Below are 65,481 nucleotides of genomic sequence, written 5' to 3' on the forward strand. Positions count from 1 at the left end.
TATCTCAACATCCAAGGGACCTTGGCATACATGCTCAAAATCCATTAAGATAGTGGAACGGACAGTTAAGATGGTTAAGAAGGCACATGGAATACTTGTCTCTATTGGTTGAACCTTAGAGGCTATGCTGAAACTATATAAAATGTTGATTAGACCACAACTAGAGTATTGTGTGCAGTTCTGGAATCCACATTATAGGAGAGATGTGTTTGCACTGGAGAAGGTGCAGTGAAATTTACCAGGGTGTTGCCTGGAGAGTTACAGTTATGAAGGGAGATTGGATTGACTGGGGTTATTTTCCTTGAAGCAGAGGAGACTGATGGGGTTTTTGATTGAGATGTATAAATTTATGAGGGACATAGACAGGGTAAACAGAAAAGAACTTTTCTCTGAGCGGATGGATCAATACCTGGAGGCATAGATTTAAGGTAAGGGGCAGGACATTTAAAGGGAATCTGAAGAAAATGTTTTTCACCCAGAGGATCATTGGAATCTGGAACTCACTGCCTAGAAGTGGGTAGAGGCATAAGTCCTCATAATAGTTAAAAATTATTTAGATGCACCTTGGTGATCCAAAGGCATGGGAGCCTATGGACCAGGTGCTGGAAAATGGCATGAGAATAGTTTATATTGATTAGAACAGACTTGATGGGCCAAAGGCCTTTTGTGAGTTATGGCTCTATGACTATTCCAACTGCTTTCTCCCTTCTCAGTTCAGTGTCAAACTGCTATTTTAAACCAACCCAAACCCTGTTGCTAGGTAGTAATTTTTTTCCCCCAAAAGATACCAAGCACAAAATTGTCAAGTCCAGTACCAAAAAACAACACCCAAAGTTCCACTTCCTTTGAGTTGGTAAAAAAGACTAATAATTCAAACTTACATTTTCTGATATCTGTTTCCAAAAGAGATATGAAAGGTCTGCATCCTTCCAGCTAGATTACACACTGAGGGAAAACTCTGTGTTCGCAGCTCAACATTTGGGGATGAGTTTACCTTAGCATAGCTGGATCACACCAAGTTTTTGGACAACAACTTTTTGCTTAGTACAGGCAGGACATGTAAAGCAATACTTCCATCTGCTGTCAGGAGGATGCCCTATCTCGTGGATCTGTCTGTCAGTTGGATGCTGGCAGCCGTGCACCACACCAGGATTGATGGCCATACCAGTCTTACAGAAGGCCTAGGAGAAAGAGGAACGAGAGATGTCTTCGAAGCCAGGTGAGTCCAGGATATTGCAGAGGTCAGCTTCTCAGGCCCCCACAACAGGGATGGGAGGGCACATTGAACAAGGCAAATTTCAATGCAGTGGAGAAAAATAGGGATGCAGGGTGGGAAAGCTTCTGATTGGCATAGGAGCCCAGGAAAGAAGAATCCTTCCATCTGTATCATGTCTTCACTGATTTGCAGCCCACAGCATTAAACCTGCAAAGGTACACATTAAGTGCAGGCCTTCCCTGCTCTCTGACAAATTGGAGCAATATTGGCTAAGATTATTAAAATTTAATTACCTACTTCAGGCCCTCAATTAGAAAGATGGTATATCCAATACCTGCCTTGATACCGTAAAATCATTCCAGTCTTACAAAACGCTGAGGAGAAAGAGGAACTGCGTTGGGTATGTTGCCAAAAGCATGACACCCTAAATTATGGTTCATCCAAACTTTCTCTCATTGGCCGGTTGCAACTGTTTCAGGGAAGGAAGTTCATAGAAGAGAAACTAGGTTGATTCTGGGAAATAGACTTTATGTTATAGAGAACTAATTTGGCTCCATTAGAAAAAAAAGGTTTGTAAAAGAATAATGCTGATATCAAATTAATAGTTTAATGTATCGAGTTTTTCTAGATTCACTTAACAGTGTCTGTTTCTAATATTCCATAAATTTCATGATAAATTGTAAAATTTTTACATGACTAATCTATAATTCTCCCAAAAATATACCAATGCAAAATTAAATACCTAACCACATAATAAGAATGTTTAAAATCTTTGACTGAGCCTTAAAAGTAAGTGCTGGAATTCCAAAATAAGAAGTGTAGAGCTAGATGAACACAACAGGCTAAGCAGCATCATAAGGAGCAGGACCTAGGCCCGAAACATCAGCCTTCCTGCTCCTATGATGCTGCTTGGCCTGCTGTGTTCATCCAGATCTACACCTTGTTACCTTGGATTGTCCAGCATCTGCAGTCCCTATTATCTCTGCTGGAATTCCAAAGTTGATTTTTGATTAAATGCACCAGTATATTTTACAAGAAATGCAACTAAATACAACTGTAGAATTTCAACACTTCCAGTTTATTATGTATATCCGTGACAAGAGAATGAGTGCATCGTTCTCTAGATCCCTGAAAGTTGCCATCCAGGTTGATAATGCTGTTGAGAAGGCTTACGATGTGTTAGGTTTATTGGTAGAGGGATTGAGTTCCGGAGGCGTGATGTCATGCTGCAACTGTACAAAACGCTAGAGCGACCTCATTTGGAATATTGCGTGCAGTTCTGGTCGCCCCATTACAGGAAGGATGTGGAAGCATTGGAAAAGGTGCAGAGGAAATTTACCAGGATGTTACCTGGTCCGGAGAGCAGGCCCTATGAAGAAAGGCTGAGAGACTTGGGTCTGTTTCATTGGCGAGAAGAAGACTAAGAGGGGATTTAATAGAGACATATGAGATGATCAGAGGATTAGAAAGGGTGGACAGTGAGAGTCTTCTTCCGAGGATGATGACTTCAGCTTGTACAAGGGGGCATAGCTACAAATTGAGGGGTGATAAATTTAAGACAGATGTCAGTGGCAGGTTCTTTACTCAGAGAGTGGTAAGGGCATGGAACACCCTGCCTGCCGATGTAGTTAACTCAGCCACATTAGGGGTATTTAAACAGTCCTTGGATAAGCATATGGATAATGATGGGATAGTGTAGGGGGAGGGGCTTAGATTAGTTCACAGGTCAGCGCAACATGGAGAGCCAAAAGACCTGTTCTGCGCTGTATTGTTCGATGTTCTATGTTCTACGTTCTAGATTCTGGAAAGTATAGGCTCCTTGTGGTGATGATGCAGGGCAGCATAGATTTTATTGCATACTGGACATGCTGAAGAAAATGGAAGAAAGGAATGAAGAATCTTAAGCTCACAACAATAGTTTGTATTTCCCTCACCCAAACAACTGAACTGAACAAACAGAACAATTACGTAGAAGGGTTAAAATTCTTAATATCTCAAAGCTACATTGCTGTTTGAAGCAGAAAGGCACAATTCTCTGAAAATAAACTATTATATTTTTCAAATACTATGGTTCTCCTCATCTGACTTGTATTTAACAGAATACTTATTTCTTTTATTTAAGAATTACATTCTTCTCCTTTATCTGCATGTGGTAAATTTTGCACCAGGTCCTATGACTGTAGCAACCAGATTCTAGGAGGCGCATGGATGGTTGTGTCCTTTTTCATCTGAAAAGTGTTTACTTCCTGTCCAGCAGGATATTATGATTTTGGTCTTCATCATTGGAGTGCATATTATGCTGCTCCTTGGCATGGTACAATTGAATGTATTACAGCCAATTGTGTAATACATTCTGAACAGCAGAGAAAGGGATATTGACCCTGTAAAGGTATTTTGAATAATCTCACATTTGTAGCTATCCAGTAAATTCATTTGTGCTTTGATATTCTTTATTTTCAAATTCTGTTAAGCTATTAATAGCTTGCATGTTTGTCTAATAGTGAATAAACAAAAATACTTCTATTATTGACATAATCACACAAAGTGCTGTTTGGAATCTAGATGGGTTCAGGAGAGCAATTTCAGTCCTAATAGACGAAAACAGACAGATACAATTCATCAGAAAACATTCCAATGATATCTGATTTGAATCCTGCATTTCAGTTTTAACTTACTCTTCTGAGCAGATGACAAGAGACCTGCCTGAAGACTCTGAGACTAACAGAAGATAGAGTACATTTAAAGAATGTTGTTCAAATTACATTTTGCTCTGTGGGTGTCAGAATATACTGCCAGTTGAATCAAATTATGACATTGTTCTTAAAATGTATTTGAAATAAAGATAACACGATTAAGCATTACTTAACGTCATGTGTAATATAATTGAAGCCAACTTTGATACAATGCAAAATAGAAATTATTAATACATAATCACACAAGAAGTTTGCAAAACTAATGATAATATTGTGTATGGATTAAGAAATAGTACAGATTCTTTTTGGCAGTATCAGCTATTTGATTCTTTCCCAGGGATTGAAATTTTTGGAATATAGTATTTCCTTTGGCTGGAGTGAATATCATTAAAATACTTCTCACATCTTGTACATAATACGGTATGGATTATAATTGTGGATTAGTGTCAAACTAACTATTTTAAAAAGTGCAATCCATGGCATTTAAAAATACATAAGCTGACATTTTCATTTTAACTGTTCTGAGAAAGCAATGCTCATATCATATTGGAATACCACAACCTGTACATTCAAATCTTAATTCTTGCCTATGGATAGATACATGAATAGGGAAGGTTTGGAGGGATATGGGCCAGGAGCAGACAGGTGCGACTAGTTTGGTTTGGGCTTACGTTCGACCTGGACTGGTTGGACCGAGGGATCTGTTTCTGTACTGTGTGATTCTATGACTCTACTTGCAACCATATATATAGCTATGAAGTTGCAGCTGTACACCACAATATATGCTACTATTACAGCCAAAGATTCAGCATCGTTAACGTTATCGGCTGGTCGGAAAATAAACTGCTGATTTCAAGGTTTTCCATCATTTCTATTATTCTCATTCATTCTAAAACAAACAGATCAAAACCTAACTTTAATAGATATCCAAATATATATTTATTGACTGTAAAAAATTAAACAGTCCAAGAAAGATGGCTACTATAGTCGGGACTTAGCAGAACCTTCCAGAAGCTTCTCAGAAGTCTATATCAGCCAGGCAATGAACTCCATGTACTTCCTGTTGGGATGGGAAGACTAGCTATTTCCTTATAACCTGCTGCAGTGATGGTTTTCTCCATGGAAAAAAAAAATCCTTACACAATAGAATTGAAAGGTGCACCTGCTCTGTAAAAGGACGTAAAAGGATTTAATACTTAATCTCTGAGATTGGCCATGGAGATTTGGTTTCTTTAATGCAAACTTTTGTCTGAATGGTAACTGTTTACTCCCATTTCCCAGGAAGATTGGTCAGATAACTCCCATAGACTGAACCCAACTGCCTTCTAATCTTACAATTTTGCAATAGCAATCAGTTAAGGGGTCAATGCTGCTTCATACATCTACTGACAATATTTTTAGTAATGTTTCTCAGAAAGCTACACTTCTTTAAAGAGAAGAAACTGGATAAAAGTCCACATGGACAGCAGGCCAATCAACCACAAAGGAATCCCAGACTGACATCTCCAGATTTGATTTTTTGGATTCTATCTCAAAAGCAAAGCCATTGCTAAATTAATATATCTCGATTGTTTTACATTTAATTTAATACTAATTGAATGTATATTCATCTGTTTCAATTCAATCTCTCCAATTGTATGATTCACCACCATCACTATACCTGCCCTACGTGTATGATATAAAACTTGATTCCAGTTTGACTTTACAGTAGAGTTGTTGTGGTCTTACAAAGTCAGAATCCACAAATAGCGGGAGTCAGGGAAATATACTACCACTGTTTAAGAAAGGGGAAAGAAGTTACAACCTGCTTACAGACAAATAGAGAGAAAAGGGAGAGAAATTTATTTGAAAACTCACCATCTGTCCATGAGAATACCAATGTATGTCTGCATGCATTATCATATGCACACACAATTGCATTTTTTATTTTACATTTATTTCATGTTTTTATATATGTATAGATTTGTATGGCATGTTTTCCAACTCTGTATACATTGCCATGGCGTGTGTGTGTATAATGGGAACGGGAAGAGGGATTGGATGATGAGCAGTGGGGGTAAATGGAATTGTATCTTCTGCGATATCCTATGGATAATTGAAAGCTACAAACATCGTGGGCGATCAGCTGAATATTCAAAGGGATCGCCTTCAAATGGTAATGGTGGAGGATGATTAAGGTTTCCCATCAAAAATATGACAAATGTTGCACAAATCATTATTGGAGTTATGATGAACATACAGAGCCTGTCCAATGTGTGAGCCACTCGATTCCAGTTGTCAACTTCCTGAAACACAAAAACAAAATATTTCAAGGCCAGAGCATTTTTTTTAAAGTTTCATGCAAAGATCTCTGTGCACTAACATAGTACTATCATACTAACTCTGCTACTGAATCAAATGGTCACATTATTCTCAAAATATATATTTAAGTTAGAATAAGTTAAAAGTTAAAATAACCAAGCAATTAATTACATTTTATCTGATGTGTTATTGTCATTTACATAAATGAAACATAATAATAATAATGTCAAGGAATTTCAAATTTAAATTTGATTCACTATTTGCATGTATTTATCCATTGTGTATGAACTTTGAATTGATTGAATTTCTTAAAAGTCTACTTAGTTAATCAACAGCAAATCCTGTTCATAAATACGTTCCGAATGCAGGAGATACAACACTGCCATTGAAGATAGCCACTGTGATCCATCTGTGTGTGCACAGTTCCACCTGTGATGTAATTCCATTGGTGGAAAAGCTCTTTATGCACTTTTAGAAAGTTGCAAATCACACGTAGTATTTAGTGTATCTGAAGCCCATTATATCTGGTAACAGGTGGGATATTCCAAAGGCAGCTTAAGACCAATGTAACATTATTACTAACAGTGACTGAAGGAAAACTTGCAATGATAATCAGAAATAGCTGCTCCAAGATTCTTAAATTGGCATTAAAAATGAAATAATTACTTTGCTGCAGATGGCTATTGCTTGGCCTATTCATAATTTAGCAAAGCACAAATCAAATCAGCTTTAATGTTAACATTTCTTCAAGAATCTTATCAGGAATACTCAATTATTCAGATTGACTTGGCCCCTTTTAACTGTGGAACAAATTATAGTTATTTCTACTTCAAATATAGAATTAGATGAATTGTTTGATAAACATCACTTTGCTGCTGGATGGATTTTAGAAGCAACGCTCTGATTTTGTGCATAAACTGTTGGTGACATTGGCCACAAATGTAGATATGGCTTTGGGAAACTTTCCAAAGGGCTCTATAGGAGGGTAATCAAATAAAAAATGATACCTATCCATAAAAAGAAAAGCACCTTGTGTCTTAAAGTCATTTACAGCCAATTAATTACTTTTGAAATTGTTAGTCTCATAAATGTTGAATCGTAATCACTGTTACGGCATGAAGATGGCCAAATAAAATCAGTTTCCCTATCTCTGTATTTGCAACACAGTAAGATTGAACATTTTAATGACCCTCAAACTTTTCCCCAATGATTACTAACCATTTTTTTTAATAACCAGTGCTAGACTTTGTGAATAACTGTTAACAGACATCAGGTTTATGGCTTGAACAAAATAATTAACAATTTATTAATAATACAGTAACTTTAGCAGAGTAAAGTTAAGCAACAAAATCACCTAATTAATGTCTGTGATTTAAATTTAATTCTATTCTATTCTCTGAACATTCAATAAGTTGACAATGGGACAACAACCAGGGAGCAATCAAACTTCCTTCCTGCAGCTTATACAGGCGCAATCTTTCTGACTTAAATGCAGCCTAAAAATGAGTTCAAACTTTGGTTTCTTTTTCTGTTTATTGGACTGTTTCGCAACATAACTCCCTATGGGGCCCCAAGTAATACTCAGGAATCCATTATCTGTTTGACTATAATGGCTCTCTGGAACCAAGCATCATTTGAGTACTTTGAACAAAAAAACAGCCTGCAATTAACTTCCAGGCCTGGCCTCACGAACACATAACCATTCATTCTCTTGGGTTGTGTTATAGAACAGAGAGACCTTGGGTTACAGGTACACAACTCTTTGAAGTTTGTGTCACATATAGACAGGGTGGTTAAAAAGGTATTTAATGCACTTGCCTTCATCGCTTTGTCCTTTGAGTATAACAATTGGGAAGTCATGTTAAGGTTGTACAGGACATTGGTGAGGCCTCTTCTGGAATACTGTGTCCCATTCTGATCGTCCAGTTTTGGAAGGATATTATCAAGCTGGAGAGGGTTCAGCAGAGATCGACCAGAATGTTGCTGGGTTTGGAAAGTTTGAGTTATAAAGAAGGGCTGGATAGGCTGGGACATTTTTTCACAGAAGTGTAGAGGTTCAGGGGCAGCCTGTTAGAAGTTTATACAATAATGAGAGGGATACATAAAGTTAATTGCAGTTGTCTTTCCCCTAGGATGGGGGATTTCAACACACTTATAAGGTGAGAGGAGAGAGATTTAAAAAAGACACAAGACGCAAATGTTTTACAGACGGTGGTTTGTGTGTGGAATGATCTTCCTGAGGAAGTGGTGGATGTGAGTACAATTACAATATTTGAAAGACATTTGTATAGATACAAGAATAGGAAAAGTTTGGAGAGATATGGGCCAGGAGCAGGCAGCTGGGGCTAGTTCTGTTTGTGATTATGTTCGGTATGGACTGGTTGGATTGAAGGGTCTGTTTCTGTGCTGTATGACTCTATGTCTATGACTCCAGGTGCTGTGCAAGTCCCCCTACCAGCCAGTCTGTTTGAGAGTGTGTTGAGACTGAAACAGGTTTCCCTGCTATAAGGTTTAGTTTAATACTTGCAATTTAGAGAATGTTGGTGGCACCGCCAAAATGCTCTCAGTACATATGCAAAATGTGCATGCAAGTATCCCTGCCAGTACTGACTCCACTCATATTTATTGTGATTGTTTGGGTGCCACCATGTTATTTTACTGACAGAGTGATTCACAAAGTGTGTATGTGCTGAACTTTCCACATATGCAAATATGAACCTTTCAGGGCTGTCAAGAGACACTGTCTGTATTTTATATCAACTTGCCATGGAATAAACCAATCTCTGATTCTTTAGTCAATATTATTAATATGACTAAACACCATCCCTGAAACATTACTCTGTGCAATTTAATCCATTCTGTTATAGCTTTATCTGTAGACCATTACAATAAACTTTTATTATTCATTGGGCAACACTGTTTCTTCAGTGAGTAGATATTGGTCCCACAACAAGCAATGATTCAAACAAATAACAAAGGACCATCAAACTCAAATGTTAATTCTGTTCCTCTTTCCACAGATGTTGGCTGAACTTCGGAGTGTTTACATTTCAGATTTCTGGGATCTGCTTTTTTTTGCTGTGATGACTGAATGTCTTGTGATAACTGTGATGCTGTACTATATTGTAGTTAATCTATTCCCTTTCAGGACCATCTCAAAAATTCAGAAACAAAAACAAATAGCTGGAGAAACACAGCATTTCTGACGGCATCTGTGGAGAGAAATCAGGGTTAACACTTTGGCTCGAGTGACCTTTTAAAATTCACCATTTTTTATGTTTCCCTATTCTCTCTCCATTTAATCACTGTTTTCCATCATCCCATAATGCCTTTGAAATCAAACCCATCTGTGAAGAACATTACTACAATTTCACTTTTTAAGTGCAAAAGATATCAACTGAAGAAAAGTTTGATTAATGCATGATTTTCTAGTTCATCAAACTGTACCTCATCATAGTCATTCTTTTCCTTAATGTGTTTCACAATGAGGTTAGCCCCATCGATGCCCGACTTGAGCTCGGAATACAGCTGATCTGGAATATTTTCATTATCATTACAGCTGCTTTTCAGACCTGCTTTAAAAATGAATTGTTTTTGTTGGAAATGATTTCAAAATAAAATGTTTCTCTCTTAATGAGGCTAATTCATACACAATTCACTTAAGAAAATCAAATTCAGTCTCTCCCATTTGCTCTGATAATTATGTTCAAGAAAAAGAAGTTTAAATTTAGGAGAACTTTGCTGACATCAGTAAAATTCATTTTTAAACTATTTTTATAAATTACAACTGCATATTTTAATTTGAAAACTGGATCTTATAATTAAGAACATTACGCATCATTCTTATCAGCTCATAAACTTTTCTACGATTCTCGGCAAAAGTAACTGCTAATTTTTAAAATAATATTGCAAAGCAGTTAAATCAGATTCAAGAGCCATGTTTTGAAATTGAAACTCAAAGGATTCAAATTGACAGTGCAAATTAGTTTTTGTTCCATGTTATACATTCTATGCTAATTGTGTTTTCACTGTTCAAAGCAGGAATTCAACTAAGGGAATCTTTGAGTCTCTCAAAGTACTGAAGAGCCAAACTTCACAGGATCAAAGACAGCTTTGTTTAATTAGATTGGCTGGAATCTGATTAATTTATCCATGTGATTTCAATGTTGTTGATTCTCACTGATAGCTGGAGTGGCCCGTGTCTTCAATCCATGTCGTTCAGATTGTTTCTCAAACATAAGTTCACTTCTGGATTTGATAGTGAAATATTCTTGTGCTTTAATAATGTATCCAAGGGAGCTGCTGCGTCGCTGCAACACACCGTTCTCCCACGGTGGTGAGTTACTGTTGTCAGGTTGAGACATGAGCAGGATCCGTGGGAGCTTTTCCAAAAACAGCTAGAAAATTAGAGTAGAACTATACAGATTCATACAGTGTTAACTGTAATCACTTGATTTTAATGATAGATGTTATCACGTGCAAGATAAAATGCAAATTTGTTTAACCTACATATTACATTTACTAAGCTCTAATATGAGCTCCACTTTAATGTTAACTGGAGCATACTGACAAAGTGTGCATTGAGGCTTTAATGTAAGATAACAAAGTGTGGAGCTGGATGAACACAGCAGGCCAAGCAGCATCTTAGGACCACAAAAGTTGACGTTTCGGGCAAGACCCTTCATCAGAAAAGCTTTTCTGATGAAGGGTCTAGGCCCAAAACATCAGTTTTAGTGCTCCTAAGATGCTGCTTGGCCTGCTGTGTTCATCCAGCTCCACACTTTGTTATCTCAGATTCTCCAGCATCTGCAGTTTCCATTATCTCTGAGGCTTTAATGTAGTTGGCTTTGCGTGGAAGGGTACCAATTTTACACATGAATTCTCCGAGTTCCATAGACTGTACTGCCTGGGTCAGAAGGAAGTCGAAGGTAAATATTTCTACGTAGAAAGGGCAGGAGAGGAAATCAATTGAACATTATGCCAATCTAGCATGCTTCTAATGGCTGGTTTAAGACAAATCCCACTAGAAGCCTGGAACCAGACATACTGACAATCTCTTTGTTGGGAAATGAAGCATAAGATCAAAATAAAAGCAATTTCAAATTAAACGTTCAACTACGGCTTTCCTTGATAGATAATTGAGTCCATACAGTGAGAGGTAACTTCTACACGCCAAGATATTCCAAGTTTATATCCCAAATTATGCTGAGTCATTTGATTTGAGCAGGAAGAGGCAGTTTACCTCATCCGTCTTCATTTAAGAGAGGAATATTTAGTCCTTAAATCCCACCCCAATTGTTAGCCAGGAGCTCTACTGGAAAGTGTACATATATAGTTGATAGGTGAGGACAGGACTGGAAATGTCCTGTAGGAGCCTGTCAACGTTTATGCCTGTGAAACTGAAAAATGGCCATTTGCTTGGTGTCACTAAGACCAATGGAAGCCCATGGAGCTAATACCAAGGAGAGATCTACTGCTTTGAGGAGAGGAAGACCAATGGAGTAATAAAAATTAAATTTTTGCTTTTAGTGTTATATGCCTCAGAAGGTTCAGAGCAGATTCAGTGAAGTCGGTTACCACTGCAGTTGCAATTCAAGGCCAGGTGGTACTGAAGACCTCAGTGATGCTTCTCGGCATTATATCTCCTACTTCCAGTGGGTAACCAAGATATTCCCATTCTGGTACTGTACCAACCAGAATTATTGAATTCACTTGAGCCCATCCTCGTCCTGAATATATTGCTTTCTCCTGTGCCACTTTAATATCGGATTGAGGAATTCTGAACTGTACATTTTAATTTGATAAAATAGCTTTGTATGGGCATTGTTTTAATAGTCTGTTGATGTCAGTGTTTTCAGTGTTTCATTCTAATTCACTTTTCGAAATCAAAGCAAGGAGTTTGGGTATTCTGTGGAATTCAGCCTTTCCCTCATTGAGGAATGTGATACTACTTTTGTTACTTAAAGGGAGAAAATTGAACACCACACACAGGCATTACTGTACCCATTTAGTCCAAGATGAGAGAACGTGAGTGTTGGGAGTTCGGAAATGGAAGTTTAACACAATGACGCAGCTCACTATCACAATGGTGACCAGAATCATTATGAACATCAAGTATCTGAAAAATAAAACATGTGAGGTTGATCAAAATTTTCTCATCAAAAAAATAATACCTTTTATTATTTCAAATTGTACAAATGGAGGCTGATTTGGTGGTAGAATCAGTAGATTATTTTCTTGATTAGAAAATGCCATTCTCAAGTCTAAAAGTTACCTGTTACTCCTAACAGTGAAGTATTTTTTCTACCATTAGGTGAACATCTGAAACTAATGCTCTGGTGCTGTTTGTGCAGTCATTATCTATGTCATTCTGAAGTTGAATGTGGTGGTCACCTTGACAACCCCATGAGAGCTGTTTCATAATTCAAGTATGTCAGTAGCTCCTCAGGCAGTACATAACAGAGTTACCCTGTTGCTTTTACACGATTGCTCACACAAATACCAGCCATATTCTGTGGAGGTCATATGATATCTAGCAGACTGCTTCCTCATTAAGTACTGAAGACTACTTTGCCCCAACATGTAATGCTTTCTCACTTTCTCCATGACAATGTCTCAGACAGAAATTCCCAATGAGATTGTGTACCTGTTTCCAAGAATTTCTTTCTATGGGGAGGGATGGTTGGGGAGAAAGGGCTAAAATAAAATTGGGAACAGGTTCAGATTATCCGAAATAAGAATTTGAAAATTTTTGTTAAAAAAGATATTTGTCGCTAACGAAATTGCTCTCCCAACTCAACAAGCTTCGAAACTCAACACTTCTGCTGACCTCGCTATCAATCTCAGTTGGCTGTGGAGCATAAAGCATGTGTAAGGTGGGGCAAAAATACCCATCAGTTTATTGACTTACCTGAGACTAAAACCCTCTCTCGACAGAAGTTATGGAAATTACATTGGATTACATTCACTGAATTTTTGGGATTCAAGAAAGCATGCAACTGAACCAGGAACAGGCTGGCTAGGATACTCTGAGTAATATGCAAGCCCATGAGCAGATGTCTGAAACAGGGGCTAGCTTGCAGAAACTAAAGGAAGGCCACCATTCATGCCCCAGCATAAAACAATGGAATCTAGTCTGCAGGAAACAAACAACTTCAGAACCATTGGAGCCTACAGAGGTACAAGGCCATTCAGTCTTTAAGCAGTGCTCAGGCACAAAACTTCTGAACATTCCACATCGTTGTGCTATATGTAAACACATTCCACCTATGGATGTAAAGACATTCACACCTGAAGATATTCAAACTTGAAATAATACCCATCCAAGAATAAAACTGGACATCCCAAAACCATCAAAACTATTCAACTCAATCAAAAAAACTATTCACACCTACTCCAGTGCTCAGGAAGCCCACTCAGCCTCAAGAGGACGAACAAAAGCTCAACAGATTTGATGGGAGATAACGGGGCCTAAAGTTGGGTGCAACTGGAGACCCTGAGCCCGGCAAGGAAGAGAAGTGAGTGAAAGAGAATGAAGAGAAGGAGAAATAGAATGATACCAGCCCTGTGATACCAGCACTGTGATACTAGCAATGCGCCCTGACTCCAGCATGGTGTGTGCTCTGAGGTGGGCTCTAAAGAGACTTTGAAAGTCCGAGCAAGGCATAGGTCCATTTGTGAAGGAAAGCAGCCCTCGTAACCACTGAACACCAGCAGCTAACCACAAGCTTCCACTCAACGTCCAGAGGCAACCAAAGGTATCTAGAAACCCTACACATCGATCAGGGCAATGCCAGCAATATTTACAACAATCCAAGATAACAGCCCACTTGCAATGATCATGAGTAAAGAAAGAAAATCCAAAGTATTCACCACTCTAGTCCCACTCATCTCTAACTGCATCAGTCGACACCAATAGACTGACTGTTACAGATACTTACGGCCCTTCGTGGAATCCCAGCTACAACAAGCGACTACAGACAAGAGCCAATCAAAATCGTGTTTTCACACTAGGAGTGAGCCTAAGGTCATCGCGACCTTCTAACACATCATGGCTAGTCTTAGATAGGGGAAGGTGGGGTTTGGGTGGGCTAACGGTATAGAGTAGCCCTCAGGAAGGGAAGTGGAATAGGTCAGCAGGTCCTCTTTTTCTCTCTCTCTCTCCTGTTAGCATAAGTAACAGCTACCCACTGTATATATTTTACCCAATGCATCAAGCCTTGGTTGCAAGGCTTAACTGGAGGTCAGTTAACTGGGAGACAGTTCTCAATCAGAGTTAGGTGGGTTTTATTATTCACTTTCTTGTTTTCTGTAAATATACTCAATTTATTTGTTTTTTTCAATAAAATCAGTATTTTCTTTGCCTTTGAACCATCTGCCTCCTGTGTTTTCCACCACACCACATTCCACTACATAGGACTAGTGTCGGAACCATGGAGCTAATTACAATAAACCAGCAGCACTCCCTACAAGTGCAAGAACAGGGAACATGAAGCTATTGCACCATTGGCACTTTGCTTTGATGTGTTGAAGTTCTGTGGTTGAAAAGGTGAGAATCCAAGGAAGAGGTGTCATGGAAATATCATACACACAATTTTGCTCTTTGATTTTAAAAAATACCCTGCACCATTTGTGAAGTGATTCAGTACATTAACAATCAGGGAAATCCTTCCCCTCTCACACATTTTGTGCATACAATCGTTATATATATTTTTTTGAAGGGTCAATAACAAGGGGGCCAGTTTTAAGATGAAAGGCAGGAACTTTATAGGGGATTTGAGGGAAATATTTTTCACTCGGAGGCTGGTGGTGGTCTGGATTATATTACCTCCCAACCTTTAAGAAGTACTCAGATGAGCACTTGAAATGTCATAACATTCAAGACTATGGGCCTGAGCAGAAAACATAGGACTTGTGTAGATTTAGTGCAGTTTTGGCAGTATGGACCTGATGGCCCAAAGGGTCTCTTCTGTGCTGTATGATTTTAATTAACTTTAATCATCCAAAATGTTGCTTTTTCTATATGCAGGGCACATGTAAATGAGGGGGTCCATTAACTCAGAGGGTTGGACTGCTGGTTTGTAATGCAGGTTGATATCAACAATATGCGTTCAACTGTCACACTGGTTGAGGTTACCACAAAGGGCTCTCCTTCTCTACCTCTCCCTCGCCTTATGTGGTCTAACTTCTAACAGTTGTCTCTCTGTAATGAGACAACAGCCAATGGTCTGGTGAGACTGTGGTGATTTTACCTTTTACCTGTCAGCATTTCGGTAAGGGTTGTCTTTCTGCCTCAACTGTAAGTGCATTGTCTATGTTTAGGTGAGTTGACTCATTGTGTGTGCACTTAGAATCCAAGAAGATGCAGGCTTGGAAGTCTCACCGTTCCTAGACATCATCATATTATCATTCAGTACCTCTGCAACTAATTTTGGACCCGGAACTGGTTTGGAATTTTTCATGGTCTATAGCAGCAGCTTACAATCACTCACTTGCCAATTAATGGAACAGCTAGAGCTGTCTCTGGCAATCTTTGAGAAATCAGTAGCAGGAAGACAGACTGAGCAAGTAAGACAGAAATAGACATGGTCATTTTCTCACCACCTGAAAAAGAAGGAGAAAAGCATGTCAATAAATCAGTAAATTTGAAGCTTTGCATTTCATTGAGTATTGCTACCTCTGTTTGATAATCTGCACATTTTGATGTCAAAAAAAGCATTTTTTTTTTGCTTGTTTCTCTAGCATAGATACTCTAGCATGGAATCTAAAGTTATGAGTTTGAACTTGAAACATGCCTATCTCTCCATTCCCTGTAAAAACTTCCATGTCTGGTCATATAATTTAAGTGAGACACTAAATGACACTTTCCACTTGCCAGGAGAAGGAAGTTATCTTTAATTCATCTTACATTAACTCTTTGCAGCCAGATGACTATGACCAATGGCAGAAATATGGAATGATTGGCCTACTTCAAGGGTGCATGATTTCTTGCAAAACCAACTGTACAGTAAAAACAAAATGCCTTGAAACAAGGATTTGATAAGATAAAGTGCCTGAATTTTGGGCATTCTCGAGCAATGAATTCTTATAGTTCTACTTGGCAATGAAGGTTCAATCTTAAACATGGTGTAGCATGACTAAAGATGTGATCAAAGACAGCACTGAGATCCAGACCCAATGGCCAAATGGCAGTTGTGACATGCCAATTTGTAACATCAATGACATCCTCCTCAGGTATGATGAAGTGAATTTTACCAAAGCCAAGAAGAAAAAAACTGTAAATTTTGTAAGTAATTCCTTATTTTGTATGTGTTCCTGAGCATGAAGCCTGAAATATTTTTAAAAGTTAAAAGTATTATATTTTTTGTTGCATGATGAAATGACATTACAATAAAGAAATTCTGGGGAAGTTTCTCTAATGATTTTGTAATGGGTGTTGCTTCCCAAGAAAGCAACGTTATATGTTATGGTTTTCAGTCATTTGTTAGCACCTTCACTTTTGAATAGGAAGATTGTGAATTCAATCCCCACTTGAAGAGTTTGGCAGCATTCTAGGCTAATATTTTGTTGCAGTATTAAAGCAATACTGAATTGTCACAAGGACTGTCTTTTAGAAGAAATGTTAAGGTGGAATTTTGTCTTCCTGAGCAGATAAATGTTACAGATCCCCAAGCATTATCGAACCTGGTCAACTCTTATCTTTCAGCCAAAACCAACAAAAAAAATTCAATAAGCTATTTATCTTGTTTGTTGTTTGGAATTTTATCTCATGCTAACTGACACATAACAATTCTAAAGTACGTCATCGGCAATAATGAATTTTGAGATTTTCTTTCATTCGCTGGATCTGGATTTCACTGGCTGAACCACAATTGTTATCCATCTCTAATAGCCCTTGAAAAAAAGGTGGTGAACTTCCCTTGTGACCCATTTCAATTCTTGGAATGTAGGAACACTCACAGTGCTATTGGGAAGGGAGTTCTAGGATTTTGACCCAGAGACAGGGAAGAAATGGCAATATAGTAAAGAAGATGTGTGCATTGGAGAGGAATTTATAGGTGATGGTGCTCCCATACAGCTGCTGCCCTTGTCTATCCAGGCAGTAGAAATTGCAGGTTTGGATGATGCTATCAAAAGAGCCTCGGATAGTTGCTGCAGTGAATCTTATAGATGGTGCACGTTGCTGCTATTCTGTTTCAATAGTGGAGGGAGTAGAGTTGAAGTAATGGATGTAGTGCTGATCATATGAGTTGTCTTGTCCTGGATGGAGGAGGTTTCCTGAGTGTTAATAGAGTCACACTCATCCAGGCTAATAGACAGTATTTTATCACATTCTTGACATAAAGAGTCATAGAATCATATAGCATGGAAACAGACCCTTCAATCTAACCAGTCACACTGACCATAATCCCAATCTAAACTAATCCCATCTGCCTGTACTTGGCCCACATCCTTCTAAACAATCCTTATTCAAGTGCTTTTATAAATGTCTTTTAAATATTTTAACTGCACTTGCATCCATGACTTGTCTGGAAGTTCATTCCACACACAAACCACTCACAAAAAATATTGCCCGTCATGTCTTTTCTAAACCTTTCTCCTCTCACCTTAAAAAAAAGACTCCTAGTTTTGAAATAGATTTGTGCCTTGTAGATGTTACACAGGATTTGAGAAAAGGAGGGGGCTTACTGATTGTCAAATTGTAGTCTCTGAACTGCTTCAGTATTTGTATGGCAAATGCATTTCGTCTCCTGGTCAATTGTAATGTCCAGAATGTTAATAGCGAGGGATTTGGTGATGAATTTAACGATGAGAGATGATAGTTAGATTCTGTTTTGTTGGAGACTGTCATTGCTTGGCAATTATATGACATGAATGCTTTTTGCCACTAATCAACCAAGACCTGAATGTTGCCCAGGTCTTGCTCCATATAGAAACAACTGCTTCAGTATCTGAGCGGCCATGAATTGTGCTAAAGATTTGCTGTTGTCGGCGAACATCACACTTCTGACCTTATGATAGAAGAAAGGGTATTCATGAAGAATCTACAAATGCTTGGGCCTAAAAAAACTCTGAGGAATTCCTGTAGTGATGTTCCATAACTGACGTGACTGACCTCCAAAGGCCACAAACATCTTCCGTTGTGCGCGGTATGACTCAAACTAGCAAATGCTTTTCCCCCAAATCCCAATGACTACAGTTTTGCTGATGCCGTCGATGCCACACTCTGTCAAATGCTGCCTTGATGTCAAAGGAAGTCACCGTCCCCATACCTCTGGAGTGCAGATCCTTCCTCTATGTTTGAACTAAGGCTTAATGAGGTCAGAAGCCGAATGGCCCTGCCAGAACACACATTGGCTGTCAGTGAGCAGATTTTATTGAGCAACCCCTGCTTGATAGCACTGTTGATGGTGCCTTCCATCACCTTAATGATCGAAAGAAAGCTGACTGGGGCCTAACTGGCCAAGCTGAGTTTGACGTTTCTGAATAATTTTCAGACCATCATTGTGGTACCATGATACTGAATATCATTGTCAAATAGTTGACATGCTTCACTAATTAAATTGTTAACCATCAACTTTCCTGGTGTCAAACAAGTTGAAACAATTATTCAAAAAGTGAGCTGCACTCTGGCATCTGAAACACCAGATCAATGTACTTTTCCTTTTGGTGCCTTATAGTGAGATTACAGGTGGAGTTGACTTTTCAGTGGAGAACTGAGTATTCCCTTGTTTGTGAATCAGATTCATTACAGCGAGAATGTCAAACCACTTGCCAAGTAAATGAAATGTATTTGTCTCAAATGAATGCATGCAACTGCTTTACATTTCATTTCCATGGCAGTGCTGTTTTTTTTAAAAATTCATTTGTGGGATATGGATGTCTCTGGATGGACCAGCATTTATTTCTCATCCATCATTGCCCTTGGCAACATGAATCAAGATGCTGATTACATGATGCACGATGTCACTGGAACATTATTATTATTTCCTGAAAAAGACATACAATAAACTATTTCAAAGAAACATCACTCCAAATGCAAAATGCTGTGGAAGGGAAATCTGAAATAAAAAACAATATGATGGCAATCCTCAGTTGATATAGGCAACAAGGTTCTGATGAAAGTTTACAGGCCTGAAACATTAACTGTTTTTCTCTCCACACTTCGTGGAGAGTATTGCTGGATATTTGCAGCATTTCCTACAAGATGAAAGATGATAAGATATGAGAGCAGAATTAGGCCTTTCAGGCCAACATGTCAACTCCATTTTTCGATCATGGCTGATATTCCATTTTTATTCCAAGGAAAATAGGGTTTGTTTCAAAAAGTGCTTCAGCTGTAATCTATTATCTTAAAGTGCTTTGGTATACATTAATGTTGTGAACTGCCCTATTAATCAAAGCTTTTCTTCCTCAACGCAGCTGGCAACAATGCATGTTCGGTGCTAGCTGTAAGTACAATTTTCTTGTATGGCCGTTATCTCAATTAGTTAGTCTGCAGCCAACCTGAATAGGAAGTGAGGAAACCCCTGATGGTGTAAAGCTTCGTCACAGGTCCAAAGTCAACAAACATTCTCTATCATGTATTTTTTATTTAATTTATTTTCCTAATCAACCTGTTCAGAGCTGTTATTGTACACCTCTGGAACTGGTGGGTCTTGACCCCGAGTCTTTTGGTCTGGGAATCGGATACTACCACTGCACAACAAGAGGCCCTTCTCCAATCATTATATGACTTTGTTCTTTACCATTTGGAGGTTCATCTAACATTCTACAAAAATTAAGTATTTATGTTTTCTTTAGTGTAAAGCTTTATTGCTGTGGTAATATATCTACTAAAGTAAACTACTTAGGCATTATTATAGGATAATGCAGCAGAACACTTACTGTTGGCAGGAAGATAAAAAGCTAATGATGCCAGAAAAGAAATGAGAACGCAAGGAGTAATGATGTTGATGACATAAAATAATGGCTTGCGCCTAATAATGAGGTAGAATGTTATATCCTGGTATTTGGTGCTATTCCGAGGAACATCTGTATGGATATTCTTTTTTGCAGGTTTGTGAATAATTTCCCATTCACCATTTTCTGTAAGAATAAAAATAAAGATGTCAGGAACAATTAAGAAATTTCATGACTAATTTTCCTTCATGTGGCATGCCCAAGCATATTATTACAGTCAAATCTACATAGTTATCTAGTGTTTTCTTTCTCTTTGCTCATCTGATTATCTAGTTGAGAAGAATACTGTTAAAATGCAATATTTTCAGACAACTAATTTCTTACCTTTTGATTGTGATGTTGCTGTTTTTGCTGGTATTTGTTTTAATTGAAATTTGAAATAACACTAATCAATTTTTTGAAGAACGTAATGACAGCTATACAGGTAAAAATTGTTCCTCCACTTCAAAATAACTTTGTACTGTACCAAAACAGAAGTTGCTGTGAAAGCTCAGCAGGCCTGGCAGCATCTGTGAGGAGAAATCAGAATTAACTTTTCAGGTCTGGTGATCCTTCCTCAGTTTTAGCTCTGAGGAAGTGCCACCCGACCACAAGACGTTAACTGATTTCTCTTCACAGATGCTATCAGACCTGCTGAACGTTTCCTGCAACTTATGTTTTCATATCTGATTTACAGCATCCACAGCTCTTTCATTTTTTTAACTTTGTACTGTAACTTTCTTTTATATATTGTAATTTTAGTTGGTGACTTTCATTTTGGGCCTTATAATGGTAAGGTTTCTTTGTGTGCACCTTCCAAACCTGTGATCTCTGCCAGCTAGAAGTAAAAGGGCAGTAAGTGCATGACAGCACAACCAGCTGTAAGTACCTCTCCATTCATGCACCACCCTGAATTTAAAGTATATCTTCATTCCTTCAATATTGTTAGTCAAAAACCTGAAACTACCCACCTAACCGCACCTTAAGTAAACCCACATCACATGGATTTGAAGTTTTTGAGAAGAAGTCGATCACTACCATCTTCTCAAAGACAATCATGAATGCCCAATATATGCTGGCTTTGCCCACATGCCATGGACAAAACAAAATTACTTTGAAGTTCAGTCTTCATGGTTTTATTCACTCATTCAATCTTATTTGTCTCCTGTGCTTTACTTTTAAAGTGCAAAACAATTTGCAGCAATACAGGATTATATTATTGAGAAAGTTCTATCTTAAGAACACCCTGTACCACTTATTAAGGAACTTAAAACAAATGAACACATCACTTGCGTGACATTGTGGCTGAAGAAATGCATTTTCATTAAATGTTACTTGAACATTAATCTTTACATGCCCACATCAGAAAAGAATGAAAGTACAGCATGAGGGGAACATGCCAAAACCAGAATATGCAAATAGAATTTCTGAAAGACAGCTTACCATCAACAAGGAGATAACAAGGTGTGGAGATGGATGAACACAGCAGGCCAAGCAGCATCAGGGGAGCAGGAAAGCTGACGTTTTGGGCCTAGACCCTTCTTCAGAAATGGGGGACGGGAAGGGGATTCTGAAATAAATAGGGAGAGAGGGAGAGGCAGATAGAAGATGGATAGAGGAGAAGATGGGTGGAGAGGAGACAGATAGCCAAACAGGTGGGGATGGAGCAGTAAAGGTGAGTGTAGGTGGGGAGTCAGGGAGGGGATAGGTCAGTCCAGGGAGGATGGACAGGTCAAGCGAAATACGAGGTGCTGTTCCTGCAACCTTTGGGTGGCATCATTGTGGCACTGCCGGAGGCCCAGGATGGAAAGTAGCATGTGATACTGCTTTTGGACATACTTCCTTGGTTACACTACACTGTGCTATTACATAAATGTTGAATAGAAACACGCGCGTCTGAAGAACCTTCAAATTTTCAGTTTGCTGCTGAAATTTGTTTATGCTGCCATAACCCGACCTGTGTTCAATCACCAAGTTCAGTTGCTAATACTGGTTTTTGGAAAACAAGCCACTTGTCTTAGATTAAAAGCCTAGGGCCACTCTGATTTTTTTTCGCTAATTCCTTCATGGAACGCGAGCATTACTGGCCAAGTCAACATATATTGCCAATTGCTGATTGCCCCGAAGGTAGTTGAAGGTCAGCTGCATTGCTGTGGGCCTAGAGTGACATGTTGGCCAGACCAAAAGCTCCCTTCTGTAAAAGGCATCAGAGAACCAGATAGGATTTTCCCCTGAAATTCAGCGCAGTTTCATGGTCATTATTAGACACTTTCTTCCAGACTTCTCAAAAAAAAATCATTGAACCCCCATTTCACCACTAGATTTGAACCTAAGTCCCCAAGATATTATCTGGCTGTCTGGAGTGATAGCCAAGTGATAATACCACCAGGCCATCACCTCCACTAACATGTGGAACAACCATCAGCTGATTTATTAAATTCTCTAACTCATACTAAATTTATTTTCTCTATAACAAATTCATGGGATTCCTTTTACTCCTGTGGAAGGATTTTAATTCTGCGCTTTGTCTTTTCTGTAAGTGATCTCATTGTCTTATTACAGTTAGTACTCTGTTAATGAATGAGATAATTAGCTATTCTGACTGAATTAAGGTTTTGTTGTCTGGCAAATGTAGCATACATCAATAGCATTTACCTGTAAAAGCTTCAGGGTCAATATTAATCCATTCAATAGGAAACTCCTTGCCATTTTGAAAATCTGTTTGCAGTTCCAAATTTATCTCCTCTGCATTGTAGTTAAATGACCTTTTAAAAAAAAGTCAAAAGCTGAACTTCTGTCAGTGGTTAGGATTAGTAACAGAAGTATTAACAGTGATAGTGAATTTGAGACAGTGAGTTGAGGAACCAGAGGCTTATCACATCAGGATGACTGATCAACACATTACTGTTGCTGGGAACTTACCCTGGGGATGTGCTTTGATTGGGATTTGGTGTTTGCTCTACAGAAGTGGGCAGCCAACTAACGTGAGGAATGCTCCAATTAGGAATGATTTTACGACTTTGCCAATGTTTTGCAGCCACATGTTGAGTCAGTTAGCTCAATAGAGGAGTATCCCTGCTGCAAACTGGGGGGCTATTGGACCTGAAATCTCCATGTCCCCAGTGATGGAGCAGTTTCCACTCCTCTCTAAGCGGCGTGACAGCTCCAGCTCTCATAACGCTTGAAGTTGGAGCTGTACCATGATGCTGTCGCATCTCCTTAATGGTCACCCATGCACCTCAAGAGTACACATCCTGGATAATGGAGCTTCTAGCCCTCTGATTGAGCCTGCAGCATTGGGAGCTTACTTCCGTCCTTCTGCATGGAGATGGCCAATTAGGAGGATTGTATGCTGACAAGTTATGGAACCCTATTTAGTCTTGATGTCAATGTCCCAAACTGAATTTTGGAAGATTCAGTACAGCAAGTCATTCAAAACAGTATCTGTAAGGAATGATTTGAAGAACTGTTTGTTCCAACAGTGCCAACAGCAAATCAATTTGTTCTGGATTACGCTAGTCCAAATAACAAGAGTTCTAACAGCAGGGAGAGTTTGTGATCCTGCAGTATACCTTATGTGCATGGTCTGATAAACTTTAGCTGTTGGAATTTATAATCACTATAATCTACACATATGGAATACAATACTTTAATTCCGGAAGATAGTACAGAGTTTGTATTTATTTATGTGCAAAGCACTTTAAAGGATATCTTCATTTCCTCTACCAACTTGCACCAATGTTTCATGAACATACAGCCTTCTTGCTAGTTATGTTTTTCATAGACCACTATTTATACAATTGAACTTAAAAGTTTGTATTGTTCCGACACCCTATTCTCTGTTTTGAAACTTTGATCAATTTAATGTGAAACATATCATAACACAGATAATACCTCAGTCTATACCAAGGAGAAACTCCACTATGGTGGGAAATATTCATTTATTTTTTCTCATGATATTTTCCTCATTATCACCTTTGTTTTGCAAACAGTGAACACTAACTGTTTTCAAGATAAAGTTAGGCAGCTGTGAGGATGAAAATTTCATCAAAACAGAGGCCATGTGCTTTGCACTGGGAATCCACCACATGTGGTTTTGAGATGGAGTTTCCTTTGGTTTCCCATCAAAAACTGACAAAGACCTCATTAACACATTCAGTTAGAACTAACTTTCCATCCTTCCCTCCCTGTCTCTCATGGTGCTCCTGTAATTCAAATGCCAGCAGCTGTTTTGTTAGATACTTTTCCCACCCAAAAAGCTGCCCTTCTATAGACATTTCTTTTTCTAACCAGTCTGCTGAGAGTTGTCGTTGCACACCTTAGATGCAGGTGGAGTTGAAATTCATGGCCCCACATGTAGGTACATTATTAGTGCACAATGAAGGGCCCATTAGTTGTACCGTAAACTGTACAGTTAGCACTGGCAGCTCACCTCCTACCTGCTATTTCAGCAAGTCCACCAAAATCGATTAAATGCCTTGTCAATGTTACTGGGTAGGTGACATAGGTTACACAAAGAAATTTCAGCCCCTTCCTCACATTTGCCATTTTCTTTTAGAATTTAGAAACAGCATTTCTTCTATATGCACAATTAATGCAATGTGTACTTACGTAAACTTCAGGGAGCAGTTCTGCCAATCAAAAGGAAAGTAAAGAGTGTTGATAGGACAGGTACTCCTGAATATTGCTGGGGGAAGCCACGTAACAAATCCATTTGCTCGGACCAGCAAATTGCAGAAAAAGGCCACTTCGTGCTGTCCATCATTGCTGGTGAATAAATTACAGAATAGGAGAGGTTTCTTACAAGTAATGTCTGTCAGCCTTCTCATTTTCAATTTCTTTTGCTCACCAAAGTGAGGCATGTTACTGATGGGGAATTGAACACATTATTTCAGGCACCCAGCTTAGGCGGATGTCAAGTACCCTACCAAGTCAGGTATAAGTCAACACTTTATCCCAACAATGCACCTTGACCTTAGACAAAGAAAAGCATCTACTCCCACTTCCACAAGATGCTGTTTCCATTTCCTACAGTCATTTTATGGTGTCAAAGTGAAAAAGGTTAGTAGCAACAAATTGAGGGCAGCTACAGCCTTTGGACACATTCTCTTGCAACTGAATTTGAACTTTTCAAAACATGATTTTCAGCCAAGCCCACAGAGATGCCCTCCTTATCAATCTGGATTAAATCCAGAAATGAAGAAAAAGTATCTAATCCACCTGATCATCAAACCTTGAAGCTTACATTTCATACAATTGACTTGTAGATCTGGGATTTTGTTTTCCTGAAAATGATGAAGAACCTTTCTGATCTGTGGGAATATTATACCATCTATTTTACAATAAGGGTCTTTCTGTTTGTAGGGTTTATATCCGAAAGTATTATGCATAGATAATATTGAATCTCATGATTAGGTGAAACTACAGTCATTTCACCAATGAAAAATTAGAACATAAATTAGTATAGCACTGGAGCAGACCCTTTGGCCCACCATTTCTGTGCTGACCATGATGCCAATCTCATCTAATTCCTTCTGCCTTCACATAGTCTGTATCCCTCTAGTCCTTGTCTCTTCATGTGTCTATCTAACTGCCTCTTAAATGTTGCTATTGTGTCTGCTCGTATTGCGTCCCTGGCAGCGCGTTCCAGGCACCTACCACCCTCATTGTAAAAAAAACTTGCTTTGCACATCTCCTTTAAACTTTCCCTCTCTCACCTTAAACCTACTTCCCCTGGTAGGTGACATTTCCACCTTGGGGGAAAAAAGACTACCCACCCTATCCCTGTCACTCATAATTTTATACATTCTACCAGGTCACCCCTCAGCCTCTGATACTCTAGCAAAAACAATTCAAATTTGTTTGACCTCTCCTTATTGCTAATACATTCAACCCAGGCAAGATCTTGGCAAAGAAGGCAACAAATGCTGGAGATCGCAGTTGGTCAGACTGACATCCATGGAGAGAGATCAGCTCTGATGAAAAGTTATCTAGATTTGAAATGTTAGCTTGCTGTCTCTCCATGGGTGCTGGCTAATCCATTCTGATCTCCACTATTTGTTGTTTTCAGTGCAGATTCCAGCAACTGCAGTAATTTGCTCCAACCTCTTGGTAAACATCCTTTGCATCCTCTCTAAAGTCTCCACATCCTTCCTATAATATGGCAACTAGTGTTACACACAATACACCAAATGTGGCCTAACTAAACTCTTATACAACTGCAAAATGACATGTCAACTTTTATACTCAATGCCCTGATTGATGAAGGCAAGTATGCTGTATGCCTTTTTTTTATCAACTTATCCACTTGTGTTGCTACTTTCAGGGAGGTATAGAACCCAAGATCCCTCTGTATATCAATGCCCCAAGGGTCCTGCCATTGACTATATACTTTTGACCTCTATACTATATTGTACATGCGACCTCCCAGAATGCATCTCCTCACGCTTGTTTGGATTAAACTCTAGCTGCTATTTCTCTGTCTGACTGATCCATATCTCGCTGTATCTTTTGACAAGCTTCATCAATATCCACAACTTCATTCATTTTCATTATCTAGAAACTTACTAAACAGAACACCTACATTTTCATCCGCATCATTTATATATTTTACAAGTAACAGAGGTCCTCCAATGCTAAACCTTGTGGAACACCACTCCAGTCAGAAAATCACCCCTCCACAGCTACCCTCTGTCTTTTATGACCAAGCCAATTCTGTACGCGATTCACCAACTCACAATGGTTTCTGTGTGACTTAATCTTCTCGACCAGCCTGATATGAGGGACCTTCTCGAATGCTTTAGTAACATCTATGTAAACATCCTCCACTGCCATACCCTCTCAATTATCTTCATCACATCCTCAAAAAATTCAATCAAATTTGTGACAAGACCTCCACTGCACAAAATGGTGCTGACTATCCCTAATAAGCCCATTCTTTACCAAATGTGAGTAAATCCTGTCCCTAAGAATCTTGTGGGGGACCTGCACATCTGCCAATGTGGCATACTGCATCCACTGTACCCATTGCATCTTCCTCTCCATTGGGGAAACCAAGTGAAGGTTTGAGGACCGCTTTACAGAACACGTACGCTCAGTTTGCAATAAGCAACTGCACCTCCCAGTCATGAACCATTTCAACTCCCCCTCCCATTTCTTAGATGACATGTCCATCCTGGGCCTCCTGCAGTGCCACAACGATGCCACCAAAGGTTACATGAACAGCAACTCATATTCTGCTTGGGAACCCTGCAGCCCAATGGTATCAATGTGGATTTCACAAGCTTCAAAATCCCTCCTACTGCATCCCAAAACCAGCCCATCTCGTCCCCACCTCCCTAACCTGTTCTTCCTCTCACCTATCCCCTCCTCCCACCTCAAGCCGCACCCCCATTTCCTTCCTACTAATCTCATCCTGCCCCCTTGATATGTCCGTCCTCCCTGGGCTGACCTATCCCCTCATTACCTCCCCACCTATACTCACCTCTGCAGGCTCCATCCCCACCCCTTTAACTTGTCTATCTCCTCGCCACCTATCTTCTCCTCTATCCATCTTTGATCCGCCTCCCTATCGCTCCCTATTTATTTCAGAGCCCTCTCCCCATCCCCTTTTTCTGATGAAGGGTCTAGGCCTGAAACGGCAGCTTTTGTGCTGCTAAGATGCTGCTTGGCCTGCTGTGTTCATCCAGCTCCACACTTTGTTACCGAAGAATCTTCTCCAATAATTTCCCTATCACTGATGTAAGGCTTACCAATCTATAATTTTGTAGATCCACGTTGCCCTTCTTAAGCAAAAGAACAATTTTGGCAATTCTCTAGTCTTCTGACACCTTATCTTTGGCTGAAGAACATAGAAAGACCTCTGTCAAAGCCCCAGCAATCTCCTTCCTTGCATCCCTCAGTATCCTGGGATAGAACCCCTCAGGCAGTGGGAATCTACCTTAATCTTTTTAATGGCAGTCAACGCCTCCTCTTTCTTAGTAATGATATACCCTAGAATATCAACATACCCACACCTAATCTTACCATCATCCGTGCCCTCTTCTCCCGTGAATATTGATGCAAAGTACTCATTAAGGACCTCATCTATCTTTTGTGGTTCCATACATGAATTCCCTCGTTTGTCCTTGAGTGGACCTACTCTTTGCCTAGCTTCCTGCTTGCTCCCAAAATACGTATAAAATACCTTTGGATTCCCCTTAATCCTACGTGGCAAGAATATTTCATGGTCCCTCTTAATCACTTGTTTACGTTCTTTCCCATTCTCTTTATATTCCTCAAGGCTTTGTCTGATTTTAATTTCTTAAACCTTGCATATGCTTCCTTTACCTTTTTGACTAAACTTTCAATATCTCCTGTCATCCAGGGTTCCTGAATCTTGCCATCCTTATCTTTTATCCTCACAGGAACATGCTGGTGCTGAACTCCGATCAACAGACCTTTAACCAACAACCAGATGTCAGATGTGGATTAACCCTCAAACAGCTACTCCAAATGTAATTTCTCCAGTTCCAGCTTAATACTTTTGTAATTAACACTGCCTTCATTTAGCATTTTCACCTGGGGACGAGTCTTATCGTCATCCATAACTATTTTTGTTTATTCTTTGTGGGACATAGCTATTGCTATCTGGCCAGCATTTATTGCCTGTCTCTGGTTGCTCTTGAGAAGGTGGTGGCGAGCTGCCTTCTTGAAGCACTGTCGCCTATGTGTTGTACGTTGACGCACAATGCCCTTGGGGAAGGAATTCTAAACTTTTGATACAGCGACAATGAAGGAATGTTGAGTCACGATGGTGAGTAGCTTGGAACGGACCTTACAGGTGGTGGTGTTCCCATTTATCTGCTCTCCTTGTCCTTCCAGATAGAAGTGGTCACAGGTTTTGGAGGTGCTGTCTGAGGATCTTTGGTGAATTTCTGCAGTGCATCTTGTAGGTAGTACACACTGGTACTACTGAGGATCAATGGTGGAGGAAGTGGATGTTTGTGGATGTGGTGCCAATCAAGTAGATTGCTTTGTCCTGGATAGAGTCAAGCTTCTTGAATGTTATTGGAGTTGCACCCATCCAGGCAAGTGGAGAGTATTCCAAGACACAAAACGTGTGCCCTGTTGTTGATTGACAGGCTATGGGGGCGTCAGGAGGTGAGCTAGTCGCTGCAGTACTCCTAGTTTTTCACCTGCTCTTGTAGCCACTACATGTGGTGAGCCCAGTTGAGGTCCAGGTCAATGATAGCCCCAAGGATGCTGATAGTGGGGGATTCAACACGATTGTTGGTAACACCATTGAACATCATGAGGCACTGGTTAGATTGTCTGTTATTGGCAATGATTATAGCCTGGCACTGTGGGATGCAGTTGTTTACAGAATTGCTACAATAATGAAAGAAGCCATTCGGGGAGGGGGGGGGGGGGTTCATCAAGTCTACACTGACCTTGTAAAGGACATCCCAACCAGACCCAGCACCCCACCCAAACCCTGTACTTACCAAGGATAATCCACTTAACCTACACATTTTTAGACTGTGGGAGGAAACTGGAGCATCCAATGGAAACTCATACAAACTCGGGCAGAATGTATAGACTCCACACAGACAGTAACCCAAAGCAGTCCCTGGTGCTGTGAAGCAACAGTGCTAACCAGTGGGCTACCATGTTGCCTTTGTTACCTGCCTTATCAGCCCAATCCTGGATATTGTCCAGATATTGTTGCATTTGAACATGGGCTGTTTTAGTATACAGGAAGTTGCAAAAATTGCCAAACTTTGTGCAATCATTGGAGAATATTCCCACTTCTAACCTGATGAGAGAGGGATGTCATTGATGAAGCAGCTGAAGATGGTTGGGCCTAGGACATTACCCTGATGAACTTGTGCAGAGATGACCTGGAGCTGGGATTACTGGCCTCCAACAGCAGAACCATCTGTCAGGAATGACACTAACCAATAGATAGTTTGGTCCTGATACCCATTGCTTTGGGTCCTTAAGACCAACTTACTCAAATGCAGCCTTGATGTCAAGGGCTGTCACCCTCACTTCATCTCTGGAATTCGGCTCTTTTGTCCATGTTTGAACCCAGGCTGTAATGAAGTCAGGAGCTGAGAGACCCTGGCAGAACCCAAATTGGGCAACAGTGAGTATATTATTGCTAGCAGGTGCTGCTTGATAGCACTGTTGATGACACCTTCCATCACTTTATTGACGATCAAGAGTCGACTGATAAGGCCATAATTGACTCAATTGGATTTGTCCTGCTTTTGGTGTACATGATACAGCTGGGATATTTTCCACATTGTCAGGTAGATGTCATCATTGTAACCATATGGGAACAGCTTGGCTAGGGGAATGGCAAGTTCTGGAGCACAAGTCTTCAGTACTACTACCAGAATTTTGTCAGGACCCATAGACTTTGCAGTATCTAGTGTCTCCAACTTCTTATCAATATCAAATTGGCTGAGGGCTGGTATCTGTAATAGTAGGGACTACTGGAGGAGGCTGAGAATGATCATCCACTTGGCATTTTTGTCTGAAGATTGCAGCAAATGCTTCAGCCTTATCTTCTGCACTGAGGCGTTGGGCTCTTCCACCATCATGGATGGGGATATTTGTGGAATCTCCTCCACCAGTGAGTTGTTTAATTGGCCACCACATTCACAACAGGATGTGGCAGGATGGCAGAGCTTAGATCTGATGCATTATTTGCAAGATTGCTGAACTCTGTCTTTCATTTACTGATAATACAGTTTGGTATGCAATTAGCCCTGTTTAATAGCTTCACCAGGTTGTCATCTCGTTTTCAGGTATGCCTGGTGCTGCTCCTGACATGTCCTCCCATGGCTTGATGGTAATGGCTGGGTGGGGGATATGCTGGACCATGAGGTTACAGATTGTGCTTGTGTACAAATCTGCTACTGTTGATGGCCCACTGCACCTCATGGATGCCCAGTCTTATTTGCTAGTTCTGTTCAAAGTCTGTCCCATTTAGCACGGTGATAGTGCCAGGCAACACAATATATGTTATTCTCAACGTGACAGTTGGGGTAAAAGTGAGTTTTTCAAATTGGCAGGCTGTAACTAATGATGTGCCTCAGTGATGGGCCTTCTGCTGTTTGCAATAGGCATGGTTATTGCATGCGTTTAGAAGGAATGCAAACAGTGTGGAGGACACAAATTGAGACCTGCAAATTGAATGAGTGGGCAATAAGGTTACAGATGGAGTATGACATAGGAAAATGTAAGGGAATTCATTTGAAAGAAGGTATAGAATATCATAATATGTTTTAAATGGTAAATATACTTTTAAACTTTGCTATCCAGGGAAGCTGGTATGTTCTTGCACAAAGTTACAAATAGGTGAAGCAAGGAAGACAGGTGCTATGTTCATTTTTATAGCGAGGGGCTGCAGTATATGAATAGGGAAGTCCTACTAAAACGTACAGTACTTTGGTAAGACTAGACCTGACTGGAAAACTGTGAATGGTTTTAATCTCTTTCCAAAAGGAAAGATATACTTGCCCTGGAAACTCAACATAAAACATTCATCAGAATAATCTCTGGAGTGAATGTGTTGTCCTACGATGAGAGGCGAGTCTAATAGATCTATACTCTCTAAAATTTGAATGAGAGGTAAATTCATCGAAACTCATAAAGTTTTTAGCAGACTTGTCAGGGTAAATGCTGTGAAACTGACCCCTATCTAGAGAGTCTAGAAGTAGGAGCCATCATCTGAGAATAAAGAGTCAATAATTTAACATGATGGGGAGAAATGTTTTTACTAAGAGGGCTGTGTATCTTTAGTTAGTCTACTCACAAAAGAACTGTGTATGCTTAGTCATTGTATATATTCAAAGCTGAGTTTAATAAGTTTTGGGACCTCAGGTAGGAAAGTGAAGTGTTGGTCAAAGATGAGTCTTGACCTCACTAAAGTAGGCTCCTGAAGGTGTATGGCCTAGTTTAGTTCCTATTTCTTATATTCTTTTAAGAGACATGTAACTTTCCATCAAAGCGTCAAAGGCTGGTGATAGTGATTCATTTGTGAGAACATGCTTGCAACATTCCTGGAGGTGACCATTCCCTTATAACTGCAGAATGCTTCAGCCTTGCAAGATGACACCACATGGTCTGAAAAGCAAACTACTTCACACTTTCACGCTTGGTGCAGAATGTACCAAGTTGGTCTTAGAACACCACAGCAGCTTGAGGGAGGCAGGCAGGAAGAAAAACATAGCTTGCAATTATATAGCAGTTTACATGAGCTCATAGCTTCCCTAAAGAACTTTATATCCAAAGACATATTTCTGAATTGTAGCCACTGTAGAACTGCAAGAAACTCAGGTGTTCATTTTCCCCTAGGAAGGTCACATAAACAGCAATGCAATATTGTTTGTATCATATGTTTTATAGGTGTTGCTTTTGACTGAGCTGTTGAAAAAGACATGAGGAAAATTCATCCAGTTTTTTTCCAAACAGTGCTCTGAGAAGACAGAGAGGCCACTGTTTAATTCTGCATCTGAACCTTTTAAAATGAAGCATGGTGAAATTTACTGAGCCCCACCAGCTAAACCACAGCCTGCAACTTTGCATGCAATTGAAATCAACCAATTGAGAATATCAGACAGCTGGCTTACACTGTTCTGATAAGCTATCTCTTACATGTAAGGCTGTGCTGGTGCTGCTGAGGTTTTAAGAGCATACAAACAAGGAATAGGAGTAGGACATCTATCCCCTTAAGCCTCCTTCACCATTCAATAAGATTATGGCTATTTAGATTTTAACTTCAATTCTACCCTCCTGCATTTCACCAATTATCTTTCATCCTGTTAGTAGACCAGAATCTATCTACGTGTTCCTTAAAAATATTTAAAGATGTTACAACACTGTCTTTTGAGGAAGGGAGTTCTGAAGACTCACTTTGAAGACTTTGACAGGAAATATAATCCCTTATCACTGTCTTAAGTGGGCGACATTTTATTTTTAAATTATGACTCCCAGCTCTAGATTCTCACACAAGGAGAAACACCCTTTCAACATCCACACAGTGAAATCTTTTCAGGATCCTATATTCATCAATTAAATCAACTCTGACTGTGCTAAACTCCAGAGGATACAGGACTAGCCTGTCTAGCCTCTCCTCGTAAGGCAATCTGCTTGTTCCAGATATTAGTTTAGGTAAACCTTCTTTGAATTGCTTCCAATGCACTAACATCCTTCTGTACATACAGTGACCGGTATCTCCAGATATGGTCTAAACAACTGAAAAAAATGTTGCTCTGTTAGTGTAGCTCTGCACTTCTCAGTTTAACATACATTATTTCTCATGAGCAGAAACCATCCACTTCTCCCAAAGAGATTGATGTAATGAATTTACATACTTGTTTTCTAGGACAATGTCCGGTATCCACACTAAATTGGGGGGTAGACGGATTATTTCAATTCCGCTATATTCAGATACATTCCAAGTAAGCCGTTTATCATGCCATCCCTGGAACAAAAGAAAAATGAAAGTCGGCCTTATCACTAACTGAATTGGGAGCTAAAATAAAAAATCAGGTAATTGAGTGGGATTTTACAGTCCTTGCCAGTTTGTAAGATGCAGTGTGTGGTTTGTCCACCCCCCTGACTGGTCTACCATTTTATTATGGGGGTGGAGCTATTGGACAGTCCACCAGTCCTTGGGCCCATTGAGGTCCTTAAATTGCCATTAATATCTACTGGACTACCCATCACATCCCACCAGTATTTTATCTCCAACAGGGGCAGCCACACTATGGACGGAGACCAATGCTGAACTTTAGCTGAGTGGACAAAGCGTGGTACCTTTTTTGGGGGTTCCCCTTTGGCCATTGCAGGAATAATCCCAGGCCATATACTCAAATAGTTGTCCCATTGACCTGTTGTACCTGACCTACCAACATGTCACTCCCCTTGATGGGGCCTGTTCAACATCTCTTAGCACTTTTGGTTAAGAAAAATCTATTGATGGATAGGGGTCTTTGGCCGCACTGGAAAACTTTAACAGGAGGTTCCCTGGAGAAGGGAGCACATGTGAGTATTCAGGCATAAGATTTAAAACTGTGAAATATGGGACAAACTGCATCTCGGCAGCAATTAACCAGGGACATGGAGCAATCAATTTGAATACAGCATTGTCTCCTCGGGATAGGGTCCTTCACCACTGGACGCACCACACTGACAAGACTTTTGAAACTTGAAATAACTTTGGAAAGCACTAAATGTTTGAACAACCATAACAACAGCCTAAAGAAATCAACCAACAATTAACGTGTAAGTAGATGATAATTCCTTCTTGAGAGCATTGAGGTATACTAGGGATGAATTGAATTGAATTGCCTCTATTGTAACATGTACTCAAATGAGTACAGAGGAAGGTTTATACATCATTACTTACAGTGCCATTTTAGATACAAAGGTACAGCTTCTTCAGTTATAAGATCTTAGAAAATAGAGAAATAAGAAGCCTGGCATTGCAGAAATAAAAGTTCAGAACGATGGTCTTCCAACCCAGACCACTCTGGCACCTAGACTCTAGGCTGCACCAGACCCTGGTTCCAGACCGCACTCGGCTTCACCTTGAGGTTCATGAGGCTGGGAGATTGCTCTGGAATTGCCCGAGACCAGGAAACCATGCTGACTACCGGAAGACTGCTACGCCATGCTGGGAGACTGCTACACTAGGCCTGGAGTACACTATACCAGGTCGGGAGGCCACTACACCAAACTGAGAGGCCACCATAGGAGGGCACTACACCAAGCCAAGAGGACCTCTTGCCGTGTCTCTGCTGAGGCCGGATAGTTGAGGGAGAAGGAGGTTTGTTGGTGGTGATGGTTCTTGCTGCTTAACTTAACATGTCCCGCCATGCAAGATTATAGCATTATGTTCTGTCTGCCCAGTATACTTCTGATGGATGTTGACTGCACATGCTGTGCATCTGGCATGCTTTGAGGTTGGAGTACAAATGCATGGACATCAGTCACCCCATTTCTCTCCAAATGGTACCTGTAGCACCCAAACAGCGGATGCCACCAAGTCCAATTTCACACTCAAACTCTTTCAACAATATTAAAAGAAGAATAAATATTTCCTTTGACACCTAAATGTTGACGTCTATATATAGGTGGGAAAATGTATTGTGTTGGGGAGTTTTGTAGTTAGATGTTAATTGGGAAATGTTCCCCAGGATAAAGGTTTGGAACACACTCCTTATATCATGGTGAGAGAGGTTTCATTCAAAGATCAATGCGATGAAATCACATTGTCCAGTTGTAAATATAAAAATGTTGCATGCATTGCATTTCTCTTTCTGGCATTTTAGTGATAATTATTAATTGTTTACTAAAAATAGCTTAATATTTTCACAAATATAGGTCATCAAATTTCATACGCTGACATTAATGAATACATTCTATAGTGAAAATTTGATTAGTGATTTTAGTCAGCCATTTTTGAACATGTTCAATGTTAGGGATTGACTGGAGGAGCAGAGAGGATGAAGTCGACGGAGAAGGAAAGATGAACTTTTGAAGCTGTTTCAGTTTTAGTAGTGTCAGTTTGTTATTAATTTATTCAAGCTTTTACCATTTATATGATTTATTTAGTCATTTATTCCATAATCCAAGATGGCTCCGGAATGTGACAACATTCTCCATTTTTCATTGTACCTGGGTACGAGTGACAATATTATATAAATCTAAATATAAACCTAATATCCAGGCAAACATGATGAAAAGAGAACTCAAATATGCTACATGCTTGATTCTTTTACTCACATGATCAATCCACACGTTTGTAGTCAGTGTCTCATCAGCTTCTTTCTATAAGGAATTGAGAACACAGAAGTACATTTGAGGTGTTATATATTAAAAACGCTTCATTCAGTAAGTTTAAAATGCTAAAGCAAGTTACATACGTTAGCACTTCACAATGCCAGTTCCAATTGCTGCTCAAAAACCCTGTTTGGTTTAAAGGAAAACTCTCCCAGCGCAAAAGGTATTTTCCTTGCCAGACTGCATCAATAGTTTCTTGTGCATTCATAACAGTATATTTATATTGGCTTTGATCCCTCAATCCTTGCAAACTACCTATTTATCTTCAATAAAGACCAAAGAACAGCGGATGCTATAAATCAGGAATAAAAACAAAGTTGCTGGAAAAGCTCAGCAGGTCTGGCAGCATCTGAGGAGGAGAAAACAGAGTTAACGTTTCGGGTCCGGTGACTCTTCCTCCGAACTCAGATTCCAGCAACTTTGTTTTCATTCTTCTTCAAGCTTATTTCCTTCTCCAAAGTCACTGAACTTGCTGATATCTCCCAGAACATTTTTTCCTTTCCAGAACTCCATACTCCAATCAATTTTCTGCTTTCGCTACAAAACTGAAGCAGCTCTCATTTAAGCAGTAAATGACAGCCTATATGATTGTGACAATGATAAAATAACCCTCCTTGTGCTTCTCAAACTGTACGCAGCTTTTGATATGGTTGTCAGTCCATCTTCCTTCAATATTTGGGACTGGGCTGAATTTTCTCAGTTCCTGGACTATGTGGGCAATAATGAATCACCTGTAAAAATTTGGCGAGATCTGAAAAGTGAGATTTTCGATGTCAAGAGAAAAGCCTGATTTTCCACCCATGATTTGAACAGCCAGATGAGAATCTTAGTGGTGAGTGGCAAGAGGCCCATTTGTCTGAATTTATATCTCATTAGAACCTAATCACAGCTGATTTTCAATTTTGTCATAGAGCAGAGAGAGGTTATATGGTGACAATTCCTGACATGAAAGTCAGAGCAAGCACCTGGCTGTTCCAACTCACTGTTTGCTCCTCCCCATCTCCAAAACTCCTTGAAATTAAGGCCATCTGATTTTCTACTGCCATAGCTTAATTTGTTCAAACATCTGTCAGCATAGTCCTCACTAGCCCGAGCAATGGCTCACTTTTAAAATCCACATTGTCATGCTTCAATTTCCCCCCTAGGCCTCACTACTCCCTGCTTCTGAAATGTTCTTCTGCCCTAGAACACTTCATGATATTGATATTCCTCCAAAATGGCTTCTCACATCCAATGGTGATCTGACATAATTGTTGGCTGTATCTTTGTTAGGCCATAAACTCAGGAATTTCCTCCTAAGTTTCTCTAGCCTGCTTCCTCCTTTTAAGATGCCCCTTAAAGCTTACCTTTTCAACTGAGCTTTTGGTGACTTGTCATAACATTTCCCCATGTGGCTAGAATGAAACTTTACCTTGTAATGGTCCTGTGAAGTACCTTGGATTGGTTTATTGGGTACAGGTGCTATAGAAATACAAGTTCTAGTATGGAGCTGTAGAATGATTGCATGAGAAATAGAATACACTAAACAAGTCGTAATGACAGGCATAGATAGAGTGGATAGTCAGAGGCTTTTTCCCAGGGCGGAAATGACTATTTCGAGGGGGCATAATTTTAAGGTGATTGGAGGAAAGTATAGGGGAGATGTCAGAGGTAGGTTCTTCACACAGAGAATTGTGGGTGTGTGAAATGCGCTGCCCGCAATGGTAGTGGAGTCAGATACTTTAGAGACTTTAAGCAACTCTTGGATAGGCACATGGAGGACAGTAAAATGTAGGGTATGCAGAGTAGATTTATCTCAGTTGGATAATAGATCAGCACAACATTGTGGACCAAAGGGCCTGTACCGTGCTGTACTGTTCTATGTTCTACATTCTATGCTCAGAGGAGGCACAGAAGTTAAAAAATGGTAAATGCCTGATAGTTTGAAAGAATTTTATTCTACAGTGGGATAATTTCTGTGTCTCTCAATTTTACAGTATTTTATCAGGGCCAACAAGGTTACATGATATCTAATGTTGTGTAGTTTTGTAAAGTCAACTCATTAGTATTGCTAGAATACCTGCACACATTGGCCCAAGTCAGAAGTCACACAACACCAAGTTATAGCCCAACAGGTTTATTTGAAATCACAAGCTTTTGGAGCACTGTCCCTTTGTCAAGCAATGACCTTATCCACCACAGACAAACTCTGGCACCTCCACATGCATTGACCCAAACAAAGTAGGCCCAAAACATGGGCAGCATGATAGCACACTGGTTAGCGCTACTACCTCACAGCACCAGGGACCTGGCTTCGATTCCAGCCTTGGATGACCGTATGGAGTTTGCACATTCCTCCTGTGATTATGTGGGTTTCTACAGGTACTCCGCTTTCTTTCCACAGTCTAAAGATGGGCAGATTTGGTGGATTGGCCATGCTAAATTGCTCTGTAGTATATAGGGATGTGTAAGCTAGATGGATTCACCATAGAAAATTTGGGGTTAAGGGCTCTTTGGAGGTCAGTGCAGACTCAATGAGCTTAATAGCTTCTATCTGCACTACAGAGAATCTATGCTGTAAAAAATGTCACAGATCAGAAACAAAGGAGAACAAACTCAATACAAATAAATAAAATAGTGTCTTATGAGAAGTCTAGTGTCATAGAATGTTATCCATTGTTTGATGGGTGCTGGCAATAGTAGTCAACCTCAGCACTCTACAGTTACAAATATAAGATATAGGACCCTTGCAATTATTCTATCATTTAAGAAAATTGTGGTTGATCCTTGATCTCTGCTTTGTCTCTTGAAATCCAAATCTCATGAATGTCTTTGAGTCTAAAATTCTACTAGTCTCAGCCTTAACCTCATCAAAATCATTCAAAACCGTCTGGAATCAAGAATTCTGAAGATTTACAGACTTTTGAGTGAAGGTATTTCTTCTCATCTCAGTCTGAATGGCCACCCTCTTACCCTGAGACTGACCTGTGGCTCTAACAGCCTCTCAGCATCTACCTCATCAAGGCATCCTTAAGTCTTATATCTTTCAGAAAGATTACCTGTCATTTTTCAAACATCAGAAAGTACAGACCCTATTTATGCAATCTTTCTTCATGGCCCAGTCCTCATCCCAGAAGCCAACTAAATGCATTGCACTTGCAGGACTTTTTATTGTTATCATTATTGTTGACTTAGAAATAGGTGTGAAGAAGAACAGCAAATAATACTGAGTGCGCTATATAAAGAATACTCAATAGAACAATGAAACAAATGGGTGGCACATGAATGCTTTGCACAAAGTTTTGATAAGCTGTCTACACTTGCTGCTTGCCCATCCCAAATAGAAATCATGCCTTATCTTGTATTTGACTGCCATTACCCTGCATAATCCTCAAATCCTTTGACGTTTTTAATATGTAAAAGAAGCCCATCGACCTCAATCTCGAAGCTACTCAATGAAAGAGCATCCACTGCCCTCTGGGCTGAAGATTTCTAAGAATTAACCACTGTCAGTGAAGAAATTCTTCTTATCTCAGCCCTAAATAACCTAACATTATTCTAAGGCTGTGTGTGCTGGTTCTAACCACCCCATCCACCAGAAGAAACATCCTTCCTTTATCTACACTGTCAATTCCTGTAAGAATTGTTTTAGGTTGGAAGGAGATCATTTCTTTTACTTGTAAATTTCAGGGTATAAAGGCCCAATCTGTTTAATATTTCCTCATAAGACAATCCCTCAACTCCAGGAGTTAGCTTTAGCAAATTTTCATTGCACTCACACTGTGGCAAATATATCCTTCAGTAGGTATGAAAACCAAAACAGCACACTATACTCAACGTGTGGTCTAACTAAGGCTCTATATGATTGCAATAAGACATCTTTACTCGGATATTCAAGTCCTCTTGTAATAAAGGCCAATGTACCTATATATATATAGTCTTTCAAGAGCTCCTATGCAAGTACAATATCCTTTGTACGTAATTTTTATGCTACCCTGGCACAGATTCTGGCTAAATCTACCAGATATTCATTTAATATTATTTGTTATCATGAAGTTTATTGAGAGAAATAAAATATGATTAATGTGTGGAAGAGTACGAGCAGACTGTTTGAGTGCTGACAGCTTGCTTTTTAAAAGTTAGCACTTTACTATGCAGAAATGTGACATTGTAATTTGCTTCACTGAATTAGTAATTTGTACATATTATGTTTGTGGATTCAGGAGCCAATGCCCCTCAATTACTGTTAACTTACTAATGAAATGAGATTGGAGAGAGTTAAACCCAACGAAATCTTCACCACTTCATTCTTATGCTCGACTGGCCGCACATCTTTATTATACTTTCTGACTTCAAAAAGATCATGAATCAACCTCTCTTCGTCATTCCTACCGGAACACCCTGCAGATTAAAACAAAGAGCACAAATAATGTTGAATGTACATATCTTCCAGGCCAGCCTGTTTGGAGATGTTACTGCACACATCTGAGAAAGAGGTAGGATTTGAACCCAGGCCACTTTTAGGGACACTACCATTGCACCACACAAACCCTTTGTGTTTGGGATGCATGTAACCATCTTCTCAACAGTTTAAATATCTTTATCAACACAATGCCTAGAACATCTGTACTTTGTGACTTAAAAGGAAACTATGAGGAATCTCACATAAAATAAAACAATATCAACACCAATATATTTCATATTGGATTCTAATTTACAGACTCAACAACAATTAAGCTTTAATTAACCTTCCGCTGCAAAATGGTTTCAGACGATTAAATACCGATTCAACTGAAACATGTTTACTGAACAACAATTATAACTTTATTATTTAATAGATGACAGTTCCAACTTAACAGCAGGATAAACTATAATGCATTACATGGAATGACGTACCTACCCTTATAATGGTAAGCAACAGGAAGCCCTTTTGCATGAATTTGCTTATCATGCATGCTCATTAAAAGGCTATCTCACCAGAATCAAGTTACCCTTCCATTTAACTTCTTTTAAACTGAGCAATCAGTGTCTTCAGATTCCCAATTATTTGTAAGAAGTGTTCAGCAGGCAAGATATTGTACTTGCTGGACTTTAGAGTCATAGAGTAATGCAACATGGAAACAGACATTTTGGGCCAAACTGGTTCATGCTAACCATGATGTCCACTCAGCTGGTTCCAATTGCCTGCATATTGTCTATATCCCATTAAACCCTTCTCATCCATGTACCTGGCCGAATGTCTTTTAAATGTTGCTCATGGGCCTGCCTCAACCACTTTCTCTGGCAACCGATTCCATAAATGAACCACTCTCTGCATGAAGATGCTGCTGCTCAGGTCCTTAGTAAATGTTTGCCCTCTCACTTTAAACCTATGCCCTCTAGTTTTCAATTCCCCATCCCTGGGAAGAAGATGATATGCATTCATCCTATCTGTGCCTTTTATGATTTTAAACACCTCAATAAGGTCACCCTTATTGATATTGATACTGATAAGGTCATTCCAAAAGACCATAAAACCATAAGATATAGGAGTGGAAGTAAGGCCATTTGGCCCATCAAGTCCACTTCACCATTTAAATCATGGCTGATGGGCATTTCAACTCCACCTCCCTGCACTCTCCCCGTAGCCCTTGATTCCTTGTGAGATCAAGAATTTGTTGATCTCTGCCTTGAAAGCATCTAAAGTCCCGGCCTCCAGTGCACTCTGTGACAATGAATTCCACAAGCCCACCACTCTCTGCCTGAAGAAATGTCGTCTAATTTCCATTTTAAATTTACCCCATCTAATTTTAAGGCTGTGCCCACGGTCTCCTCCTAGTCTCCCCGCCTAACGGAAACAACTTCCCAGCATCCACCCCTTCTAAGCCACACATTATCTTGTAAGTTGCTACTAGATCTCCGCTCAACCTTCTAAACTCTAATGAATACAATCCCAGGATCCTTAGCCGCTCATCATACATTAAACCTACCATTCCAGGGATCATCCGTGTGAATCTCCGCTGGACAAACTCCAGGGCTAGTATGTCCTACCTGAGATGTGGGGCCCAAAATTGGACACATTATTCGCCTATATTCCAAGGAATGAAGTCCTATCCTGGCCAACTTCTGCCTATAACTCAGGCCTACTAGTCCTGGCAACATCCTCATAAATCTTCTTTGCACACTTTCCAATTTAACTATGTCTTTCCTTTAACAGGATGGCCAAAACTGTACACAATACTCCAAGTGCAGTCTCACAAACGACTTATACATTGGGTCCCAACTCTTATACTCAGTGCTTTGACTGATGAAGGCCAACAAGCTAAATGCCTTATTCACCACACTGTCTACTTGTAACATCGCTTTCAATAAACCATGTATATGTACTCCTAGGTCCCTCTGTTCCACAACTCTCCTCAGGACCTTGCCATTTACTGTATAAGTCCTACCTTGGTTTGGTTTTTCAAAGTGCAACACCTTACAACTATCTGCATTAAATTGCATTTTCCAATCCTCAGCCCACTTCCCCATCTGATCAAGGTCCCTCTGTAATTTTTGATAACCTTCCTCACTATCAACTATACCTCCTAATTTTGTATCATGTCTTCAACATAAACATCCAGATCATGTATGTAATTAGCAATTAACAGAGATCCCTGTACCGACACCTGTGGTACACCACATTTTACAGGAGTCATTGCAGGGGTTCAGGAAATGTAGGGGGTGGGCGGAAGTGGTGCCACACAGGGAGGGATTCTCAGCTCCAGAACTTCCTGCTTTTATTTCACAACTTCCCCAAAACTGTCAAGAAATTTCTCTCCCTTTGGCTTGTTGTGAAATGAAAGTATTGTAATGATTAAGATCAGTTGGCAGTAGTCTGGGTTGCGTAGGGCATGGATGATGACAAATGGAAGTAGACTGAAGTATAGTGGAGAAAGGCTAAGGAGCATCTTCCTGGCCAAGTGAGGCAGCCAGACCAGGGAAAGGTGAAAGATCAGAAAGTTTAGCTGCAAGTGTCCACTTTAAGAACCTAATAAAATAAGATAAAGATAACATGTGTGCTGCTTCGGCCTTGTAAAGAATGAATGTTTATGCAGGTACCCTGTAAAAATGGTGGCCAAATCTTCAATGCTGTGTGATTATGGTTCATTGTCTGATCCAGTCATAAGGTTTGCTTTGCCACTCATGTGCACTTCCTTCTCAACAGCAATAAAGTCTGGACACCACATGCAATGTCTACATCTCTTGACAGAATAAAATAATTGTGATGAAAAGATAAATGAGAATGATTCCAGGTCGAGGAACTTCAAGTATGTAGATAGGTTGAAGAAGCTGGGGCTTTTCATAGAGTAATGGAGGCATACAGCATGGAAACAGACTCTCCCATGAAGCAAGGAAGATGAGAAGAGACTTGTTAGAGGTACTCAAAATCATTAGGAATCTGGACAAGGTAAATGAGTGAAACTGTCCCCTAATTTGAAAGAATTGAGATTCAGGTGGCACAAGTTTAAGGTAATTGACCAAAAAATAGCAATGAAAATATGAGGAGAAACCTTTACAGAGCAACATGTGGTTAAGATCTGGAATGCACTGCCTGAGATTGGGATAGTGACAGGTTCAATTGAGACATTCAAGAGGCAATTTGTTTAATATTTGAAAAGGAAGAATGTGCAGGGTAACAGAGAGAAGGTGAGGGAATGGCAATTGGTACGTTGTTCACTCAGAGACCTGATACAGATGGACTGAATGACCACTTTCTCTGCTGTAACAATTCTCAACCCCCAACTCTGACCACTGCCCACCATATCGTAGAAATATCCCAGGCTCTGATACAGCATGAGTCCCATGACACCACCAAAATTACATTGCCATGAATATTTACTACTGCTTGGCCATAAAATATGAAGTAAATAATGAAGTTAATAAACTTTATTAAGTCACTGCCAGTGGGTTAGCATTGCTGTTCAAAGTTGCTGAGGAAAAGCAAGAGGAGGTAGCAATACATCAGGGAACCAGCAAAATGTGAGTTCGTCTAATATTGAACAATATCTTTACTGTACTTCAGAGTCATCATGAGGTATCACACAAACACAATTACTCTGCTTGAAGATTTAGGACCTTCAGCAACACTATTATGTCCTCTCAGAGCAAGGCATTTGTTTTGTGATTTTCTTGTTGTTCATCATTTTCATAACTGAGAAACAACATGGGTAAACCTAAAGAATTTCAACAGTTTCTCATTGATATAACACCCAACTCTCTCCTCTGGCCAGTTGATGGTTTCCATCTTTTTGTCAGCCTCCAACCTATTGCCATTTCCAGCCTGTTGCCAGTTCTGTTCTGCATGACATCTGCCTGTTACTAGCTCCTAGTCTCTTTTCAGCTGCTGACAGATCTGATCTGCGACTACACTCCATCCTGTTGTAATCCCCAATCTATTGCCATGCTCCTGCTTCTTGCCAGCCCTGGCCTGCTGTTGACAGCCTGTCTCTGAGCTGTGATCCTGTCATGGTTTTGGCTTGTTGTCAGCTCTGGCCTAGCGCTGGAATGTTGTCAGGCTCCTGTCTTCACTTAGCTCCAGAATGTTGCATTCCAATGGTGGTCTAATTATCCATTGCCTGTTGTGAGAACATTTTGATGCTTTTTATACAGCAATGAGATCTGGATCTTTTAATATTCCAACTACAGTTAGCCAGATTTTGCTGTTTGTACTTCAACGCTTCCTACAGGGTAAAGATTTCTGGATAGTGTAATGATATACATGGACTGCTGGAATCTTTTCCTGCTCTCCTGTCCCAAGACTCTTTGGGATTTATATCTATTTGATTGTCCTATGTTTGTTTTAATTTCATTCCTTGGCTCATTTTCCCTGTTGTTATAATTGCACTTATAAGTTCATTTTCTCACTATTACTTAAAATAGTAAAGCTGTCCTAAACATATGATAAAGATTGGTGATCACTTTTAAAAAGTAGTATTCATTACTTAGTTAGTAATCACAGCTTAACAGAAAGCTGTTGATCATCCTCAAATTGAGCAAAATCCGCTTCAAAAGAAAGGAGCTGTGGCACACAATTTCCTTTGTGGCTTCTCTTCAGCTATGCCTTTTGACAGACATTAAGAAGTACACTTATGAACTCAATTGGTTAGCATCAACTCATGAACATTGATGAAATGTAAGTGTTATTCATGTTAAAATTGTTAGATGCTTAAGGACTACCGGAATAAATTGGAGCAAGACTTAGATTCACAAACAACTGCACCCAGGCTTTGTGCGGTTCTGCCAATATCACAAATTCAAATTTTTAAAATGCAGTTACAACTACTTATCTAAATTTTTGGGCAGGTCATTTAGTAGAAAAACATATAGTTGTACACCGCAAAGCTCTTACAATTAAAAGAACATTTCGACTGAAATAGTATTAAAACAACCTCTCCTTTAATATCCACATCAAAGAACAATGCTAAGTCAATTCAAACGTTTATCACTATCACTGAAAAATTGCATTGAAACTTTCTCCGGAAACAAGGCATGGCTTACCTGTATAAAACACGCAGATAATGAGAAGATAAATGGTGTGAATATTCCCCATTTGGATAAGCACAATTCTGAACATAAAAGCTACATGTGCATTTGGCAGCTTGTAACAACTTTGTCTGAAGGACACAAAGAGTCTGAAATCTAGTTCAGGGTGAAACTGACAGAAACAGCTGTCATGGATAGAATTAGTATAGACTCACTTCCAAGTGAAAGATCTCAAATCTCACAGCATGTGTCTGGTATCAGTTGTGATGCATATTTCATCCGAATGCCATCTCTGATTACACAAATCAGTGCTCACATTCTCTTCATGGTTGGTAGGACAGGCTACCAAAAAACTTGCTCATGGCACAGGGAAGTCCATATTGAAATTTTGTATTCTTCGTAAGTTCCTGATGTGTCAGCAACTTCAAAAATGATAAAAATATGCAATAATCCCCACAAAATATAAAGGTAACTTTTAAAAGAAGCTGTGAAACAAATTGATTTGCCTTAACAAAAATTTGTACTCATAACATTTTAAAATAGTAAAACATTGCAAAACAAGGCACGTCACATGATCAAAATTGGACACCGAGCCACATAAAGTAATATTGGGACAGATGGCCAAGAGTTTAGAAAAAGAGAGAGATTTTAGGACGACCTTAACAGATGGTCAGAGGGATAGAGACTAGAGGCCTGGAGTGGAAAGTCCAGAACATAGGGCTTATACAGCTGAAAACACAGCCATTGTGACAGCACTGTGGACATATTATTTCAATATTTAGATCTGAACTGTTTTGCAAACATCCCATAATCAACCACAACAAATAATAAGCAATAGAGTTTGAAGATTACCTGAACTCTCCCTTCAGTGTCTACCCTCCATTTGCACTGAGGATGTCAATATTTTCATGCATTATCTCTGATCAAACACATGTAGACTTGCTGGTCTGTTGGATAATAAAGTTGTATTTTCAAGCATTGTTATAATTTCTAGTTTGAATCCATGCATTAAAAACTGAAACTTAGAACTGAAAATCTTTCTTAAAATTTGGTTGGCAAGGAATAGCCTGAAATTTTAACCTTGTTTTTAGATTTCAGCTGCCAGGGCACAGAATACTCATATATCAAGTGAATTTGGAAGGTACGTCTATTCTACAACGTTCTTTCACATGACTTTATTGTTTTAATTTTACCTTAGCTCCATTATGAGGCATCTCTCGCCAGGAGGCAAAAATGCTCTATGTCCAGAACTATCCACAATACTTTTATTGAACAGAAAATCACAGGCTGTACCAGGTTTTCCCAATAGTAATCACTGGCTAGTAACAATATATGCTGAGGGTAAATATCTCACTTCCATTTATCTTCCCCAGTTGATGGACAAACCTGAAGAGTAGAATATTGCATTCCAGGTTCTTGCTTGGATCAGTTGAACCTGTTGTTTGCCTGATTATTGGTCAGCAAGGCTGAGATCAGAAGTCAGCATGTGATGAATTAAAATCAGAAACTCCCCATGTGATGAATTGAAGTGAGGAAGTCACAAGTCGGGAGTTAATACTGATCAGGCGTGATCTTTTGTAGGTCTAGAGACTTTGAAAATGTGTAAATTTAATTCACGTGCTCTCCCTTAGATTTTAGTTAAGATCCTAGACGTTAAGATGCAACTGTGTTCTGAGAAAGGGTCTCTGGACCTGAAATGCTAACTCCAATTTCTCTCCACAGATGATGCCAGACCTGCTGAGCTTTTCCAACAATTGAATTCCAGTATCTACAGATCTTCCAATTTTTAAGGAGTAACTTAATTGATGCGACTCTTGATCTCCTGCATGAATTAGTCCCAATGCTTTAGGCTCTAATTGTTCTGTGACCAACTCATAACTAATGGTTCTGGGATTGCCAAATTTTTGGATAATCTTCTTGGGAAAGGGTCAGAAATCACACAACACAAGGTTATAGCCGAACAGATTTATTTGAAGTCATAATCTTTCAGAGTTCTATAACCTGGCAGAGTGTGACTTCTGACCTTGTCCACCCCACTCCAACTCCAGCACCCCCACACCATGGCTACCATTCTCAAGAAAAGACTGGACTGCAGATAGTACCATTAAAGAATAGATCTGCTTATGATATTTACATTGGGAAAATACTAAATTGGAGAAAGTGAGCAATAATCAGAAATTGCAAAAGTATATTTGTTGGTTATAGTATATGAAAACACAACTAAAGATTTTACTGGCGATCTGGATGATGCTTACTGATTTCCTTAGAAGTCTTAAAATTAAGCAAAAATGTTTGTATTGGGATATATGGCCATATTTACCTGAGGCAACAAACCACTTTCAGAAAATAATCCACTCCTTGAATATCTAATGGTCTCATGAATAGAAAGCACTCTCAGATAAATTGTTGTTTGTTTGTCCAATAATACAGTGGTGTTAACTCCCTTTGGTGGGGGCAGGAAGTACGTTTTGTTTTCATAAATCTTTAAATTAGAAAATCACTCCATCTACCTTGCAGACAAGAAAGATTTAAATAAGAATGAAATGGATTCTAAATCACCATGACCAAAATAGACTGTGATCGAATACCCTGTTGTCGTAAGTACTTTTAACAAAAGGTGAAATGTAGAATCCATGGAGTCCCCGTTGCATGATATGGTACATTACTAGTTCAACATACGCTGTTGGATGAGCAGAAATTTTGTCCTGTTAACTATCTGGAGATTAAAACTATTGCTTGTGATCACTATCACTAACTCCATTCCATGGATTCCAATTTCATTGTCTCCTTGGGCTACTGTTCGAGGCTGAATCAGGCCAGTCACAACTTTAATGTTCTATTTGTTCTTCAACATAACTTTCAATGCCATATCTTCCCCATCCCCAAGATAGTCAACTTTCACCCCGCTCTCAATCATTGGAAACAGGTGTCAATGGGTGGCTTGTGGCACCCAATGCAGCTGAGCTCTGTCATGGATAATGCCAGCTCCTTGCAGTCGCCTTGTCCTCCACTTCCTCAAAAACTGCTCCAATTCAGAGTTCTTCAACATCCTGCATGTTGTATCGTTGCCTGCTCCTATTATGCAGAATCCAAGAGGAGGTTTGTTGGACTAAATGGGGAATATTCTCCACCTCTCCCACATGCCCAGCCCAACCAAAACTGCTATAACTGGTCCAAGCAGTGGAACTGCATTTCAACAACCCTATAATCTGCTCCACCACAACACTGGTTGAGACATGGGAGGCACTGAATCTATGCTCTACCTCAGTACAATAGGACCATGAACCTTAGTAGTAAGTGGGTATTCCTTGTCCATTACCAGCCTTATAAGGACCCTCAATTGCAGTGGGTATATGAGAGTGTTCCAGGATATGGGAGACATGGTATCTGCCAGGGAAGCAGGTATCCAGCTCCAGGAAGTGGTAATGGTGATCAGAAATCACCTGAACATTGATCAAATAGACTGACTTCCTGTTGATGAGTTCCACAACATTGTGGTATGGACCTCTCAGTGCTGTGTGTATGCAGGCATCAGCATCTTGTGCCTTGCACCTTGGGGAACACAGCAACGTTCCTGAATCCTACTGTCTGGGCTACAGCACTGGCTTCATCTTTGGGGAAAGTAATAAACTAGTGTGATTTTGTATAGATGGCATCAGTCACTATTCTGTTACATTAGTAGGGGCAGGACTGAGAGATCTCATACAGGTTATCATTCGTTCCCTCAGAGGAAACAATAGCATAGAAGTTCTGAGGGGCAGTCACCTTCATAGCTAATGAGAGAGGATGACCTCCCACTCCAGCAGCCCTCCAACATCTGGCAAAATTCTATCACAGTGATCCAGGAAATATGGAGCCAGTGTCAGTGCTGTGCCTCACTCATTTCCAGGAAATAGATTGGGGTCTGAAAATCTCCGGGCCTCCTGTTTAACCCCGACATTTTGAGAGGTCCTGCAGAGACCTCTCTTTGAGCTGGGAGCTCCTTATCCAACACTGGCCTGTTGCTGTTCCTGGGCTTGCCGTTGGCCCTGCTCCTCCCACATCTGTCTTTGCCTTCCAAGGTAGACTGCCACAGTAACTAACATCTCCCCAGAAGCTGAACGTAAGCTGAACAAAAGGGGCTCTTAGATCTCAGAACGCCCATCACTGATCTACCCTGTAGATAAAGGCTGAACACAGTTCTCTGCCCCTAGATAATGAGGGACATGTCACCATCATCCATTAACATTCAGGCTTGGCATGTGCAGAAATTTGGTGAAGGTGCTATGATGGCTAAGTGACCACCCAATGTCATCAAGAGTGAAGTGCCTGCAGCATTTTGGTACTTTTCATACCCAGTCCCACAAACTCTAAATATCTCATTGCATTCAGGACAGGCAATTATATTTACCCAGCAGATGATCAAGTAATGTCATGTGCAGCCTTTAATCATAATCTGAACCGCTAAACATCTTTACTCTGCATACAAAACAAATGGGCAATAAAATTATTTTAATGACATGACCCACTATCACTCATATCCTTACATACAGATGAGGAAGGACACCACTTTGATTGGGACAACACATCCATCCTAGGACAAGCCAAACAGAGACACGCACGAGAATTCCTAGAAGCATGGCATTCCAACTGGAACTCCATCAACAAACACATTGGCTCCAAATCAATCTACCGTTCTTTGTGAAAAAGAACAGGAAATGACATCACCAATGCAGGAAATGACATCACCAACCCAAGGAAACCTAACCAGATAAATAGAAAGCGGGACATAACACCAGCACTTCATAGGATGCTCACTGATGATGTTACCTAGAATGGTGACAAAACGTCTGGGAACAAACCGGCAAGCTCAGTGAACTAACTTACATCTCGAACACAATAAAGACCCACTCTCTTGTGGACCGAGAGGACGAGAGTGCTGTCTTGGAGGTGAAAGGAGGACGTCGGGTTGGCTGTGCACCCTTGCAACCAGTGGATCTTAATGCTGGCTTCGGCCTAACGCTGGTTCAGGGGAGCAGCCAACCTGTAGCGATGGCTGCGGCAAGTGCTCGTGCCCCAGGCCAGGGGGTCTGGAACACCATCCGTGTTTCTGTAAAGAAGGTGGATGAAGGTACACCTGTGGACCGCACCTTCTTCGTGAAGAGGGTCCTGTTGGACTGTTGTGGGTTCGCTGCTGCGGACATTTACTGCCTGCAGGATTTCCCCGGAGGAGGTTTTTACGACGTGACCTTCCGGAGTGCCAAGCTTTGCGAGCGCTTCCTGGAGGTTTTCAAGGAGAAAGGAGGTGAGGGGCCCCCTCTCTGTATTGACCGCTGTCCCGCTGTTTGTGATGCCAGCACAGAGGAGCCGTATGGTGACTGTACACATGTACAACCCGCATGTGCCAGCAGTTGATGTCCTGACCTTCCTCGGAAGGTATGTGAAGGTGGAAGGGGGCCTAACTGACATCATGGACCCCTTTGGCATCTGGACGAGTAAGAGGCAGGTCAAGGTGACGCTGAGGATGGGCGCAGGCGGGAATGTCGCACACCCACCGCCCAGCTTCGCGATCGGCGGGAGCAGGGGCTACCTGACCTATGCAGGGCAACCTAAAGTCTGCCATGCCTGTGGTAGGTCAGGTCACATGGCGGCCGACTGCAAAGCCACCATCTGCAGGAACTGCAGGGAGGAGGGACACCTTGCAAAGGATTGCCCACGAGAGAGAAGCTGCAACCTTTGCGGGAAAGCGGGCCACTTCTATAGGGCATGCCCGCGGCGGGGTACCACCTATGCCCAGGTCGCCGGCAGGGGAAATGCAGGGCCAGCCCCCCCGGGGGAGAGGAAGGCACCAGGGCCCAGCAAGGACCCCACTAATGTGCAGGAGGGCCAGGCCGTGCAGGAGGGCCCAGCCCTGCAGGATGGGCCCGAGGCCAGCAAAGCACCCCTGCAGGCTCCGATCCCCCCTGACAACCCGGAGCCAATGGAGGCGGCGGCAGGCGACCCAGGGGAGTGGACAACAGTCCGGAAAGCGAGGAGGAAGGTGCGTCGACGGGCCCAGGAACCGCAACAATCAGGCGGGAAGAGGCAGCTACAGGGGGGCTATTAGAGCTCCTCTGACGAGGAGGATTCGGAGAGGGCCCACCCGAAGCAGAAGTTAAAGGTCTCGAGGGGGAAGGAAAGCAGCACCCAGCTTCCAGGTGACGGGAGGCGTCCTGAGGCTCACTCCGACACCCAGTCACGTGCCGCTGGAGCATTGGAGGGGCCCCCGGAACTTCCAGGCGGGAAGGAGGAAACAGCGCGTCCCCAGCCTGACCCGGAGCCGGACCCTCCTGCTTCCGCACCCCTGACGGGGGGATGCCACCCGGAAGGCAGCACGGACGGTTTCCTGAGCCCGGAGAGCGTCCAGCAGTTAGCCCGGGCAATGGGCATGAAGGGACAGATGGAGGGGCTGGACCTTGGACTTGGGGAGGGTACTGCAGTCACTGCCCACAATGAGGCTACGAGTTGCGAGCATTAATGTGCGCAGCGTCAAGTCAACCACGAGATGTGTATCCACGTTGGCCTACCTGACCACCATCAAGGCGGACCTCCTGTTTCTGCAGGAGTGCGGGATACCGCACCTCGGCAGGTACGGGAAATGGTCCGGTGCCTGGACCTGTGGGCCTTCGATCTGGTCGGGGGGTAACGACTGTCGCTCCTCGGGCCTGGCTATTCTGCTGCGGGGGCACAACTTCACCATCTCTCAAGTTCAGGAGGTGGTGGGGTGGCGCCTCCTAGTGGCTGACATCACCTACAGGAATGCTCCTCTGAGGCTGATCAACGTGTACGCCCCAGCGGTACGGAGTGAGCGGTTGGCCGTCCTGCAGCGGCTTCCACCCCTGCTGGCTACGTCCAGGCCGGTCATCCTAGGCGGAGACTTCAACTGCATCATTGCAGATGGAAGATCCGGCGTGGGGACAGCGGGTGGGGGGATTCAACTGGACGTCACGTCCAGATTCCTGATGGGCACGGTGAAGGACGCCAAGCTGCTCGACGTCTTCAGCACCCCTGCAGACGGAGCGCAGCAGAGGTACACCTGGTCGCGGCCAGACGGGTCTATCCGCTCAAGGATAGACTTCCTGTTTGTGTCACGGACGTTCTCGGTCAGGTCCACCGGCGTCGAGCCGGTGTTCTTCTCTGACCACTGCCTCCTGTTGGCCGACTGTCACTTACAGGACGACCAGCCGGCCGGCAAGGGGACGTGGAAGCTCAACACGACTCTGTTGACCCCAGAGAACGTCGAGGAGCTTAAGAGGGAGTACGCCGGTTGGAGAACCGTGAAACCCCTCTTTGAGTCTCCAGGCGACTGGTGGGAGACGGTGAAGGAGAACATCAAGAGGTTCTTTGTCCTCAAGTGTGTTCAGAAGGCAAGAGAGAGGCGGGTAAAGCTGTCGCGACTCCAGAAAAGGGTGCAGAACCTGCTCCTTCTGCAGTTGATGGGGGTCGATGTGACGGAGGACCTCCGCGAGGTGAGGGGCCAGCAAGCCTCGCTCTTCGCTGCGGAGGCCTCCAGGATAATCTTCCGGTCCAGGGTCCGCTCCGTGGAGCAGGACGAGACGTGCTCGCGTTTCTTCTTTCAGAAGGTGCACAAAGAGAGCTCTGTGCTTGGCCGGCTGAAGGAGGACGACGGTTCGGTGACGTCGTCTCGGCCCGACGTTTTGAGGATCAGCAGATCCTTCTATGCCGGACTGTACGACACGAAGCCCACGGACAGCACGGCCTCCGAGTCGTTCCTGTCGTCTATCACGGAGGTCTTAGACGACGGCACGAGGGAGTGGCTGGACCGGCCGATATCCCTGGATGAGCTGGCCAGAGCCCTCAAGTCCTTGCAGAGGAATAGGACTCCCGGCAGCGACGGCTTACCGGTCGAGCTGTATTCCGCTCCGTGGGGCCTGGTCGGCCAGGACCTGCTGGAGGTGTAGGATAGTGCGCTTCGGGCAGGGGAAATGTGCAAGTCCATGAGGAAGGGCATCATCACCCTCATTTACAAGAGGAAGGGGGAGAGGGAAGAAATTAAGAATTGGCGTCCCATTTCACTTTTGAACGTGGACTACAAAATCCTGGCCAAGGTCATTGCCAACCGGGTCAGGTCTGTCCTGGAGTCAGTGATTCACCCTGACCAAACCTGTGCTGTGCCAGGCAGGAAGATCGCTGAGAGCCTCGCGCTCATCAGGGATACGATCGCCTACGTACAGGACAGGCGGGTGGACACCTGCCTCGTCAGCCTGGACCAGGAGAAGGCCTTCGACAGGGTCTCTCATGCTTACATGAGGGACGTCCTCTCCAAATTGGGGTTCGGGGAGGGCATCCGCAATTGGATCCGGCTGCTCTACGCCAACATCGTTAGCGCAGTCTCGATCAACGGGTGGGAATCAGACAGTTTTCCTGTTAGATCTGGAGTCAAGCAGGGCTGCCCGCTCTCTCCTGCCTTGTTCGTGTGCTGTGTGGAGCCCTTCGCCGCCTCCATCAGGAAGGACGTGAGCCTGCAGGGCGTGACTATCCCAGGCAGCGGAGGCCTTCAGGTCAAGACCTCCCTGTACATGGACGATGTCGCCATCTTCTGCACCGATCGTCGGTCGGTGAGTAGGCTGTTGGACATCTGCGGCCTGTTTGAACTGGCCTCGGGTGCCAAAGTCAATAGGGGTAAGAGCGAGGTCATGTTCTTCGGGAGCTGGGACGACCGCTCCTTCATCCCCTTCACCGTCAGGACAGACTACCTGAAGGTGCTGGGTGTTTGGTCTGGTGGAGCTGGGGCATGCACTAAGACTTGGGAGGAGCGTATCGCCAAATTTAAGCAGAAGCTGGGCAGGTGGACGCTCCGGTCCCTCTCCATCGCGGGTAAGAACCTGGTTGTCAGGTGCGAGGGGCTTTCGGTACTGTTGTATGTGGCGCAGGCCTGGCCTATTAACTGGACCTGCGCCGCTGCGGTCGCCCGGGCCATCTTCCACTTCATTTGGGGGTCGAGGATGGACCGGGTCCGCAGAGACACCATGTACAAAGACCTGGGAAATGGGGGAAAGGGCGTACCGAATGCCACCCTCACCCTGACGGCTACCTTTGTGTGTGGCTGCATCAGGCTGTGCGTAGATCCTCAGTATGCAAACACCAAGTGTCACTGCTTACTGAGGTTCTACCTGTCCCCGGTGTTGCGAAGGATGGGCCTGGCCTCGTTGCCGCGGAACGCTCCGAGTAGTTGGGCCGTTCCGTACCACCTGTCCTTCATGGAGAAATTTTTGAAAGGAAACACCTTTGACCACAAGGCCGTCAGGCAGTGGTCAGCACGTAGTATCCTCAGGACCCTTCGGGAAAAGGAGAGGGTGGATCCCGTCGTGTGGTTCCCCATGCAGACTGCCAAAGTCGTTTGGCAGAATGCCTCATCGCCAGAACTTTCAAACAAGCACAAGGACATTGCTTGGCTGGCGGTGAGAGGGGCTCTGCCAGTGAGATCCTTTATGCATGCCCGGAATCTCTGCACCACCGCACGCTGCCCTCGAGGTGGCTGCGGGGGGGACGAGACTGTTGATCACCTCCTTCTGGAGTGTGCCTATGCGCAGGAGGTCTGGAGGGGGATGCAGTGGTATTTGTCGAGGTTCGTCCCGAGCAGCTCCGTGACGCGGGACTCCGTGCTCTACGGGCTGTTTCCGGGGACACACACCGAGACCAACATCAACTGTGCCTGGAGGACCATCAATGCGGTGAAAGACGCTCTTTGGTCTGCCCGCAACTTGCTGGTCTGCCAACTGAAAGAACTGACCCCGACCGAGTGTTGCAGACTGGTGCACTCCAAGGTCCAGGGCTACGTGCTGAGGGACGCGCTAAAGCTTGGGGCAGCCGCCGCCAAGGCGCGGTGGGGAAAGACCACCGTATGAGCCCCCTCGTCCAGAAAAGGGAAAAGAATCCTATCTGGTAACTGGGCCCAGCTGGCGCCTTCCCCAACTGGTCAGGGGGCCAACTGGGACTGTGCGGGGTGACGACTGCCGGGGCGGTTTCTTTGCTTTGTTTTTTTTTCTCTGTTTTGTTTTTTTTTCCTTTAGTTGGTGTACGTACCCCCGGGTAACCCGGAGTGGCTTGCATGACTGGGTAGGTGTATAAATGTTTTATTTTTTGTACATTCTATGAATAAAGTATATTTTTTCAAATAAAAAAAAGTGACAAAACGGCTGAAAAATAACCTTCCAGCTCAGCGAGCAAACTCACATCCAGAACATCAACCTGAGCTACAAATCTTCTCAAAACTCGCTAAATTATTTTAAATTAAATGTAGTCAGGGTCTGGAAATGGTAGATTCATACATTTGTTGCTACAATGTTCTTGCATCCAGCAAACATGGATCCTGTGCCTACCATACCCTCCTATCCTTTTCGGCATTATCCCTCATGCACCTTGAATTTCCTGCTGTCACCATCGCAGTCTCCAACTCTACAAAAGCCTCTGTTCGCCGTTCCCAGGCTTAACTCACCATCCCATCTCACAGTGATCTCTCTGCTGCCCCTATAGTGTCCTTACTTGCTCACGTCTCTGACTGTTATCTTTGCAGCTCCCTAACTGACCGTATGTGATTCCCCTCACTGCTTAAGTTGACCCCATAGCACTGCTGATTGCCCACGCCCTGGACTGAAGTCTGACTGATATTATGGCCATGAGCATCCCAGTCAGCCTACGAGCCCTGGACTGTGCACAAACTGCACTCATGACTGATTAGTAACAGGACCCCTGACCAACAGCGGCGTCCATTTAACTGAAATGAGGATGAGCCACCAGCCATTTCTGACATGGACATTTGATTGTCTGAACATGTAAACTAGACAAGCAGCGAGCATATGCTGTACTTGTTAGATAAACGTTTTAGTGTGCCACTTATCAAGATGTATGCCCACACCACCCTTCTATGGATAAGTTCCTATTGACAAGTAAGAGCAGTCAGTTTGTGTGTCTGCTCTGAAAAGCATGTCAATTCAGCAGCCAAAATGGAAACGCACAACCAGGCAAAGAAATGTAAGATATTGATACTGCAAGCATGCAGATAGACAATATGAGCAGGTGCTATAAGGCCAATTGGGCATTTTAATATGAAGACTGGTGCAATCCTAGATCTGGGAATCTGCCCCTGTGCATAAATAGTCCTTACAGCAGCCTTTCAATGCTCACTGTTGATTCACTCTGCAGTATTCGACTGTGCTTCCTACATGGCTTGGAAGTGTATACCAGAGGTCCCATATGATCATGTGTGCTAGATACCAATGTCTGTGGAAGAGACATGCATGTGGTTAGTGCCCGTGGATCATGCCCTCGGTTGTGGTTGCAATCAACGTTTGGAACAAACATCGAGATGATTTTCCAGGTAGCTGTTCTGGTTTCCATTTTGAATTTTCAAGTCTGGCTTGTTTGATTAGTTTGGTAAGATAGAAAACTTAATATTAATGAGGCAACTTTAAGAGCTATAGAGTGCTCTATAGCATGGAAGCAGGCCCTTTGGCCCAAACTGGTCCACGCTGCCCATGGAGCCATTCACCTCGTTGCACATTCGGTCCATATCCCTCTAAACCCTTCCCAGCCATGTACCTATTCAAGTGTTTTGTAAATGTTGCTATTGTGCCTGCCTCAACCACTTCCCCTGGCAGTCCATTCCATATACACACCACTGTCTGCGTGAAAAGGTTGTCCAACAGGTCCCTCGTAAATCTTTCCCTCTCACCTTAAACCTATGCCCTCTAATTTTCAATACCCCATCCCTGGGAAAAAGACTGTATGCATTTTATACACCACGATAAGGTCACCTCTCATTCTCCTATGTTCCAAGGCATAAAGTCCTATGCTGGCTAACCTCTCCCTATAACTCAGGTCTAATAGTCCTGGCAACATCCACATAAGATTTTTGCACACTTGCCAATTTAGCTATGTCTTTCATATAACAGGGTGGCCAAAACTGTACTCAGTACTCCATGTGTGCCGTCACCAATGGCGTAACATAATGTTCCAACTCCTATACTCAATGCCTTGACTGATGAAGGCCAATATGCTAAATGCCTTCTTCACCACCCTGTCCACCTGTGACACTGCTTTCAATGAAGCATGTACTTATATTCAAAGTCATTCTGTTCCACAACACTCCTCAGGACCTTTCCTTTTACTGTATAAGTCATACCTTGGTTTGACTTTCCGAAGTGCCACACCTCACACCTATCTGTATTGAATTACATTTGCCAATCCTCAGTCCACTTCCCCAACTGAGCAGATCCACCTGTAATTTTTGATAACCTTCCTCGCTATCAACGATGCCTCCTAATTTTGTATTATTAACAAACTTTCTAATCATATCTTGTACATTCACAGCCAGATCATTTATGTAAATAACAAATAAAAAAGTCCCAACACTGACCTCTGTGGCACACCACTAGTGACAGACCTCCAGTCCAAGCAACAACCTCTACCCATCACCCTCCGCTTCCTACCATCGAGCCAATTTTGAATCAATTAGCTAGCTCTCCCTGGATCCCATGTGACCTAACCTTCATGGCTAGCCTGCTATGTGGGACCTTGTCAAAGGCCTTACTAAAGTCCATATAGACAACATACACTGCCCTACCCTCATCTATGCCCTTGTTTACCTCTTTAAAAAGCTCTAAAAGATTTGTCAGACATGACTTCCCATGCACAAATCCATGCCGACTACCCCAATCAGACCTTGACTAACCAAATGTTGGTTGATCCTGTCTCTCAGTATCCTCTCTAATAACTTGCCTACCATTGATGTCAGGCTCAACGGCCTGTGGTTCCCTGGCTTATCTTTGCTACCTTTCTTAAACAATGGAACAACATTAGCCAGTCTCAAGTCTTCTGGTACTTTACCAGAGGCTAAAGAAGAAGCAAAAATCTCTGCAAAGGCCTCTGCAATTTCTTCCCTAGCCTCCCACAATGTCTGAGGATGGACTTTATCAGGTTGAGGGGAGTTATCCATCTTATTGTGGTCTAAGGCTGAAAAGGCCTGCTCTCTGGTAATGAGTATGTTGTTCAAAACATTCCCACTTATTTCTTTCATTTCCTTAGCATCCATGATTCTCTCCTCTGTTACAATCTCCCCTGACTCCTGTGGCTCCACACATTGACAGCAATGTTGATCTTTAAGGGGATCTATTCTTTCCCCAGCCACCCTTACACTTTTAATGTTGCTGTAGAACCTCTTGAGATTTAAAGTTTTTGGGAAGGTTTGTAGCTTGGGTTGTGGATAAGGTTGTAGACTAGCTTGCCGAGCCGGTGGATTTGGTTGCAAACGTTTTGTCACCCAGCCAGGTAACAGCATTAGTTTGCCTCCAGTGAAGCTTCGGTGGTTTGTCCCGCGAATTATTTATATGCCTCGATTTCTCAGTGGTTTGTACACAGGGTCTAATTCAATGTAACAAAGTGTGGGGCTGGATGAACACAGCAGGCCAAGCAGCATCTTAGGAGTACAAAAGCTGACGTTTCGGGCCAAGGCTCTAATTCAATGTGTTTGTTGATGGTTGGAGTGATGACCACAGAGATGGCCACAAGACTACTCAGACCCCTAAGTATCAGAGTAGCCCACAAACTGACAACCACACTATGACAGCTACTGATGAACGTAAAGGATCCTATACCCAAAACCGGCAAAACTGGAGTAATATACAAAATACCATGCAAGGCTGTGAGAAACACTACATAGGCAAACTGGAAGAAAATTGACTAGATGGACACATGAACACAACTAGCCACCAAGAGACACAACCAATTCTCACTTGTCGCACCATACACAGACAAAGAGGGACGCGAATTCCACTGGGACGACACATTGATAATTGCACAAGCCAAAGAGAGGCACGCCAGGGAATTCCTGGAGGCCTGGTATTCCAACCAGAACTCCATCAACAAACGCATTGTGTACAAACCACTGAGAAACAAAACCAGAAGTAATACCAACCACCCCAACAAACCAGGGCATATAAATAACAAGTGGGATAGAACATTGATGCTTCACTCGAGGCGCACTGATGTGGCCTAGCAGGGTAACGAAACGTTTGGAACCAAATCCACCAGATTGGTGAGCATGTCTACAACCCCACCTCAGGATTAACTTTAACTTATCTACCAGATAATTCTCCACTGGGATATTGTACTTCAGAAAATCAAAAATGTGAACACATTTGCTTTAAGGAACTAATGCATTTTGCAATTGTGTAGCTTTTTCCAGATTGATAATTAAAATGCACTGAATGACTAAATGACTAAATGTGCGTATGTTTCCTGTTATCTTACAATATGTTAACCATATAAAATTTACGTCAAGACTCAGAGATTCTATTTATTGTACAGAACATGAGAAGACTGTCACTTAGGCACTGTCACTATCATGTAACTTCAATCGGAAGTGAAATTATACAAGGAAGCCACATCCAGACAGTAATACTTCATTTGAAAGCGAGATGCTTGCACACAGTCAGCATGGAAATTCCAGGGATTTATTTATATACATGTGAATCCGCTGTGCCTGTCAATTTAAGTTCTCTAAATATTTTCTCCTGCCACTTTTATCTTATATAATGACTAATTATCCTGCCCACAAGGATCAAATTTTATGGATATAAAAATCAAAACATTAAATAATATTCTACTTGCATGCAATAATTCTGATCTACCTCCTGCAACGATCTATGATAGTGATGGTTTTATATAAGTTTGTATCAATATTAATTTCTTGAGTTAATAGAGTCTCTAATATCACTGCACTTTGTTCAACCTGTTCATGGAACTTTTCCTTCATTATTGTATCGCTGGAGGAAGCCAACCATACGCCAAATTAATCTTGCAATGGTCCCAAAACTTTTGATAAACATAAAGGTAAATTCTGAAATATTTTTGATGCCAAATATAGTTCTTTTCCAAGAAAATTCCATTTAATTGTTTCTATTTATATGCTTGAGTTGTAAAATTTCAATGATGGGGTTTGGTCTGCGGAGCATAAAGAAGCTTTTTTTAGGAATAGCCAGGCTGGAACATCATTCAATTGTTGATTACAGTAAACTCTTACGATCAATATTAGAGCAACATATAATTAAGAAAAACATTCATGATGTTAGGATTTTCATTTCAAAGTTAATAAGGCATGTTTAATTCTTATTGGTTTTGGTGAATACTGCTCACGTATTCTAATTTGATTCGGGAATTTAGTCAGAACAGCTGTACAAACTGTAGATTAAACGACAGGGCGAACTAGTAGAATTAATAGTAATACAATCCCTAATACAGTTGGTTCAGGTTTGAAATCATATCTAGCCTGGCATTTTAAGCATTCACATTTGCCATACAACAAAATTATGTAGAGGGCTGGAACATAAGGATGTAAGCTTATGCTGCAGCTACACAAAACCCTGGTTAGGCCCCATTTGGAGTGCTATGAGCAGATCTCACCATGAGAGCATTCCACCTCTGTTTTGTCTTCTGCCCTCAGGGAAATTGAGAAGCAGATGTGGTTGTTAGAGGGGAATAATTACAATGCAGAATGCAGTAGGATAGCAGTTCATGGAATAAAATCTTAGTTGGCACCCTCTTCTTCATGAAAGAAGAATAAGGGCAAAGCAGCAAAAATGGGATGTCTTTTTTAAGCCAATCCCCAAGAAACAGTCAGAAGACAATGAGCCACAGCCATCCACTTCTGGATTAACTATTTTTCACCCTAACCCTGTAACCACAACTGTACCTAAAGGTGGTGATGATGATGACAAGCCTCATCCACTGAATTAATAACACAGCTACCTCAAAACCTCCTCCTGTATCAAGTCATCTTGATATCTTTTCAAGATAAGGTGTTGAATTTACTTTTATTTCATTATTGGATATGAATTAAACATTTATTCAAACTCTGCTATCCTTTGTGTTAGGCTTTTGAGTGACTTTTTTTGGTGGTCTGCCCTAATCCTGGTTTTCCCATAGGCCCTGTTATTTCTATAGTGTGATTTTCTACGCTGCGATGTTGCGCAGGAATGCAACTATTGTGTTATAGCAGAACTCCCTGTAGATTGAATTCTATCAAAATGAAGGTAGTGGTTATGAATGTTAGGTACAGGATACATAAGTCCTCTTAGATTCAAATGAGAATTTTCTCCCGCTAGGAAATTTTTTCCCGTGCTCCACTAATTAGGTATGTAGACAAACTGTCAAGAAAGAGATGAATTAGATTTTTGTGGTATTTGACTGCAGGATTTTTACCAATTGGAAAGAGATCATTGAATCCTAGAGTCTCAACAGTGCAGATGGATAGTGGGGATCTTGATCACATCTCAGATCAGTTAGATCTGAAATAGAAAAAAGTAAATTACATTTACAATTTAATCCTGTTTATACATTGGCACAGCTTCAATGAAAATCCTTGATTTCAGATTCCAATATCTGTATTGTGTCCAGTCTTCTGTTTTTCCTGCAGGAATGTCTGTTAAAGCAAATTTATCCAAATCTGTGTTGTCATATCCTTTATACATGCCATTTAATGTGATGACATATGCAGCAGGATGGATTTTCTCCATGAGATGGAAAACAAAATGAATGTTGCTGCTTTAAATTGTTTCCCTATTTCTGTCTTTGAAGTTGGCTTTGTCACTTAACCGGAGTGAAATAGCGGCACAGAGGCTGGTACCCAGTCACCAAGTCACCCTTTATTTACTTGTACACAGTGCTCTGGCTGTAGCCAGCCATCTCGGAGTCTGTGACCTGGCCTGAGGAGATTTCCATCTCCTGGTTATATTAGTCAGCCAGGGCTTTCCTGATTAGCTCAGCTTAACAATCCCAATCAATGACCTTGTAGTCAATGACATCAACCTGGTTCCAATCACTACACATCCTTCCCCTAGTATGTCTGGGGATGTAGGCCTGGTCTTTGGCTTGTTGTTTTTCCTGCGTCATTTTCGCCCCAAGTCTGGTTCTTCCTATTCGGACTGTGACATGGGCGGCTGCTTCTTGTGTTGGACCATCTCGTGAGAGTTTTCTCTTCATCTAGCAGTAACGGTATTGAGGCTGCATCCATCTTGGGCTTAAGATTTGCTCGACACTAGACGGAAGGCAAGAACTTACAGTTTCCAAGGGGCCTTCTGGCTGTTTTGAGGTGCCAGGTATGTTTTGTTCCTGTCCTCTTTGTGAGGTAACAGCTTTCAGGTGATCCTCGTGTCTGTTCAGGGCTGTATTACCGATCTGAACTTTATAAGAGACAGGACATGACCTTGCCTTGTTCACATATAGGGCCATTTCCATGTCTCCAACACCAAACATCGTCCCCTGAATTAAATTCTCTCTCTCACTTAGAGGAGGCATGTGGCCAGCATTGCCATTCCTGCTGCTGTTTCAGGTCTGGGAATATCAGGTTTAACCTGGTACGGAGTCTTCTCCCCATCAGCAACTCTGCTGGAGACACCAGAGATGCTGCTTGGCCTGCTGTGTTCATCCAGTTCCACACTTTGTTATCTTGGATTGTCCAACATCTGCAGTTCCCATTATCACTCTGCTGGACACATCCCTGTTGTTGCATGGGGGGGGTCCAATAATTGAACAGGAACAGGGATAGATTGGTATCAAGTGACGCTGTAGACTGCTTCTTTAAGCCTGCCTTAATCTGCAATGGCTCCACAGTGTATGTTCTCAATCTTGCTAAGTTCTTCTGCAAACTTAAGGATTGGAGTCCTGAACGAATCTTGTTAAAGACTGATTCTGCAATCGCTGATACAGCTGCGCTGGAATTGACATCCATAGGAACTGGTTGATTGTTTAACCGACATTAATTTTAATTGGTTCCCATTTGAATGTCACTGAGCAATTTAATTGTTCCAACTCACGTGTAGGGGGACTTTCCAGGGTATGCACTCTCCTGGGTACTGGCCGATGAGTTTCTTACTCAAATCAGGCCTTGTAGGATTCCTTTGCTATCTCAAGTCCACATACTAGCAGCAACTACAATAGCTGGCTGGCTCAGAACCTGAAGAGATTTTTAGCCATTTGGCTGAGGCTTGGCTTTGTTGTGGGGTTCTGCTGTGCGCTGGCCGAGGGTCCCTTTGCTCAGGATATGCCCTGTGTGAGGCTCTGCGATTGCCTATGCTCAAGTGGTGTTCCCCAAGATCAGTTAGGCAGGTGAGGGAATTCACTTCCATTGGATGACCTGTAATTCCCATGCTCCACTTGCTGCATTTTCTAATGATAACAGGGGTGCTGTGCCTGTTTGAAGTACAGCTGGTGTTCAGGTTGTAGGTGCTTGTGCATGGTTATGTCATTGATCCCACATACTAAGTGGTCTCTCAACATCTCATTGTGTTAACCCAAAATCACATGCCTCTGCCAGTCATCTCAACCTCATCAAAAGTCCTGATACAGATTTCCCTGGTTGTCTCATAGCTGAATAAAACCAATAGCATCTTGGAATTAGAGGAGGTTTGGGTCGTAGTATTCCTAAATCAGCTCTGTCACCACTCGGAATGTTTTGGTGTTTGGTAGCTCTGGGAAAGTTAAGCCCTTTATAACCGAGAATGCTATGGGTCTGCAAGCAGTCAGGATTGCTTTTCATCTGCCCCAATGTCATTTGCTTGGAAAAGAAAATCACAATCTTTCCACATACTAGGATCAGTCTACAACAGCAGGATCAAGTGAGTCAAGCTTCCCAAAAAAAGAGCATGAAGCCAGCAATTCTTATCCCAACTCCCAGATGATTGAAGCAAGTGGATGTCCTTGAGGCAAGTCCTGTTTTCTCTCGTCGCCTCTGAAATAACTGCACAGAGGCCGGTATCCCGTCACCAAGTCACCCTTTATTTAATTGTACACAGTGCTCTGGCTGTGGCCAGCCAGCTCAGAGTCAATTCCCTGGGCTGAGGAGATTTTCATCTCCTGGTTATACTAATCAGCTAGGGTTTTCCTGACTGGCTGAGGTTGACAACCAAATCAATGATCTCATAGTCGACGATGTCAACCTTGTTCTAATCACTACGCAGAGCCTTCAAACTTTGGTGTTCCCAGTGAAAGTGTTCTACCTATTCTCTGTACGTCCTGATGAAAGATCAATCTTGTCCTTCACAAAATTTGGCTTGACTATCAATCATTACTGCACCTCACTCTTCATGGTTAAATCCAACTACTCCAGTGCCAATCCGAGTTGAGAATAATGAGAATCTGTAACTTCTGTTCTGAATGAAAAGCACTCTAACTTGTTTCACAGCTTTAGAAACCTTCTCAAAATGTAAATCTTGAATTAAACTTTTAGTAAAGGTTCCTACTACGCCACAAAGTCATTTGTTTCCTTATTGTCTCCTTCAAAAGACATCCGTGTATGGATTCCCAAGGCACAAAGCTTGCTAAATGCAAGTCAGTTGGCAATATTAGATATAAACATTATATTGAGGAACAATGAGCTTTGGCCTAGGTGAAAGATAACATTGATTAAATTATTAAATCTAAGGACATTTGCTTTGCGAACCACTTTATTTTCAGTTATGACAGCTTTTTAGCACAAATGTAAAGAAATTGCATCAAATACATTGAACAAATAATAAATAAGTGCTTTCAAAGCAATACCATCATAGCAGCAGTGATTCTCTCATGTTGCTCTTCAATCCATTAACTATAGAAAGAAGTACCATGTATACATACATACATACATATTCATTTATGCACACAGTTCTTTTTACAAAAGGCAGAAATGCTTTTAGAAATATTGCAATGCTCTGCTCAGACTGCTTATTATTACATTTATATCTTCAAAATTTCATAAAGTGGCAAGAATTTAGCAGCCTTATAAGAAAATAATAAAAGAAACAAACCATAAAATGGTACTAATTTTCTGGGAAAACTAAACTATAATCCAGAGCTCTTTTGAGGATTGAAGTTGACCAGTTTTATGTTTTTCCTGTTGTGGAAGCTCAAATACGTACATCCTTTTAAGTTACTGATTTGCTGTCTTACTGTCTGCTACGGTTGGTTATGTTACCTGTGACCGTCAGAAATCTA

At 41.6% G+C, this 65,481-nt stretch overlaps 1 protein-coding gene across 2 annotated transcripts; it reads right to left on the reverse strand.

The window, feature by feature from the left end:
- Nucleotides 1–4,067: 4,067 nt before the first annotated feature.
- Nucleotides 4,068–45,634, reverse strand: chrnd (cholinergic receptor, nicotinic, delta (muscle)). 2 transcript variants are annotated; one of them, XM_048542915.2, is made up of 12 exons: nucleotides 45,490–45,634; nucleotides 40,226–40,371; nucleotides 35,935–35,979; nucleotides 33,519–33,628; nucleotides 24,763–24,918; nucleotides 22,807–22,916; nucleotides 20,098–20,298; nucleotides 15,702–15,813; nucleotides 12,214–12,328; nucleotides 10,391–10,607; nucleotides 9,658–9,782; nucleotides 4,068–6,194 (listed from the first exon to the last, which is right to left on the reverse strand). In XM_048542915.2, exons 1-12 carry the CDS (start codon nucleotides 45,563–45,565, stop codon nucleotides 6,012–6,014), a joined length of 1,596 nt encoding a protein of 531 aa, XP_048398872.1. In that variant the 5' UTR covers nucleotides 45,566–45,634; the 3' UTR covers nucleotides 4,068–6,011. The 2 variants fall into 2 exon arrangements, with proteins under 2 accessions (XP_048398872.1, XP_048398871.1); XM_048542914.2 differs by having other exon boundaries at nucleotides 9,658–9,785.
- Nucleotides 45,635–65,481: the final 19,847 nt, after the last annotated feature.

This window comes from Stegostoma tigrinum, chromosome 14 (assembly GCF_030684315.1).
Source record: "Stegostoma tigrinum isolate sSteTig4 chromosome 14, sSteTig4.hap1, whole genome shotgun sequence".
Lineage (NCBI taxonomy): Eukaryota > Metazoa > Chordata > Chondrichthyes > Orectolobiformes > Stegostomatidae > Stegostoma > Stegostoma tigrinum.

Bases quoted from the DNA above. Each gene is read 5' to 3' on its own strand.
- chrnd (XM_048542914.2), bottom strand. From the start codon at position 45,565: ATGTTCAGAATTGTGCTTATCCAAATGGGGAATATTCACACCATTTAT. The intron at 33,629-35,934 runs GTGAGTAAAAGA...CTTTTGTTCCAG, and splicing joins CAAACGTGTGGATTGATCAT to GGATGGCATGATAAACGGCT. The intron at 6,195-9,657 runs GTACAGTTTGAT...TTTGTGTTTCAG, and splicing joins AAAAGAATGACTATGATGAG to GAAGTTGACAACTGGAATCG.